At 45.6% G+C, this 71,333-nt stretch overlaps 1 protein-coding gene across 1 annotated transcript; it reads left to right on the top strand.

Moving 5' to 3' along the window:
- The first annotated feature begins 13,772 nt into the window (after positions 1–13,772).
- Positions 13,773–66,975, top strand: LOC142245553 (melanin-concentrating hormone receptor 1-like). The gene is made up of 4 exons (XM_075318342.1): positions 13,773–13,998; positions 24,272–24,511; positions 26,911–27,007; positions 62,913–66,975. The coding sequence occupies exons 2-4, from the start codon at positions 24,335–24,337 to the stop codon at positions 63,950–63,952; spliced, it is 1,314 nt and encodes a 437-aa protein (XP_075174457.1). The 5' UTR covers positions 13,773–13,998; positions 24,272–24,334; the 3' UTR covers positions 63,953–66,975.
- Positions 66,976–71,333: the final 4,358 nt, after the last annotated feature.

Here is a 71,333-nt window from a genome sequence, read left to right as displayed (position 1 = left end):
TAAAGTTCCCAGATAAATAGTGCCATACAGTGGCCAAATGATTACTCTGTAAAGTTCCCAGATAAATAGTGCCGTACAGTAGCCAAATGATTACTCTGTAAAGTTCCCAGATAAATAGTGCCGTACAGTGGCCAAATGATTACTCTGTAAAGTTTCCAGATAAATAGTGCCGTACAGTGGCCAAATGATTACTCTGTAAAGTTTCCAGATAAATAGTGCCCTACAGTAGCCAAATGATTTCTCTGTAAAGTTCCCAGATAAATAGTGCCGTACAGTAGCCAAATGATTACTCTGTAAAGTTCCCAGATAAATAGTGCCGTACAGTGGCCAAATTATTACTCTATAAAGTTCCCAGATAAATAGTGCCATACAGTGGCCAAATGATTACTCTGTAAAGTTCCCAGATAAATAGTGCCGTACAGTGGCCAAATGATTACTCTGTAAAGTTCCCAGATAAATAGTGCCATACAGTGGCCGAATTATTACTCTGTAAAGTTACCAGATAAATAGTGCCGTACAGTGGCCAAATGATTACTCTGTAAAGTTTCCAGATAAATAGTGCCATACAGTGGCCAAATTATTACTCTGTAAAGTTCCCACATAAATAGTGCCGTACAGTAGCCAAATGATTACTCTGTAAAGTTCCCAGATAAATAGTGCCGTACAGTGGCCAAATGATTACTCTGTAAAGTTTCCAGATAAATAGTGCCGTACAGTGGCCAAATGATTACTCTGTAAAGTTCCCAGATAAATAGTGCCGTACAGTAGCCAAATGATTACTCTGTAAAGTTCCCAGATAAATAGTGCCATACAGTGGCCAAATGATTACTCTGTAAAGTTCCCAGAAAAATAGTGCCGTACAGTAGCCAAATGATTACTCTGTAAAGTTCCCAGATAAATAGTGCCATACAGTGGCCAAATGATTACTCTGTAAAGTTCCCAGATAAATAGTGCCATACAGTGGCCGAATTATTACTCTGTAAAGTTCCCAGATAAATAGTGCCGTACAGTGGCCGAGTTATTACTCTGTAAAGTTCCCAGATAAATAGTGCCATACAGTGGCCGAATTATTACTCTGTAAAGTTACCAGATAAATAGTGCCATACAGTGGCCAAATGATTACTCTGTAAAGTTCCCAGATAAATAGTGCCGTACAGTGGCCAAATGATTACTCTGTAAAGTTCCCAGATAAATAGTGCCATACAGTGGCCGAATTATTACTCTGTAAAGTTCCCAGATAAATAGTGCCATACAGTGGCCAAATGATTACTCTGTAAAGTTCCCAGATAAATAGTGCCGTACAGTAGCCAAATGATTACTCTGTAAACTTCCCAGATAAATAGTGCCGTACAGTGGCCAAATGATTACTCTGTAAAGTTCCCAGATAAATAGTGCCATACAGTGGCCAAATGATTACTCTGTAAAGTTCCCAGATAAATAGTGCCGTACAGTGGCCAAATTATTACTCTGTAAAGTTCCCAGATAAATAGTGCCATACAGTGGCCGAATGATTACTCTGTAAAGTTCCCAGATAAATAGTGCCGTACAGTGGCCAAATGATTACTCTGTAAAGTTCCCAGATAAATAGTGCCGTACAGTGGCCAAATGATTACTCTGTAAAGTTCCCAGATAAATAGTGCCGTACAGTAGCCAAATAATTACTCTGTAAAGTTCCCAGATAAATAGTGCCGTACAGTGGCCAAATGATTACTCTGTAAAGTTCCCAGATAAATAGTGCCATACAGTGGCCAAATGATTACTCTGTAAAGTTCCCAGATAAATAGTGCCGTACAGTAGCCAAATGATTACTCTGTAAAGTTCCCAGATAAATAGTGCCGTACAGTAGCCAAATAATTACTCTGTAAAGTTCCCAGATAAATAGTGCCATACAGTGGCCAAATGATTACTCTGTAAAGTTTCCAAATAAATAGTGCCATACAGTGGCCAAATGATTACTCTGTAAAGTTCCCAGATAAATAGTGCCATACAGTGGCCAAATGATTACTCTGTAAAGTTCCCAGATAAATAGTGCCGTACAGTGGCCAAATGATTACTCTGTAAAGTTCCCAGATAAATAGTGCCGTACAGTGGCCAAATGATTACTCTGTAAAGTTCCCAGATAAATAGTGCCGTACAGTGGCCAAATGATTACTCTGTAAAGTTCCCAGATAAATAGTGCCGTACAGTGGCCAAATGATTACTCTGTAAAGTTCCCAGATAAATAGTGCCGTACAGTGGCCAAATGATTACTCTGTAAAGTTCCCAGATAAATAGTGCCGTACAGTGGCCAAATGATTACTCTGTAAAGTTCCCAGATAAATAGTGCCGTACAGTGGCCAAATTAATAGTCTGGTACATACCCACATAGTGTCACACAGAGCCCAGATAAAAAAAATATACACTTGACCAAATTATTAGTCTGTAATAGTGCCCAGATGAACAGTGTGATACAGTGGCCAAATTAATAGTGTGAAAACTGACCAGATAAACAGTCCCATACAGTGGCCAAATTAGTAACCTGGTACTTCTCAGACAGTGAGACACAGTGCCATGATAAAATAGTGACTAAATTAAATTTTGATACATACCCAGATAGTGTCACACGGTGGCCAGATAAATAGTGCTATATACAGGACAAATTAATAGTCTTCTACAGACCCATAAAAAGTAACACAATGCCCAGATAAATAGCACCAAACAGTGGCCTAATAAATAGTCTATAAAGTTTCCAGAAAGCGTCAATGTCCAAATAAATAGCACCATACAGTGACCAAATTAAGAGTCTATAGTGCCCATAATGTGTCACACAGTGCCCAGATAAATAGTACTGTACAGTGCATAAATAAATAGCTTGTAAAGTTCCCAAATAGTGTTATACAGTGTCCAGATAAATAGTACTGTATAATGGACAGATAAATAGTCTGTACAGTTCTCAGGTAGTGTCACACAGTGCCCAGATAAATTGTAAATTACAATAGAGATATGAATAGTCTGTAAAGTTCCCAGATAGTGTCACTTGGTGCCCAGATAAATAATACTACACAATGGCCAAATAGTCTGTAAAGTTCCCAGATAGTGTCACACAGTGCCCAGATAAATAGTACTGTACAATGGCGAAATAAATAGTCTGTAAAGTCCCCAGATAGTGTTACACAGTGCCCAGATAAATAGTACTGCACAATGTCCAAATAAATAGACTGTAAAGTTTCCAGATAGTGTCACTCAGTGCCCAGATAAATAGTACTGCACAATGTCCAAATAAATAGACTGTAAAGTTCCCAATAGTGTCACTCAGTGCCCAGATAAATAGTACTGCACAATGTCCAAATAAATAGACTGTAAAGTTTCCAGATAGTGTCACTCAGTGCCCAGATAAATAGTACTGCACAATGTCCAAATAAATAGACTGTAAAGTTCCCAATAGTGTCACTCAGTGCCCAGATAAATAGTACTGCACAATGTCCAAATAAATCGTCTGTAAAGTTCTCAGATTGTGTTACACAGTGCCCACCAGATAAATAGTACTGTACAATACAATGGCCAAATAAATCGTCTGTAAAGTTCCCAATAGTGTCACTCAGTGCCCAGATAAATAGTACTGTACAGTGCATAAATAAATAGCTTGTAAAGTTCCCAATAGTGTCACGCAGTGGCCAGATAAATAATACTGTACAGTGCATAAATAAATAGCTTGTAAAGTTCCCAATAGTGTTACGCAGTGCCCAGATAAATAATTCTGTACAGTGCATAAATAAATAGCTTGTAAAGTTCCCAGATAGTGTTATACAGTGTCCAGATAAATAGTCCTGTATAATGTCCAAATAAATAGTCTGTAAAGTTCCCAATAGTGTTACACAGTGCCCACCAGATAAATAGTACTGTATAATGTCCAAATAAATAGTCTGTAAAGTTGCCAATGGTGTTACACAGTGCCCACCAGATAAATAATACCGCACAATGTCCAAATAAATAGTCTGTAAAGTTCCCAATGGTGTTACACAGTGCCCACCAGATAAATAATACCGCACAATGTCCAAATAAATAGTCTGTAAAGTTCCCAATGGTGTTACACAGTGCCCACCAGATAAATAATACCGCACAATGTCCAAATAAATAGTCTGTAAAGTTCCCAATGGTGTTACACAGTGCCCACCAGATAAATAATACCGCACAATGTCCAAATAAATAGTCTGTAAAGTTCCCAATGGTGTTACACAGTGCCCACCAGATAAATAATACCGCACAATGTCCAAATAAATAGTCTGTAAAGTTGCCAATGGTGTTACACAGTGCCCACCAGATAAATAATACCGCACAATGTCCAAATAAATAGTCTGTAAAGTTCCCAATGGTGTTACACAGTGCCCACCAGATAAATAATACCGCACAATGTCCAAATAAATAGTCTGTAAAGTTCCCAATGGTGTTACACAGTGCCCACCAGATAAATAATACCGCACAATGTCCAAATAAATAGTCTGTAAAGTTCTCAGATAGTGTCACGCAGTGCCCAGATAAATAGTACATTACAATAGAGAAATACATCATCCATAAAGTGCCCACATCAGAAAAATTCACCGCACTAAAATCCCCATGATGCACTGCTTCACTTGCCTTTCAGTTTTGCTTTGAAGAACAGTTCAATTTTTCGAAGATCTATGAGACCACCTCACGCAGTGTAGTCTAATGGAGTCATAAGCGCACTGGTCAGAGTCTTGGTGCTTCCACTGCCCCAAATACTTTACACTGCAGCTCTGCTTGTTCAGATTAACTACCTTGTATAAGCAGAAGCTTAGGAGAAAATCAGCTCATGGAGATCTGATGTCTATCACCAGAAGGACAGAATAAATAAATCACTCAACAGCCAGTAAGGAAAAAGATAATCAGGAAACTAGGGTGAGGGGTGTAAAAAGGGGAGGGGCATAAAAGGGGAGGGGCATAATGGTGCACCCACATATAGAAAGCCAGTACATACTGACAAAATAGGACATTTTAATCTATGGTAATGATGGATATTTGTCCTTTATAGTTTACGTATCCTGTAACGCCATGTGAAGTTCTCATTAATTCCACCAGATGGCGCTGAGGTAATGAGAATTCTATGTTTCTATTGCATAGATGGATGAAAATGAGCGATCCCTTTAAATTTACACTCTTTTTATTGTTTACAACTGACCTGCGGCCCCCTATGGTGAGAACAATAAAGTAATAAGAATATAAGCGCAGAGACCTGACGAATGACAACCAGCAGAAGACCAGGCCCTGTCCGCGCACAGCGGGGCGATGAAGGTGAACCCAATAATTAGCAAGACCTTCATATAGTCCTGAAGATCCTCCAAAAATGTTTACATATCTGTAGCCCTAAGGCCTAAAACACACTTCCGCAGATCACGCAGCTCACTTCAGTCACTCGGGCGACTCGCTATCACAGGTGGAGGATCCAGCGGTGGCCGCGAGTAACCTGACTGACGTCATCGGTGATCGCGCGGATCACTTCAGTTGCTGCTTGGAGGTGATAGAGAGCGGTCATTGTGTGTGGCCGCTCCTGCCACCTCCATGTAGCAGAGCTGAGAGCGTCGTGGGACATCCATGGATTACGGCGGACCTGGATGGGTTTTTTGGTTTTATTAAATTGGTGGACGAGGGTGTTTGTTTGTTTTAATTATTCTAAATAAAGGATTTTTTGAATGTGTGTGTTTATTTAACTTTAATATCAGGTTAAACATCGAAGTTATCTTGGGGAAACGGCTGCCGTTATTTACCTAGGACTTAGTGGCAGCTATGGGCTGCTGCCATTAACTCCTTATTACCCCAATTGCCACCGCACCAGGGCAATTCGGGAAGAGTCGGGTAGAGTCCCGGAAATGTCACATCTAATGGATGCGGCTTTTCTGGGCGGCTGCTGGCTGATATTGTTAGGGTGGTGGGCTCCCCATAACGTGGGGCTCCCCATCCTGAGAATACCAGCCTTCAGCCGTGTGACTTTACCCTGGCTGGTATCAAAAATGGGGGGGACCGCACGCCGTTATTTTTTAATTATTTATTTATTTTACTGCACAATATAGACACGCCCACCGGATGCTGTGATTGGTTGCAGTGAGACAGCTGTCACTCAGCGTGGGGGCGTGTCTGAATGCAACCAATCATAGGCGCCGGTGGGCGGGGGAAGCAGAGAATAGTAGATTGAATAATGAGCGGCCAGCATTTTCAAAATAATTAAAGCCGCCGTATCTTTTGCACAGCTGTTCTTCGTCGCGCTGGTGATCGGGGATTGGTAAGTAATGACAGGGGGAGATACAGACCGACCGACAAAGGGATATTGACTGACAACCACAGAAAAAAAGGTTAATTGACTGATAACCAAAAAAAAAAAAATAGATTGACCGACATCGCTCACTTAAAAATGCACACGGACGATACGTGTAGCACACAGACATGCTACGTGCGCCGTCCGTGCAGGCACGGACCCATTGACTTTAGCGGGTCCGTGCCTGTGTGATCCCGGAAAAAAACGGACATGTCGAGCGTGTTGGAAAACGCACACACGTACAAACGACACGGACACACGTTCCATGTGTTTTTACGTGTGTGTGCCTGCTACCATAGGGTAGCATTGGTCTACGTGTCTCCGTGCTGCCGGTACGTGCAAAAACGTACCAAACACGTACTGGCGGCACGGATGTGTGTCGGAGGCCTAAAAGAGATCCATAAAGCCGGAGTCCATTCATCAGGAGGGTATTTCTTAGTGTTTGAGCCTTTTTGGCTACCACTTACATGCCCACCAATGGGTGGCACTATTTTGGCACTGGCTGCTGACGCATTTTTGGGTGGTGTATTAAAGGAACGGGCCGGTCCCGAACCGCGTGGGCGCCGCTCTCCTTTTCCATGGCAACTCTGTGTGTGGACATGGTTCCGGCCGGGGTGCATGACACTTACTTGCTGCTTCGAGCCGGTGCTCATCACCTCTGTTGCCAGCCGTCGGGTAGTAAGAGGCGCAACACCATTGTTCTCTTGGTCAACCATCTTTATTTACTTTTATTCCTCACACCGTTATGACAGACATTGCTTTCTTACTACTCTTTGCTCTGTCCTCCATTATGTCGGACCTCGTCCTCAATACTCCGAGGTCTGTGCCTCTTTCCACTTAATCCCACACACCTTTGTCCACTTCTAGGCATCAATAGCTTCTCTAGCCCGCCGGGGTGAGCCATAGGCTCCGGACCTCAAGAGGTAACCTTGGAATTCCCTGACTGGCCCTATGACCGAGGCCACGTCTTCTCCATCTGAACCCACTTCTTCCACTGACTTCCTCAAGCTCTCTCTCCTAACCATACCCCCTGCCATCTGTCCCTCCTCCCTTTTACTACTGTAACGCTATATTATCGATATCTCTTCTAAAACTCGCTTAACCGCCGGCTAACCCAACCACTAGATGGCAGCACTTGGTAACCTGATAGTCCTAACTCTGCTACATCTGGAACCTATTCACATACTGTACATATAATATTGAACAATAACTAGAAAATACATAAGACATAGCATAGTTATATCATGGGGCGCTGTTCACCTATTGCACACCTCCCCACTTAAATATGGTAGTCCCCGACCATAACTCTATAAAACATCACACCGATATGAATCTCAACAGTCCATTAAAAGTACATACACACAACTTGGTGGCCCTTAGGCCAGAGCGTGCACATCTGCCCATACACGGCTGGGCACGAGCACCAGTCCTATATCTGGCAGACACTTGGGGTCTTTTGTTTTACTCCTCCCCTCTTTGTGGATGACAGTCCATTATTTCACACAATATTGCCTGGAGACAAGGGGCAAGGGTAGAGCCCATTGGGCAAAGGGCAGTGTGTGAAGTCCTTGGGCAGGTAAAGAGTCCATCCATGGCAGAGGGCGGACAGCTCTCTCGTCACTCACAGCCCTGCAATCCAGCAGAGGGGTGCACAACATGCACAAAACAACTTGGGAGGGGGAAAACAAAAATGAAGCCTCCTGACCTGCCTCCCCCTTTTCAGGACGCAGAACAGTCCCGGTGAACTTAGTGCAACTGGCACAACTGGAGGGATGGTGCTGTGAGCCGGCTCCTAAAAAGAGGCATTGCAGTGGTCTTCCTGCAGCTACACCTTACACCCAGGTAGCCTTGGACTCAGACATCCTAACATACACGGCCGAGTGGGAACCCTGGGCCACGTTCATCACTCTGGGACTTGAACTCTGGTGCAATGGTGGGGAGGCTGACCTCTCTTTCCCTGCTAGGATGGCGGGTACGGGTGGGTCAAAGGGGCAGGAGTACTGGATCCCAGCAGAGACCCGGGCTGCAATATCTCTCAGAAGGCTCCCTCGGCCAGGGCAATTTTCACGACAACCGCATACTCCACGCTATGGGGGAGGCCCTGACCTGGGGAGGAGTGGGGGGAGGCCCTGACCTGGGGTGGAGTGGGGGGAGGCTGTTGTGAATATGTTTTCCAGTTTGGGGCTCCCTCTTGTGGTCAGTGCTGGTGGTGCAGTTGATTTGTGGAATGAAAGTCTCACACCTGCAGAGGACTGGCAATCAGGGTCAGATTGGGACTATATAACTGAGTAATTTTTTATCTTCTTTCTTGACGGTGCTCAATGGTCTTCTGTGTGTTAAGGACATTCTGTAACCAGCCCTGCTCACAACCAGAACTCCTCTCAGATAAGTGGTTTTTGTACCTCTGCTGTTTGTTTTCCACTTTCTTGTTGTTTTTTTCTGCTTTGATACTAATGCTTGATTCCTATTTTGTCTGTGTGGAGTTCTTGGTGGAATGGGATCATTCCCTGCTGGGAGTGTCTGTATACTTAGCTCCCTGATTCTGCAAGGTTTTGTGTTTGTCATGCTTGGTATTAATTCAGTCCCTCATCTGTATTAGTGTTTTTGGATCCCAGTAACATTTGAGTACTGATTCAGTGGGGGGGAGGTTGTGAGACCTCAGGGTTTTTCCATATCAGAAGTGCTGGTATTTAATAGGGGTTTTTTTTACAGTTGCAGACAGTACTCCTTCCTATCCTTTTCTATAAAGATAGCTTGGGCCTCACCTTTGCTCAATCTGTCTTTTCTGGCTTTGTATTGTGTTTTTCTATATCACCGTAGCCTTTACATGTGGGGGGCTATCTATCTATCTTTGGGGATTGCTCCGAGGCAGATTAGCTTTTCTTACATTTTTATCTGTGAAAACATTTAGTTCTCCGGCTGTGTCAAGGCGTCCAGGTCATCGTAGGCTCATCCCACGGCTACTTCTAGTTGTGTGTCAGGATTAGGTCTGCAGTCCGTTAAGGTTGCAGCCACTCTGTTACTAATTGGGATTCTGCATTTTTTGATCCTCCTCGGTCCCTGAATCATAATAGGAGGCCCTGACCTGGGGAGGAGTGGGGTTCCCTGACCTGAGGAATAATGTGGGGCCCTGGGCTGGAGTGGGGGGGCCCTGACCTGGGGAGGACTGTGGTGTCCTGACGTGAGGTGGAGTAGGGGGCCCTGACCTGTGGTGGTGTGGGGCAGAGGCCCTGATCTGCGGTGAAGTGGGGGGAGGCCCTGACCTGGGGTGAAGTGGGGGGAGGCCCTGACCTGAGGTGGAGTGGGGGGCACTGACATTGGGTAGAGTGGTGTGAGACCCTGACCTGGGGTGGAGTGGTGTGTGGGGCCCTGATTTGTAGCGGGGTGGAATGGGGGGTCCTGATCTGTAGCGAGGGCGTGGGGGGGTGTCCTGATCTGTATTAGGGGGGTGGGGGGATTCCTATCTGTATTGGGGGGGTGGGGGCCTGATCTGTAGCAGGCGGGGGCAGCCTGACTTGTAGCGGGGTGGAATGTGGGGGATATGGAGGGCCCTGGGCTGGAGTGGTAGGGCCCTGACCTGGGGAGGACTGTGGTGTCCTGACGTGAGCTGGAGTAGGGGGCCCTGACCTGTGGTGGTGTGGGGCAGAGGCCCTGACCTGGGGTGAAGTGGGGGGAGGCCCTGACCTGAGGTGGAGTGGGGGGAGGCCCTGACCTGAGGTGGAGTGGGGGGTACGGACATTGGGTAGAGTGGTGTGAGACCCTGACCTGGGGTGGAGTGGTGTGTGGGGCCCTGATCTGTAGCGGGGTGGAATGGGGGGGGTCCTGATCTGTAGCGAGGGGGTGGGGGGGTCCTGATCTGTAGCGAGGGGGTGGGGGGGTCCTGATCTGTATTGGGGTGGTGGGGGGGTTTTGATCTGTATTGGAGGGGTGGGGGGGTCCTGATCTGTATTGGGGTGGTGGGGGGGTTTTGATCTGTATTGGAGGGGTGGGGGGGTCCTGATCTGTATTGGGGGGTTGGGGGGGTCCTGATCTGTAGCGGGGTGGAGTGTGGGGGATATGACCTGGAGTGGGGTGTGCCCCTGGTGTATAGCCGGCACTGATATTACTCATCCGGATATTATATAGGATTTCCCGGCTCCGGAGATATCCGCATTATTAATAGACGCGGAGGGATAAGAGACAATTATTTTGGGTTTTGCTTTACATTCCTGTCAGGGTCTGTGCTGCTCGTCTCTCGTCCCTCCATGATCCGCAGCTTTCATCTCAGGCAGAATGAGTCACAATCCGCACAGTGCAGCGAATAATGAGTCATGGCTGCCTCCTGCGTCCCCCTCTGCCGGGCGAGAGCAGCTCCCAGCTCCATATTGCTTCCCCTTCAGCCGTCAGGACGCCCCTCATTCCTACAGTCACGTCTGGATATCTGCTCCTGGGAAAGCTGGGTGAACAGCGGCACAACCTTATACACACGCGACGTCACCCAAGTAAAGACTTGCTGCGTGTGATATGGTTTATCCAGTTTATGCTCCATTAACATCCAAAGCTGCAATTGTAGCGCCCCACGGGGCAGGTGTTTTAACCTACTCGTAGCCGGGGCGGGGGTGCGGATCCTCTGCGTCGTCACGGGGTGGCTTTGTCGCGGGCGGGGAGGAGGGTGTCAGCACACCGCGCTCACCCCTTCTGCTCGGGTCCGGCAGCTGCTCAGTGGTGGCTCGAGCGGTGGGCCGGATCCCGGGGTTTCTCGAGCGGCACTCCTCGCCCGTGAGTGAAAGGGGGATTGTTTGGGGTGTTGGGATAATGTCCGTGACGCCACCCACGGTTGTGGTGATGTGTAGCACCACCGCTGCTCGATGCGGGGATCCCGGGGATGGTGATGGGGAGCAGCTAGGTGTTGTGTTGCCCCTCCGTGGGTAGGGGTTGGTGATCCCGGGGCCCGGTGATGGCTTGTGAGGTGCAGGGCCTGGTGGGCGCAGGGACGCGGGGGCAGCGCTGTGCCTTGCGGCACTATGGTACTCACTCAGTCTGAGACTTGGACACAGTTTGTACGGTAAACCAAACGGCTGGTAGGACGGTCCCACAGACGGCTGCTTTGCTTCCCCGGTAGGTGACGGTGATGTCCCTCTTCCTTGCACCTGTATGTACGGATGGTTGCGATGGGTCCCCACCGGTAACCCGCTCCCCGGCTTCAAGCTGGGCCGGAGGAGCACTACACTTTGCCCGCAGGCGCTGGCCCTCAGAGACTGGTGCCCTGGCGGTGGCGGTGCCTCTGTTGTACAGGTTGGACTGTTGCCTTCTATCGGGACTTGGTTGTTGGGGGAATCTACGTCCCCTTCACTGACGGATTCGGCAAATTTGGCGACTCCTAGCCTTGCCGGGGTCCGAGAGGCCCCTGGCCTGGTGCTGACTGTCTTTCGGAACACTGCTCCAGACCACCGGGCACACAGCCAACGGGGTCCTTCCAGGAACTTCCAAACGGTCCCCCTCCGGACAGTCACCGCCGTCGCTGACCTTGCTGTTCTGGCCCTACACAAAGCTGGACCTTCAGGCTCTCCTTCCTTCTTGTCACCTCACTTGCTTTCCTCCTTTACCACTTCTTTCTCTCCTCACTTTCACTTAGGTGTTTACACTTGCCCTCCCCGGGCTTAACTGCCTGACACTTCCTGCCTCCAGAGCTGTGAGCTCCTTGGTGGGCGGAGCCAACCGCCTGGCCCACCCCCTGGTGTGCATCATCAGACTCCTGGAGAAAGGCAACAAGGATTTTTGGTTCAGCTTAGGTGTGCCTACCTGGGGTGTGGGGTGTGGTGGTGTTGTGACCTGTGACCCCTGGCTTGCCCAGGGCGACACAGCTTGGCCCGGTTCTGTTGCCCAGGAAGGGAAGGATGGCGGTGAATGGGAGGCAGGAGGGAGGATGAGGGTGGTAGTCGGAGGTGGAGGATGAGGGTGGCAGTTGGGAAAGTCTATTAGGATGATTGTGACGCCACCTGTGGTACGCGGCCAGGGACGGGCCGCCGCTGCAGGGTCTCTCGCCGGGGCAGATGTTGGGGTGCAGCCGGGATGGTGTCGCTCCCCACAGGCAGAGCGGGATTACCCCGGGGTGGATGGCGGGGGCTGGTGGTAGCTCCCGTTGGCGCCACAGAGCTGGGCAACGATGCCGGCAAAGGAGAGGCAGAGACAAGGGCTGCGGTTCCAGGTCTTTTTACTCACAGGTAGTTCAGGCGCTGCCCGTGGTACCGTTCTCTACCACGATGGGCTCCAGACGATCCCGGATCCGTGAAAGGTCAAGTCCGGTGTGTGTCGGCCCGTGAGCCCTTTCCTCCTTTGATGCGCTAAGTATTGGACCCCCGTGGGTTGAAGCACTTGAAGGTCCCGGGGGCAGTAAAGTGTCCCGTTCTGTATGCTGATAGCGCGGTTCCGTTATGGGGCCGGTCCTCAACCCTGGATCCTATATGCTATTTGGCTGCAGACTCGGTGGGATGGATCCGGTGACTGTTCTAGCCGTTCCCCGCGACCCTTGCAGAGTTGTAGATAATGTGAAGTCTATCGACCCTAGGGTTCTGTATCCCGACAGCGCCGGTCCTGTGGAAGCAGCTACCCTGCTTCTCCTCAGCGAACGCCTTGGCCCACAGAGCTGCTCGCAGCCCGTCCGCTCTACTCTGTGTCTGGAGCTGTTCTCCTCATGTGGTAGTTGTGTTGTGTGGTCTGAACCGCTGCCACCGGCCGGTTCACTGCTCTCACCAGGTCAACCTGGCGGTTGCTTCTCCCTGACCCTGAGTCCCCAATCCAGTGGATCTGGGGAGCCCCTGGTGCGGTGGCGTCCTGTAAACCCACCGCTGTAGTGACCCCTTACTGTGATCCAACCCTGGCCCGGTCCCCATTACTGCATGTAGTGTGAGTGGAAACCGGTACCGATGTTCCCAAAACCCAGGATAAGTACTACACCCTAATGGGGGTGCAGTACCCTGTGGTGCCTAAAACCTCAGGGGCGCCACACAATCACAATTTTCTAGCTGTTAGCTCTCAGGCGATGGCCCCGGCTTGTCCAGTGTCTAGAAGCTTCTGTGCACTACTCACAATGCCCAGCACTGGGAACTAGCTCATAACAGCAGTGCACGCCAGCAGAATTGTGAATGCAGCTCTGGAGCATAATGCAGAATTTAACTTTATTTTTGGGACTTGCTGTATAAAAAAATCTTTCATTCACTGACAGCAAGCAGATATCTTGAGAACGTTTAGGAAGTGAAACGCAAATATATATTAGAAAGTTGCAGAATTTTTCATTCTCCGCAGCTCCGTCCTGACCCTTGCAGAGCGGTCTGATGACGTGTGCCGCCAGTAACGGGGGGAGACGTGGAGCGCGTGGCTCCGTCCACTGCAGCAGAAGTTTATTGAGTCTCTGATCTCCGGGGATGGTAATGGCCGTGTGACGGGGGCGCCGCCGCTCGCTGACTTTTTTTGTCTTCTTTTCCATAGGAATTTGCAATAATGTGATAAACGGTTTTCACGCTGCGCTGGAGTCATTGTAGCGCCGCAGACGTCAGTCACAAAACGCCGTCTGCTGCCTCTGCCGGATCCTCCAGAATACAAAACACCTCCGTGACGTCTCAGGACCCAGCGCTCAATATCCTCCTCCTGTACGGAGTCGTGGGATCCAACACTTCTGATTGTCGCGGTGTAACGGAACGGAGAATATCCTTGTAGGTCTACAGAGACGTATCTAGTTAGAGTCAGTCAACTAATTTATATGGGGAACATCAGACTGTCCTCAATATCAGATATAAGGGAAAAGAAGGGTGGGGCATGTCATATTTCAATCTGCCTGATCCTCTGAGATAAACTGCTGCCAGAGGAGAACTTTCATTGAAAACTCATGAACGTTCAGTCAAGCCAGTCGTGCATGTGTAGAGGGATGTCATTAGAAATAGCTGTCATATTAGTGATATGGTTAACTTTAGTGACATCATCACTGCAGTGACATCATCAATATAGTGACAGCTTAACATGCAGTGACACTAAAGTAGCGACATCTTAATGTGACATAATCAGTGACATATCAGTGAAGTAACATCATGACCGTAGTGACATCTCTTAAAGTGACATCATGAGTGTAGTGACATCATCAATATAGTGACACTAGCTGTAGTACCTGTCATTGCCCAGGATAGTAACTGTCTCTCTGTTTCTCTTCCTGTCTCTGTCCCTCTTCCTCTCTCTTTCTCTCTCTCTTTGTCTGTCTGTCTCTTTCCCTGTCTGTCTCTCTATCTCTTTCCCTATCTCTCTATAACTTTCTCTCTGTCTCTGTCTCTTTCCCTATCTGTCTCTTTGTCTGTATCTTTCTTTGTCTCTGTGTGTCTCTTTTTCTGTCTGTCTCTGTCTGTCTCTTTCCCTTCCTGTCTCTGTCTGTCTCTTTCCCTGTCTGTCTTTGTGTCTGTCTGTTTCTGTGTGTCTGTATCTTTACCTGTGTGTCTCTTTCCCTGTCTCTGTCTGTCTCCCTGTCTGTCTGTCTCTGTCTTTCTCTTTCCCTCTGTTTTTCCCTGTCTCTTTCCCTGTCTTTTTCTCTTTCCCTGTCTGTCTCTGCCTGTCTATTTCTTTGTCTGTCTCTGTCTGTCTCTTTCCCTGTCTGTCTCTGTCTATTTCCCTGTCTGTGCTTGTCTGTCTCTCTCCCTGTCTCTCTCCCTGTCTTTTTCCCTGTCTCTTTCCCTGTCTCTTTCCCTGTCTCTTTCCCTGTCTCTTTCCTTGTCTGTCTCTCTCTGTGTCTATTTCCCTGTGTCTGTCTCTGTCTCTTTGTCTGTCTGTGCTTGTCTGGCTCTCTCCCTATCTTTTCCCCTGTCTCTTTCCCTGTCTGTTTCCCTGTCTTTTTCCCTGTCTCTTTTCCTGTCTTTTTCCCTGTCTCTTTCCCTGTCTCTTTCCCTGTCTCTTTCCCTGTCTCTTTCCCTGTCTCTTTCCCTGTCTCTTTCCTTGTCTGTCTTTGTCTGTCTATTTCCCTGTCTGCTGTCTCTGTCTCTTTCTCTGTCTGTCTGTGCCTGTCTGTCTCTTTCCCTGTCTCTGTCTGTCTCTGTCTGTCTATATCCCTGTCTGCTGTCTCTGTCTCTTTCTCTGTCTTCTGTGCCTGTCTGTCTCTTTCCCTGTCTGTCTGTCTCTTTCCCTGACTGTCTGTCTCTTTCCCTGTCTGTGTCTGTCTCTTTCCCTGTCTGTGTCTGTCTCTTTCCCTGTCTGTGTCTGTCTCTTTCGCCGTCTGTGTCTGCCTCTTTCCCTGTCTGTCTGTCTCTTTCCCTGGCTGCATTGTGACACGCCAACACTCCATTTAAGGGCATGGCTGCGCATATTTCTGAAGTTCTGGGTGAATTGTGGCTCCCAACTCCATTGACTTTAACGTAAGCAGTTTTTTTGGTGAAAAACTGTAAAGCGTGGGGTTAAACTTTCCTCACAAAACATAGTCTATGAGTCAAATGGGGCCTCTGCGCAAAATTTTGTGATTGTAAATGTGACGGTGCAGATTCCTTTACCCCTTTAGCGGACATACACACACACATACATACACTTAGCTTTATATATTAGATGTGTTAACATGACATCATCACTGCAGTGACATCATCAATATAGTGACGTCTTTACAAGTAGTGACACTAAAGTAGCGACATCTTAATGTGACATAATCAGTGATGTGACATCATGAACGTAGTGACATCTCTTATAGTGACATCAATGGTGAAGTGTGAAGTGGCAGAAGTGGTGTAGAGAAATTGCGTAATGTGAGATCATCAGTATAGTGACATCATCAGCGCAGTGACATCATCAATGTAATGACAAATGATAAAGTGATAACATCAGTGCAGTGACATCATTAATGTAGTGATGTCACTATGTGACATCATCAGTGACCGAATAAATGGCCTCTATAACCTCTCAGCTTCCTTGGGACACTATTACGTTGAATGTTTCTGGGAAAGTTGTGTGGCCACCATTATACCTCCATATATAACGCACCCATTTTCCTATATTGCTATATGGCGAATTTGCGACATACAGTGATCAGACGGCCGATGACCTTAACCATCCGGTGATGGATGAACTCGCAGACACTAATGTAGTTTTATGTGCAGGTGATGGTCGCACTTAAAGGTCATCTGGGAAAATGTAATTTCTCAAAAATAATTTGCTTTCTCCTCACGATTTATCACTACGGAAAAGGGAAGTTTGGCAAAAAACCATAAACATTAAACTCACAAATAGACAAGAAGTCAACTAAGAAGTCTCAGTGCTGCGAGTACAAAGAGGCGGCAATATACTGCTATATAGAGAACTGCTGGATCATGTACAGGAATATACCTACTATAATACTGCCCCCTATGTACAAGAATATAACTACTATAATACTGCCCCCTATGTACAAGAATATAACTACTATAATACTGCTCCCTATGTACAAGAATATAACTACTATAATACTGCCCCCTATGTACAAGAATATAACTACTATAATACTGCTCCCTATGTACAAGAATATAACTACTATAATACTGCTCCCTATGTACAAGATTATAACTACTATAATACTGCCCCTATGTACAAGAATATAACTACTGTAATACTGCCCCTATATACAAGAATATATCTACTATAATACTGCCCCTATGTACAAGAATATAACTACTATAATACTACCCCTATGTACAAGAATATAACTACTATAATACTGCCCCTATGTACAAGAATATAACTACTATAATACTGCTCCCTATGTACAAGAATATAACTGCTATAATACTGCTCCTATGTACAAGAATATAACTACTATAATACTGCCCCTATGTACAAGAATATAACTACTATACTACCCCCTATGTACAAGAATATAACTACTATAATACTGCCCCTATGTACAAGAATATAACTACTATAATACTGCCCCTATATACAAGAATATAACTACTATAATACTGCTCCTATGTACAAGAATATAACTACTATAATACTGCCCCCTATGTACAAGAATATAACTACTATAATACTGCCCCTATGTACAAGAATATAACTACTATAATACTGCCCCCTATGTACAAGAATATAACTACTATAATACTGCCCCTATATACAAGAATATAACTACTATAATACTGCTCCCTATGTACAAGAATATAACTACTATAATACTGCCTCCTATATACAAAAATATAACTACTATAATACTGCCCCTATATACAAGAATATAACTACTATAATACTGCTCCTATGTACAAGAATATAACTACTATAATACTGCCCCCTATGTACAAGAATATAACTACTATAATACTGCCCCTATGTACAAGAATATAACTACTATAATACTGCCCCTATGTACAAGAATATAACTACTATAATACTGCTTCTATGTACAAGAATATAACTACTATAATACTGCCCCCTATGTACAAGAATATAACTACTATAATACTGCTCCTATGTACAAGAATATAACTACTATAATACTGCCCCTATGTACAAGAATATAACTACTATAATACTGCTCCTATGTACAAGAATATAACTACTATAATACTGCCCCTATGTACAAGAATATAACTACTATAATACTGCCCCCTATGTACAAGAATATAACTACTATAATACTGCTCCTATGTACAAGAATATAACTACTATAATACTGCCCCTATGTACAAGAATATAACTACTATAATACTGCTCCTATGTACAAGAATATAACTACTATAATACTGCCCCTATGTACAAGAATATAACTACTATAATACTGCCCCTATGTACAAGAATATAACTACTATAATACTGCTCCTATATACAAGAATATAACTACTATAATACTGCCCCTATGTACAAGAATATAACTACTATAATACTGCCCCTATGTACAAGAATATAACTACTATAATACTGCTCCTATATACAAGAATATACCTACTATAATACTGCCCCTATATACAAGAATATAACTACTATAATACTGCTCCTATGTACAAGAATATAACTACTATAATACTGCCTCCTATATACAAGAATATAACTACTATAATACTGCCCCTATATACAAGAATATAACTACTATAATACTGCTCCTATGTACAAGAATATAACTACTATAATACTGCCCCCTATGTACAAGAATATAACTACTATAATACTGCCCCTATGTACAAGAATATAACTACTATAATACTGCCCCTATGTACAAGAATATAACTACTATAATACTGCTCCTATGTACAAGAATATAACTACTATAATACTGCCCCCTATATACAAGAATATAACTACTATAATACTGCCCCTATGTACAAGAATATAACTACTATAATACTGCTCCTATGTACAAGAATATAACTACTATAATACTGCCCCTATGTACAAGAATATAACTACTATAATACTGCCCCTATGTACAAGAATATAACTACTATAATACTGCCCCTATGTACAAGAATATAACTACTATAATACTGCTCCTATGTACAAGAATATAACTACTATAATACTGCCCCTATGTACAAGACTATAACTACTATAATACTGCCCCCTATGTACAAGAATATAACTACTATAATACTGCCCCCTATGTACAAGAATATAACTACTATAATACTGCCCCTATGTACAAGAATATAACTACTATAATACTGCCCCCTATGTACAAGAATATAACTACTATAATACTGCCCCTATGTACAAGAATATAACTACTATAATACTGCCCCCTATGTACAAGAATATAACTACTATAATACTGCCCCTATGTACAAGAATATAACTACTATAATACTGCCCCCTATGTACAAGACTATAACTACTATAATACTGCCCCCTATGTACAAGAATATAACTACTATAATACTGCCCCTATGTACAAGAATATAACTACTATAATACTGCCCCCTATGTACAAGACTATAACTACTATAATACTGCCCCCTATGTACAAGAATATAACTACTATAATACTGCCCCTATGTACAAGAATATAACTACTATAATACTGCCCCCTATGTACAAGACTATAACTACTATAATAATGCCCTCTATGAACAAGAATATAACTACTATAATACTGCCCTCTATGTACAAGAATATAACTACTATAATACTGCCCATATGTACAAGAATATAACTACTATAATACTGCCCCTATGTACAAGAATATAACTACTATAATACTGCCCCTATGTACAAGAATATAACTACTATAATACTGCCCCTATGTACAAGAATATAACTACTATAATACTGCCCCCTATATACAAGAATATAACTACTATAATACTGCCCCTATGTACAAGAATATAACTACTATAATACTGCTCCCTATGTACAAGAATATAACTACTATAATACTGCCCCTATGTACAAGAATATAACTACTATAATACTGCCCCTATGTACAAGAATATAACTACTATAATACTGCCCCCTATGTACAAGAATATAACTACTATAATACTGCTCCTATGTACAAGAATATAACTACTATAATACTGTCCCCTATATACAAGAATATAACTACTATAATACTGCTCCTATGTACAAGAATATAACTACTATAATACTGCCCCTATGTACAAGAATATAACTACTATAATACTGCCCCTATGTACAAGAATATAACTACTATAATACTGCCCCCTATGTACAAGAATATAACTACTATAATACTGCTCCTATGTACAAGAATATAACTACTATAATACTGTCCCCTATATACAAGAATATAACTACTATAATACTGCTCCTATGTACAAGAATATAACTACTATAATACTGCCCCTATGTACAAGAATATAACTACTATAATACTGCCCCTATGTACAAGAATATAACTACTATAATACTGCCCCTATGTACAAGAATATAACTACTATAATACTGCCCCCTATGTACAAGAATATAACTACTATAATACTGCTCCTATGTACAAGAATATAACTACTATAATACTGTCCCCTATATACAAGAATATAACTACTATAATACTGCCCCTATGTACAAGAATATAACTACTATAATACTGCCCCCTATATACAAGAATATAACTACTATAATACTGCCCCTATGTACAAGAATATAACTACTATAATACTGCCCCTATATACAAGAATATAACTACTATAATACTGCCCCTATGTACAAGAATATAACTACTATAATACTGACCCTTTTGTACAAGAATATAACTACTATAATACTGCCCCTATGTACAAGAATATAACTACTATAATACTGCCCCTATATACAAGAATATAACTACTATAATACTGCCCCTATATACAAGAATATAACTACTATAATACTGCCCCCTATGTACAAGAATATAACTACTATAATACTGCCCCCTATGTACAAGAATATAACTACTATAATACTGCCCCTATGTACAAGAATATAACTACTATAATACTGCCCCTATGTACAAGAATATAACTACTATAATACTGCCCCCTATGTACAAGAATATAACTACTATAATACTGCTCCTATGTACAAGAATATAACTACTATAATACTGTCCCCTATATACAAGAATATAACTACTATAATACTGCCCCTATATACAAGAATATAACTACTATAATACTGCCCCTATGTACAAGAATATAACTACTATAATACTGCTCCTATGTACAAGAATATAACTACTATAATACTGCCCCCTATATACAAGAATATAACTACTATAATACTGCCCCTATGTACAAGAATATAACTACTATAATACTGCCCCTATATACAAGAATATAACTACTATAATACTGCCCCTATGTACAAGAATATAACTACTATAATACTGACCCTTTTGTACAAGAATATAACTACTATAATACTGCCCCTATGTACAAGAATATAACTACTATAATACTGCCCCTATATACAAGAATATAACTACTATAATACTGCCCCTATATACAAGAATATAACTACTATAATACTGCCCCCTATGTACAAGAATATAACTACTATAATACTGCCCCCTATGTACAAGAATATAACTACTATAATACTGCCCCTATGTACAAGAATATAACTACTATAATACTGCCCCCTATTTACAAGAATATAACTACTATAATACTGCCCCTATGTACAAGAATATAACTACTATAATACTGCCCCTATGTACAAGAATATAACTACTATAATACTGCCTCTATGTACAAGAATATAACTACTATAATACTGCCCCAATGTACAAGAATATAACTACTATAATACTGCCCCTATGTACAAGAATATAACTACTATAATACTGCTCCTATGTACAAGAATATAACTACTATAATACTGCCTCTATGTACAAGAATATAACTACTATAATACTGCCCCTATGTACAAGAATATAACTACTATAATACTGCCCCTATGTACAAGAATATATCTACTATAATACTGCCCCTATGTACAAGAATATAACTACTATAATACTGCTCCTATGTACAAGAATATAACTACTATAATACTGCTCCTATGTACAAGAATATAACTACTATAATACTGCTCCTATGTACAATAATATACAGTGCGTACAAGTAGTATTCAACCCCCTGCAGATTTAGCAGGTTTACACATTCGGAATAACTTGGCGTTGTGACATTTGGACTGTAGATCAGCCTGGAAGTGTGAAATGCAGCAAAAAAGAATGTTATTTCTTTTTTTTTTTTTAAATTGTGAAAAGTTTATTCAGAGGGTCATTTATTATTCAACCCCTCAATCCACCAGAATTCTGTTTGGTTCCCCTAAAGTATTAAGAAGTATTTCAGGCACAAAGAACAATGAGCTTCACATGTTTGGATTAATTATCTCTTTTTTCAGCCTTTTCTGACTAATTAAGACCCCCCCCAAACTTGTGAACAGCACTCATACTTGGTCAACATGGGAAAGACAAAGGAGCATTCCAAGGCCATCAGAGACAAGATCGTGGAGGGTCAGAAGGCTGGCAAGGGGTACAAAACCCTTTCCAAGGAGTTGGGCCAACCTGTCTCCACTGTTGGGAGCATCATCCGGAAGTGGAAGGCTTATGGAACTACTGTTAGCCTTCCACGGCCTGGACAGCCTTTGAAAGTTTCCACCCGTGCCGAGGCCAGGCTTGTCCGAAGAGTCAAGGCTAACCCAAGGACAACAAGGAAGGAGCTCCGGGAAGATCTCATGGCAGTGGGGACATTGGATTCAGTCAATACCATAAGTAACGTACTCCACCGCAATGGTCTCCGTTCCAGACGAGCCCGTAAGGTACCTTTACTTTCAAAGCGTCATGTCAAGGCTCGTCTACAGTTTGCTCATGATCACTTGGAGGACTCTGAGACAGACTGGTTCAAGGTTCTCTGGTCTGATGAGACCAAGATCGAGATCTTTGGTGCCAACCACACACGTGACGTTTGGAGACTGGATGGCACTGCATACGACCCCAAGAATACCATCCCTACAGTCAAGCATGGTGGTGGCAGCATCATGCTGTGGGGCTGTTTCTCAGCCAAGGGGCCTGGCCATCTGGTCCGCATCCATGGGAAGATGGATAGCATGGCCTACCTGGAGATTTTGGCCAAGAACCTCCGCTCCTCCATCAAGGATCTTAAGATGGGTCGTCATTTCATCTTCCAACAAGACAACGACCCAAAGCACACAGCCAAGAAAACCAAGGCCTGGTTCAAGAGGGAAAAAAATCAAGGTGCTGCAGTGGCCTAGTCAGTCTCCTGACCTTAACCCAATTGAAAACTTGTGGAAGGAGCTCAAGATTAAAGTCCACATGAGACACCCAAAGAACCTAGATAACTTGGAGAAGATCTGCATGGAGGAGTGGGCCAAGATAACTCCAGAGACCTCTGCCGGCCTGATCAGGTCTTATAAAAGACGATTATTAGCTGTAATTGCAAACAAGGGTTATTCCACAAAATATTAAACCTAGGGGTTGAATAATAATTGACCCACACTTTTATGTTGAAAATGTATTAAAATTTAACTGAGCAACATAAGTTGTTGGTTTGTAAGATTTATGCATCTGTTAATAAATCCTGCTCTTGTTTGAAGTTTGCTCTAACTTATTTGCATCTTATCAAACCTGCTAAATCTGCAGGGGGTTGAATACTACTTGTAGGCACTGTAACTACTATAATACTGCTCCTATGTACAAGAATATAACTACTATAATAGTGCCCCCTATGTACAAGAATATAACTACTATAATACTGCCCCCTATGTACAAGAATATAACTACTATAATATTGCCCCTATGTACAAGAATATAACTACTATAATATTGCTCCTATGTACAAGAATATAACTACTATAATACTGCCCCTATGTACAAGAATATAACTACTATAATACTACCCCTATGTACAAGAATATAACTACTATAATACTGCCTCTATGTACAAGAATATAACCACTATAATACTGCCCCTATGTACAAGAATATAACTACTATAATACTGCCCCTATGTACTAGAATATAACTACTCTAATACTGCCCCCTATGTACAAGAATATAACTACTATAATACTACCCCTATGTACAAGAATATAACTGCTATAATACTGCCCCTATGTACAAGAATATAACTACTATAATACTGCCCCCTATGTACAAGAATATAACTACTATAATACTGCCCTCATGTACAAGAATATAACTACTATAATACTGCCCCTATGTTCAAGAATATAACTACTATAATACTGCCCCCATGTACAAGAATATAACTACTATAATACTGCCCCTATGTACAAGAATATAACTGCTATAATACTGCCCCTATGTACAAGAATATAACTACTATAATACTGCTCCTATGTACAAGAATATAACTACTATAATACTGCTCCCTATGTACAAGAATATAACTACTATAATACTGCCCCCTATGTACAAGAATATAACTACTATAATACTGCCCCCTATGTACAAGAATATAACTGCTATAATAAGACAGTGCCAATAATTCCTCATTATTACTGGATGTCTATATATAGGGTTCCCTGTGCCGCCATCCTGTGTGTCGTCGTCAGCTGGCATGGTATGGAGTGCGTGCACTGATGCTTCGCTCGTCGTCTGCCGGTGGCTGGAGGGCTGCGCGCCCCCATTGGCTGCCTGCGTTTCACGCTGCCCAGGATCACACAAAACCCCGACTGTCGCTCAGTAGAGCAGTGATTGGAGCGACTGCAGGATTCATTCACAGAGCCGGAGCAGCGAGGAGGCAGCATCCTCACAAGGTGGGTACCAGGAGACTTTATTTGGATTTATGGGGGGATCTCGGAGGCTTCGTGCATCTTCTCTCATGGCAAAGGCTTCTAGTGGACATTTTCAACGTGAGATATAGCAGAGCTGAACTGATCGTTACATTCTAATGAGGTAGGGCTATGTAATAGTTTCCCCTGCAGTCCTATGTAAATGCACAGATCTGCTACATTGGTAACAATGAATGCATAGCCCAGGTCCAAATAGCTCAGGTAAATGGAGTTTGGATGGGAGTACCTCCGTTAACTGTATAACGGATGGGTTATAATAGTGCAGTAGAACGTCACCTGTCAGAGATACCTTCATGTTATACTCTCTGGGTTCTAGCTGATGAGATATGGGGGGTGTTTGGTCACCGGGGGCGATGGCGGAGCATCCAGCCCCCTCCAGATGTTGGGCTTTTGAAGTTGTAATTTAGCATTCGGAATTTGCAAATTAAGCTCAAGAATAAATTGAGCAGATAACGAACGCTGAAAACAGAAAACAACCCCTGTACGAATCCGCAGGAAAAACGAAAACTTTCTTAAATGTCGCGTCCACCCCAAAAATTTTATTGAAAAATCTAATTGTCCTGATAAAGACCTAAAATATTGTAATTGGTTCCTATCATATTTTCTGCTGATTTCTCGCCGGAAAAGCTGCGTAAAGTTGTACCCTATAGCATAGTGTGAAAAGCTGTGTAGTAGTCTGGGCCACGCCCACCTTTGCTGTGATAGGCTCAGAGGTGCAACAATGTTGCAATTCTTTTCATAGAAATTAACCCTTTTGGGTGAATTCTATTCCAGAGCTTGTAAATCCAATGCAGAAGTCTACGGGTTTGTTTAATGGGAAATATTATATCTACGAGGTCTCATGAGCATTTGCGAAAAATTACCCCCCCCCCCCACTAATAAAAGCGTGTTATCACGCCGGATCTGTCAAAAAACTGAAGGAACTGATGGAAAAAACTGATGCAACTGATCCGTTTTTTCGCCGGATCGTGCCTGATGCCAAAAAACTGATGTGTGAAAGCATACTTGGCGCAGAATATGCAAAAACGGATGCGCCGGATCCTTTTTTTTTTTTTTTGACGGATCCGGTATACCAGATCCGTCAAAAAACGGATCTGGTGCATCTGTTTCGCCCGTTTTTTTTGCTGGATCCGTTTTTACAATAAATTGGAGCATGCTCAGTGTAAAAAAACCCCGGATCCGGCGGCCGCATCCGTTTTTTGCCGCATTACGGCGTCCATAGGCTTCCATTGTAAATCACACCATACTGCGCCGGATCCAGCGCGATGCGTTTTTTTGCCAGAGACAAAAAACGTTAAGCTGCTTTCACACATCCGGTTTTTGCAGTGCGGCTCAATCCGGCTCAAAAACATATGCAACAGATGCGGCGGAAAAAAAAACGGATCCGTTGCATAAGTTTTTCCATGCGGCCCGTCCGTTTTTTGACGGATGCGGCTTGATACTGAGCATGCGCAGTGCAAAAAAACGCATCCGGCGGCCGGATGCGCTTTTTGCCGTAGGACGCCGTATAGGCTTGCATTGTGAATCGCGCAGCATTGCGCCGGATCCGTTTTTTTTCCGCCGCACAAAAAAAAGTGCCAGGCAACATTCCATCCGGCTGCCGCATGGGCTAAATATGCCGCATCCGGCAAAAAACGGACGCAATGCAAGGCCATGCGGCACAATATGGCGCTAATGCAAGTCTATGCGGAAAAAACGCAGCCGGCGTAAAAAAAAAACGGTTGCGTTTTTTTCTGCAAAGCGCCGTATTGTGCCGCTCAGCAAAAAACGGATGTGTGAAAGCAGCTTAACAAGAGACGTTCCATCCGGCCACCGCATTAGCCAATTACGACGGATCCGGCAAAAGCCAGATGCAACGCAAGGCCATCAGGCACAATCCGGCGCTAATACAAATCAATGGTGATAAAACGGATCCGGCGCCGGATCCGTTTTATCTGTATTTGTCCGGATTGTGCCTGATAGAAAAAAACTGATTTGTGAAAGTAGCATGATCTCCCCTCCCCCACACTGTGATTACCACATTTTCCAGAAACCTATGCATGATATCTGTTGCACAGTGTGTAGTACTGCTGTGTGACCAGCAGGTGTCACTGCTGCTATGTAATAGCACAGAACCATCAGCATAAGGTCAGGCAATCACAATATGGCAATTATATGACATTTGTATCCGGAGTGTGGACTGCAAAGTGCCCCGATATCGGTATATTATGTCTCTGGACATAGTCGCCAATCAGATAAAAAAAATCAGATGACAAAAATAATGTGACCCTTTAAATTTTTTTTTTTCAAACTGATAAAACCTGAACCTTCCAGCAGCTAATAACAGTGATCAGAAAGTGATTCATTCATTTTGCTATTTGTAGGGCTCCAGAAAGATGGCGGAGCTGGAAAATTGGGGCCACTTAGGCCTGCGGATCTACAATGACTCCAATCTGACTGGCACTGGAGCGCCATCTGCAGGTAATTCATTATAGCTCAAGCTTCCCTGTGAAAACGGGTAACTGCTTAGACCACCAGGAGGTCCCCTGTGTCCGTTTCTAGTGATACAGACCACCAAGCAGAGCCTCAAACCTCCTACTCCCCTTCACGTACTCATAGTTACAAGAAGCATTGTTTTTCCAGCAGCCACCACTAGAGGGAGCTCCTACTGAACCCAATCATTACTCAGTCTTCACTAAGCTCCTGAGCTCCCTCTAGTGGTGGCTGCAGGTAGTCAGAATTTTATTATATTATACGATATCCTACTCCATTTACTCATAGTTACAGGATGCATTGTTTTTCCAGCAGCCACCACTAGCGGGAGCTCCTAGTAAACCCAATCATTACTGTCTTCACTAAGCTCCTGAGCTCCCTCTAGTGGTGGCTGCAGGTAGTCAGAATTTCATTATATTATACTATATCCTATCCTCTTCACTTACTCATAGTTACAGGATGTATTGTTTTTCCAGCAGCCTCCACTGGAGGGAGCTCCTACTAAACCCAATCATTACTCTGTCTTCACTAAGCTCCTGAGCTCCCTCTAGTGGTGGCTGCAGGTAGTCATAATTTTATTACATTATACTATATTCTACTCCCCTTCACTTACTCATAGTTATAGGATGTATTGTTTTTCCTGCAGCCTCCACTAGAGGGAGCTCCTACTGAACCCAATCATTACTCTGTCTTCACTAAGCTCCTGAGCTCTCTCTAGTGGTGGCTGCAGGTAGTCAGAATGTTATTATATTCTACTATATTCTACTCCACTTATTCATAGTTACAGGATATATTGTTTTTCCAGCAGCCTCCACTAGAGGGAGCTCCTAGTGAACCCAATTATTATATTATACTATATTCTACTCCCCTTCTTTTACTCATAGTTACAGGATGCATTGTTTTTCCTGCAGCCTCCACTAGAGGGAGCTCCTAGTAAACCCACTCATTACTCTGTCTTCACTAAGCTTCTGAGCTCCCTCTAGTGGTGGCTGCAGATAGTCATAATTTTATTACATTATACTATATTCTACTCCCCTTCACTTACTCATAGTTACAGGATGCATTGTTTTTCCAGCAGCCTCCACTAGAGGGAGCTCCTACTAAACCCAATCATTACTCTGTCTTCACTAAGCTCCTGAGCTCCCTCTAGTGGTGGCTGCAGATAGTCAGACTTTTATTATAATATACAATATCCTACTCCACTTACTCATAGTTACAGAATGCATTGTTTTTTTCAGCAGCCACCACTAGAGGGAGCTCCTATTAAACTCAATCATTACTCTGTCTTAACTAAGCTCCTGAGCTCCCTCTAATGGTGGCTGCAGGTAGTCAGATTTTTATATTATACTATATCTACTCCCCTTCACTTACTCATAGTTACAGGATACATTGTTTTTCCAACAGCCTCCACTAGAGGGAGCTCCTACTGAACCCAATCATTTCTCAGTCTTCACTAAGCTCCTGAGCTCCCTCTAGTGGTGGCTGCAGGTAGTCAGAATGTTATTATATTATACTATATTCTACTCCACTTATTCATAGTTACAGGATATATTGTTTTTCCAGCAGCCTCCACTAGAGGGAGCTCCTAGTGAACCCAATTATTATATTATACTATATTCTACTCCCCTTCTTTTACTCATAGTTAGAGGATGCATTGTTTTTCCTGCAGCCTCCACTAGAGGGAGCTCCTAGTAAACCCACTCATTACTCTGTCTTCACTAAGCTTCTGAGCTCCCTCTAGTGATGGCTGCAGATAGTCATAATTTTATTACATTATACTATATTCTACTCCCCTTCACTTACTCATAGTTATAGGATGTATTGTTTTTCCAGCAGCCTCCACTAGAGGGAGCTCCTACTAAACCCAATCATTACTCTGTCTTCACTAAGCTCCTGAGCTCCCTCTAGTGGTGGCTGCAGATAGTCAGACTTTTATTATAATATACAATATCCTACTCCACTTACTCATAGTTACAGAATGCATTGTTTTTTTCAGCAGCCACCACTAGAGGGAGCTCCTATTAAACTCAATCATTACTCTGTCTTAACTAAGCTCCTTAGCTCCCTCTAGTGGTGGCTGCAGGTAGTCAGATTTTTATATTATACTATATCTACTCCCCTTCACTTACTCATAGTTACAGGATACATTGTTTTTCCAACAGCCTCCACTAGAGGGAGCTCCTACTGAACCCAATCATTTCTCAGTCTTCACTAAGCTCCTGAGCTCCCTCTAGTGGTGGCTGCAGGTAGTCAGATTTTTATATTATACTATATCTACTCCCCTTCACTTACTCATAGTTACAGGATACATTGTTTTTCCTGCAGCCACCACTAGAGGGAGATCCTACTAAACCAAATCATTTCTCAGTCTTCACTAAGCTCCTGAGCTCCCTCTAGTGGTGGTTGCAGGTTGTCAGAATTTTATTATATTATATATATTTTATATTTATAAATATATATCAGATGAATCAGCACAGAATGATGGAAGAATCTAAAATGATAGATACGCTTTAAATATCACTTGATTAAAGCGAGTCTTCCAAGATGACGGTATTCTCCTTCCATCTCATATTTCATATTCCTCCTTCATCTAGAAATGCGCTGAAAATCTGGATATGACTGTAATTATCTGCAGATGCTGCTGTAGAGGAAAGCGCCAGATATTACAGTCACCCGTGGGTTTAGGAGACAGATGTCTATTAGGGATCTCAGCAGGCGAGCAGTTCACATGGTGGGGTGTATACAGCGATGATCGGGGAGGAAGGATATACTGCAGATAACCTCCATCTGAAGGACGGCACCACTGTGTGGGGGAAGGGCAGTGACAACCAGTCTGTATATACAGGTCTTAGATATGTAGTAGTGTCATAAACCATAGAAAACAATAGGGTGGAGAGTTTATTGACTTTCATAGGAGCCGGTAGTGGGCATGCCCTGTGAGCTGTGCAGAGGTCATTGTGCAGGGAGTGGAGGAGGTGAGCTGTGACATCACCTATTGTGAATGGTGGATCCTGTATTAACTATATATAGTCATTATCTGTTCTAATGGAAGAGTTGTGAACATGCTCTGTGCAGGAAGGGGAGGAGGTGAGCTGTGACCATCCTCTATTGTGGATGGTAGATCTTGTGTTATCTACTGTAAATAGAGGTGTTATCAGTCATTGTACAGGAGGAGGAGGAGGTGAACTGTGATATCACCTATTGCGAATGATGGATCCTGTGTTATCTACTGTATATAGAGTTGTTATTTAGTCATTGTATAGGAGGAGGTGAGCTGTGACATCTATTGTGAATGGTGGATCTTGTGTTATCTACTGTATTTAGAGGTGATCTCAGTCATTGGACAGGAGGAAGAGGTGAGTTGTGACATCTATTGTGAATGGTGGATCCTGTGTTATCTACCGTATATAGAGGTGTTATCAGTCATTGTAGAGGAGGAGGTGAGCTGTGACATCACCTATTATGAATAATGGGTCCTGTTTTATCTATTGTATATAGAGGTGTTATCAGTCATTGTACAGAAGGAGGTGAGCTGTGACATAATCTTTTTTGAATGTTGAATCCTCTGTTAACTACTGTATATAGAGGTGTTATCAGCCATTGTTCAGGAGGAGGAGGTGAGCTGTAACATCACCTAATAGTGGATCTTGTGTTATCTACTATATATAGAGGTGCTATCAGTTAGGGGAGGAGGGGAGCTGTGACAACTATTGTGAATGGTGGATCTTGTGTTATCTACTGTATATAGAGGGGTTATCAGTCATTGTACAGGAGGAGGAGGCGAGCTGTGATATCACCTATTGTAAATAGTGGATCCTGTCTTATCTACTATATATAGAGGTGTTATCAGTCGGGGGGGGGGGAGGTGAGCTGTGACAACTATTGTGAATGGTGGATCTGTTGTATATAGAAGTGTTATCAGTCACTGTAATTGGAGAATGTTTTGGACATGCTGTGTTACCTGGTTCATTGTACAGGGATGCGGGAGGTGAGCTGTGATATCACCTGTTGTGATTGATGAACACTATTATTTTGATATTTATATTGAGGTGTTGCCTTTCATTGTAATTCTGCCGGCGATGATACTCATGAGATTGCTGAGAAGTGATCACTACAGAAAAGCAAGTAATAATAATAATAATAATTTTATTCATTTATATAGCGCTGTTAATTCCACAGCGCTTTACATACAATTGCAACACTGTCCCCATTGGGGCTCACAATCTAGAAGTACCAGACAATTATGGTGATTAGTGACCAGAATAAAAGCTGCAGATTTTCAGATTTCTTCTTTAATAAGGAAGTGGAATGGAAAATAATGGGAAAAAAAATCCCCAAAAATACTTAAAAATTAAGTTTAATAGAATCAGTCCTTTTCTAAAAATACATCTAATGCCATCTACGGAGTTCCCCTTTATGCTCACCTTTACAGAACGTGTGTATATAATTATATATGTACAGAACGTGTGTTGAATTTGTTGGGACAGTGACCTTGGGAGGCTAGGGTCCATTTAAAAACAAGATGAAAAGTCATACTGATATCACTCCGCAGCACAGAGTATTTCAGGAAGAGTGTGTGCTGACAGTGCCAAGAGAAATATGGTAGGGCAGCAGCACAGAGTATTTCAGGGGAAGAGTGTGTTGATTTTGTTGGGGAAGTGACCAAAATTCATACTGATATCACTCAGCACCACATAGTATTTCAGGAAGAGTGCATAGTGCCATGAGAAATATTTTCAGGCAGCAGCACAGAGTATTTCAGCGGAAGAGTGTGTTGAAGCAGTGACCAAAAGTCATACTGATATCGGTCAGCAGCACAGAGTGTTTTAGGAAGAGTGCACAGTGCTATGAGAAATATGGTCAGGCAGCAGCACAGAGTATTTCAGGGGAAGAGTGTGTTGAATTTGTTGGGGCAGTGACCTGGGAGAGGGCTAGGGTCCATTTAAAAACAAGAGGAAAAGTCATACTGATATCACTCCGCAGCACAGAGTATTTCAGGAAGAGTGTGTGCTGACAGTGCCAAGAGAAATATGGTAGGGCAGCAGCACAGAGTATTTCAGGAGAAGAGTGTGTTGACTTTGTTGGGGCAGTGACCTGGGAGAGGGCTAGGGTCCATTTAAAAACAAGAGGAAAAGTCATACTGATATCACTCAGCAGCACAGAGTGTGTGCTGACAATGCCATGAGAAATATGGTAGGGCAGCAGTACAGAGTATTTCAGGGGAAGAGTGTGTTGATTTTGTTGGGGAAGTGACCAAAATTCATACTGATATCACTCAGCACCACATTGTATTTCAGGAAGAGTGCATAGTGCCATGAGAAATATTTTCAGGCAGCAGCACAGAGTATTTCAGCGGAAGAGTGTGTTGATTTTGTTGAAGCAGTGACCAAAAGTCATACTGATATCAGTCAGCAGCACAGAGTGTTTTAGGAAGAGTGCACAGTGCTATCAGAAATATGGTGAGGCAGCAGCACAGAGTATTTCAGGGGAAGAGTGTGTTGAATATGTTGAGGCAGTGACCTGGGAAAGGGCTAGGGTTCATTAAAAAAAAAAAAAAAAAAGAGAAGTCATACCGATATCACTCAGCAGCAGAGAGTATTTCAAAAAGAGTGTACAGTGCTTTGAAAAATATGGTCGGGCAGCAGTACAGAGTATTTCAGGGGAAGAGTGTGGTGATTTTGTTGGGGCAGTTACGTGGAAAAGGGCTAGGGTTAATTTAAAAAAAAGCAGAAAAATCATACCGATATCACTCAGCAACACAGAGTATTTCAGGAAGAGTGCACAGTGCTATGAGAAATATGGTCAGGCAGCAGCACAGATTATTTCAGGGGAAGAGTGTGTTGAATTTGTTGGGGCAGTGACCTGGGAGAGGGCTAGGATTCATTTAAAAAAAAAAAAAAGAGGAAAAGTCATACTGATATCCCTCAGCAGCACAGAGTATTTCAGGAAATGTGTACAGTGCCATGAGAAATATGGTGGGCCAGCAGGACAGAGTATTTCAGGGGAAGAGTGTGTTGATTTTGTGGTGGGGCAGTGACCTGGGAGGGTAAAAAAGAGGAAAAGGCATACGATATCACTCAACAGCACAGAGTATTTCAGGAAGAGTGTGCTCACAGTGCCATGAGAAGTATGGTTGGCCAGAAGCACAGAGTATTTCAGGGGATGAGTGTGTTGATTTTGTGGTGGGGCAGTGACCTGGGAGGGTTAGGGTTTATTTAAACAAAGAGGAAAAGTCATACCAATATCACTCAACAGCACAGAGTATTTCAGGAAGAGTTTACAGTGCCATGAGAAATATGGTCAGCCTGCAGCACAGACTATTTCAGGGGAAGAGTGTGTTGAATTTGTTGGGGCAGTGACCTGGGAGAGGGCTAGGGTTCATTAAAAAAAAAAAAAAAAATGAGAAGTCATACCGATATCACTCAGCAGCAGAGAGTATTTCAGAAAAAGTGTACAGTGCCATGAGAAATATGGTCGGCCAGCAGCACAGAGTATTTCAGGGGATGAGTGTGTTGATTTTGTAGTGGGGCAGTGACCTTGGAGGGTAAAAAAGAGGAAAAGTTATACGATATCACTCAACAGCACAGAGTATTTCTGGAAGAATTTACAGTGCCATGAGAAATATGGTCGGCCTGCAGCACAGAGTATTTCAGGGGAAGAGTGTGTTGATTTTGTGGTGGGGCAGTGACCTTTGAAGCAGATTTTGCCTGTGACCAGGTCCCTCTCCATGTGTGATATGAGGCTTATTTCATGCAGACAGTCGGTATAGAATATGACATTTACTCCCGGATCGTGTTATCTTTTTTTTGTAAGCGTGGGTAACCTTGTGGCTTAATCGAGCAGAATGCCCCGTCTTGATGCAGGATGAGTCACCGGCTCCTTAATCCGTCCGTCTGATCCCTCAGTGCTGACAGCTCGCTATACGTCTCCCGTCGACATAATAGCGTCTTATCGGTTCCTTATTACCCAGAATAAATGAGTTGGATAATGCTTTTTTTTATTAAAATTTCTTCTTGGCTAGAAACTGCGTCCCATCTTCAGAGGACCCTTCGATTTATAGAACGGCTATGGTGGTGGTGGGGGAGGGGTGCCTAATTTAATTAATTTAATTAGGACATGAAGAATCTTAAGAATCTCAGTTTAACCCCTACATTCACCATTGTCTGATCAAGAAATAATGAGAAATTTCACAAAAACTGCACACTGATGTGATCCGTGTGACATCAAACACCTGTCACTGAGAAATAAATGTATTTTTATACTTACCTGTCTACGGTGCTGCTCATTATGCTCATGAATATTCACTACACTGATTGCAGACCCGGAAGCAACAGCAGCATCGAAGCCAGGTAAGTATACAAGTTCGTGGTCTTTATGTGCTATTCGGATGTCACACGGATAGCACACGAACAGCACTTGGAAAGGACACATAGACAGACAGCACATGGAACGGACACACGGACGGACACACGTACCTACTTACCTGTATCTGACGCTGTTGTCACACTTGATTCCAGGTCCGCTTATTATGCTCATGAATATTCACTACACTGATTGTGGACCCGGAAGCAAGTGTGACAGCAGCTCCGGAAACAGGTAAGTATACAAGTTTGTGCTGTCCGTGTGCTATTCGGATGTCACACGGATAGCACATGAACAGCACATGGAATGGACACACGGACGGATATACGTACCTACTTCCCTGTATCTGATGCTGTTGTCACACTTGATTCCGGGTCCGTTTATTATGCTCATGAATATTCACTACACTGATTGTGGACCCAGAAGCAAGTGTGACAGCAGTGCCGGAGATAGGTAAGTATACATGTTTATGCTGTCCGCGTGCAATCCAGATGTAATACCAACATACAGTGACCAAAAAATAGTCTCATATGTAAAATATTCATATATCTGCTATAATTCCTGTCCATTGCAGCCATCTTTGTACTCCCAAGGGCTCCAGCACATGGAGCGGACACACGGACGGATATACGTACCTACTTCCCTGTATCTGATGCTGTTGTCACACTTGATTCCGGGTCCGCTTATTATGCTCATGATTATTCACTCCACTGATTGTGGACCCGGAAGCAAGTATGACAGTAGCGCCGGAAACAGGTAAGTATACAAGTTTGTGCTGTCCGTGTGCTATTCGGATGTCACATGGATAGCACACGAACAGCACATGGAACAGACACACGGACGGACATACGTACCTACTTACCTATATCTGACGCTGTGTCACACTTGATTCCGGGCCCGCTCATTATGCCCATGAATAATCACTGCACTGACTGTGGACCCGGAAGCAAGTGTGACAGCAGCACTGGAGACAGGTAAGTATACAAGTTTATGCTGTCCGCGTGCTATCCAGATGTAATACCAACATACAGTGACCAAAAAATAGTCTCATATGTAAAATATTCATATATCTGCTATAATTCCGGTCCATTGCAGCCATCTTTGTACTCCCGGGGGCTTAATAGGAGATCATCTTTTCTTTTATATATATATATATATATATATATATATATATATATATATATATATATATATAGATATATATATATATATACATCGCTTTTTATATTGCAGTATGAACAATCTTAAGATCAAGTGTAATAAAACAACAACAAAAATAAATAAAAAAATGATTTTTAAAAATATGAAATGCCATTATTTTATCACCCGGGTTCATTTTTTTTAAGGGGGAACACTCAATAAGCCCTATTAACTTAAAGTTTAATTTTTTTAAAGGTTGTTAATAGCTTTATTCTAAGCTGAGAAATGATGGGAGTTACAGGCCCGAAGCCTGAGGCTGCACTACTGTGAGATATTCCTTTCAGGAGCGTTGTCATGGAGACAATGTGTGGACGAAATCGAACACTTTCCACATCAATGTCCGCACATATACACACATAACGGGCACTAATTGGGAGGAGGAGGATATAGATATTGATGATGACAGGATCCAGACACATACACAGTCTCCATGACAACAGTCTGAGAGAAACACTCCTTTCTGCTCTCACTTTATGAGGGCTGCGGCCTAGTCTCCGTTTTGCTATGGGGCCCCCTGATTGCTTTATATACCGTTAATGCAGACATTTAGGATTTTGCGCTTTTACAAGCCCCTTATGAAATGACTGCCATCTGATAAGATGGCGGCCATTTTTATTACTGCCTTTACCCACAGGCAGATAAAGCAAATGACCAACACCGCACATCAATGACAGAAATAGCTGATTTGCATATAGATTGGGTGCGGATCCGCGGGGTTATTATGTCCTATTATAACCCCCCAAGTAGCGGAAGATCAGAGACATTGTAGTTCTGTATCCTAATTAAGTTCCCCGCCATGATAGATCCTGCAGACCGCGAAGAAATCCGGAATCCAGGATTCAGCCGCTAATTAGCAACGAGGAATTAATAACCCTAATAAAGCGAGATTTACTGTACTGCAATAAAAGATATCAGTACCCCCATGTACCCAACACGCAGTATATCCACAGTGTGCCCACCCCATAATATGTGGCCATGTTACCCATAATGGGCGTCATCGAGGATAACAACCAATTTATTTATATGTACAGCTGGTATAACCCAGACATCTCCTGTATATAATTATATATGTACAGCTGGTATAACCTGGGTATCTCCTGTATATATAATTATATATGTACAGCTGGTATAACCTGGACATCTCCTGTATATAATTATATATGTACAGCTGGTATAACCTGGGCATCTCCTGTATATAATTATATATGTACAGCTGCTATAACCTGGGCATCTTCTGTATATAATTATATATGTACAGCTGGTATAACCCAGACATCTCCTGTATATAATTATATATGTACAGCTGGTATAACCTGGGTATCTCCTGTATATATAATTATATATGTACAGCTGGTATAACCTGGACATCTCCTGTATATAATTATATATGTACAGCTGGTATAACCTGGGCATCTCCTGTATATAATTATATATGTACAGCTGCTATAACCTGGGCATCTCCTGTATATAATTATATATGTACAGCTGGTATAACCTGGGCATCTCCTGTATATAATTATATATGTACAGCTGGTATAACCTGGGTATCTCCTGTATATAATTATATATGTACAGCTGGTATAACCCAGACATCTCCTGTATATAATTATATATGTACAGCTGCTATAACATGGGCATCTCCTGTATATAATTATATATGTACAGCCGGTATAACCTGGACATCTCCTGTATATAATTATATATGTACAGCTGGTATAACCTGGGCATCTCCTGTATATAATTATATATGTACAGCTGGTATAACCTGGGCATCTCCTGTATATAATTATATATGTACAGCTGGTATAACCTGGGCATCTCCTGTATATAATTATATATGTACAGCTGGTATAACCTGGGCATCTCCTGTATATAATTATATATGTACAGTTGGTATAACCTGGGCATCTCCTGTATATAATTATATATGTACAGCTGCTATAACCTGGGCATCTCCTGTATATAATTATATATGTACAGCCGGTATAACCTGGGCATCTCCTGTATATAATTATATATGTACAGCTGGTATAACCTGGGCATCTCCTGTATATAATTATATATGTACAGCTGGTATAACCTGGGCATCTCCTGTATATAATTATATATGTACAGCCGGTATAACCTGGGCATCTCCTGTATATAATTATATATGTACAGCTGGTATAACCTGGGCATCTCTTGTATATAATTATATATGTACAGCCGGTATAACCTGGGCATCTCCTGTATATAATTATATATGTACAGCTGGTATAACCTGGACATCTCCTGTATATAATTATATATGTACAGCTGGTGTAACCTGGGTATCTCCTGTATATAATTATATATGTACAGCTGGTATAACCTGGGCATCTCCTGTACATAATTATATATGTACAGCTGGTATAACCCGGACATCTCCTGTATATAATTATATATGTACAGCTGGTATAACCTGGGCATCTCCTGTATATAATTATATATGTACAGCTGGTATAACCTGGGCATCTCCTGTATATAATTATATATGTACAGCCGGTATAACCTGGGCATCTCCTGTATATAATTATATATGTACAGCTGGTATAACCTGGGTATCTCCTGTATATAATTATATATGTACAGCTGGTATAACCTGGGCATCTCCTGTATATAATTATATATGTACAGCTGGTATAACCTGGGTATCTCCTGTATATAATTATATATGTACAGCTGGTATAACCTGGGCATCTCCTGTATATAATTATATATGTACAGCCTGTATAACCTGGGCATCTCCTGTATATAATTATATATGTACAGCCGGTATAACCTGGGCATCTCCTGTATATAATTATATATGTACAGCTGGTATAACCTGGGTATCTCCTGTATATAATTATATATGTGCAGCTGGTATAACCTGGGCATCTCCTGTATATAATTATATATGTACAGCCGGTATAACCTGGGTATCTCCTGTATATAATTATATATGTACAGCCGGTATAACCTGGGCATCTCCTGTATATAATTATATATGTACAGCTGGTATAACCTGGGCATCTCCTGTATATAATTATATATGTACAGCTGGTATAACCTGGCATCTCCTGTATATAATTATATATGTACAGCCAGTATAACCTGGGCATCTCCTGTATATAATTATATATTAATTAGTGAACACCACTCCTCCCAAGCCTTACCAGAGACCTGCCAGGTAGCCGGTGTAACGGAGGCACGGATTAGAGGCATTAGTGATTGGCTACAGTGTCCCATAGCGATGGAGGACACGGGATACCCTCTGGATGCGCCATTGGGAGATGGTCTGTGAAGGCCTGCCAATCGGAACATAAAAGAGAGTTAACAAGGTTATCGTCTATGTCCGCTGTTATATGAGCTCGGCACCAGATGTTGTGTCTCAGGCATAGAAGGGCGAGCCTGCGTAGCAGTGCCAGTAAGGGCAGCGACGCAGACGACATGTGATTTAAGCTCTTCGCCGTTATCGGATTTTTTGTTGGAAATCGAATGTTTGAGTTTTCCAGCTGGTGACCCCATAACTCCACGGACAATACTATTGTGAATGTTTCTAGCAGGGCTGGATCACTCCCCCCAGCTTGATGTGGCCCACAGATCCGGCCAGCTGCCGGTACACCACTGGTTCTTGTAGATTGCTGCAAAGCTCTTTTTATTACGTCCTCCTACAGTGAGCCCTAGGTCCGTGCTTGACGTCTCTTTAGCCATGACGCAGGTATGGCCATTGAAGGATTGAAGGAAAGTCTTCCAGACTAGTAAGTCTGCCTTCAGGGAGCGAGTGAGCCTGATTCTATGGCCTGGTTGGGAGATGCCCTTTGTTGCTAGTGATAATCTCCGAGAGAAGGCCCTGCCGACCGGCATTACGCGGCTGGCGAATGTCAGCAGACCCAGCAAGGACTGCATCTGTTGGAGGGTAACCTTTTTCGCCTCGCAGAAACCCTCCAGCATATGCAGTGTTTTCTGAATTTTTTCAGCTGGCAGGCGAAAAACCATTGCGTTAGTGTCTATCTCGATGCCGAGGAAAGGCAAGACGTTACAGGGGCCGACTGTTTTTTCGGGTGATAGCGGGACACCGAAGCGCTGAGCTATAAATTTAAATTTTGTGAGGAGGAGGGAGCAGAGTTTAGAGTTTACGGGGCCGACGAATAAAAAATCGTCGAGGTAATGGATCAGGGAATTGCTGCCTGTTTCGTAACGAACTACCCAGTCCAGGAACGAACTGAACAGCTCAAAGTAGTGACATGAGATGGAACATCCCATTGGCAGACACATATCGTAATAATAGTGTTCGTTCACCTTGCAGCCTAGCAGGTGGAAGCAGTCGGGATGCACGGGTAATAGGCGGAACGCCGCCTCTATGTCAGATTTAGCTAGCAGGGCACCGGGCCCCGCTGCGCGGACTAATTCTACTGCTTTGTCAAAGGACGCGTATGTTACCGATGCTTCCTCTGGGGGGATTCCGTCGTTAACCGATGCGCCTTTTGGGTGGGACAGATGATGGATTAGACGATACTTCCCGGGTTCCTTTTTTGGGATAATGCCTAGCGGGGATATCCTGATATTTTGGAAAGGGATTGATTCAAAGGGGCCCGCCATTCGGCCTAGGTTTACTTCATTTTGAATTTTTTGTTTCAAGATGTCGGGGAATTCGCGAGCGGATTTTAGGTTATGCGCCAGGGTTGGTGTTCTATTAGGTTTGAAGGGGATAATAAAACCGTGTGTAAAGCCGGAGTGCAATTGCCTTGCAGCTTCTTTATTAGGGTAGAGGTTTAACCAGGGGGCCATTGCGGTTACGCTCACCGGGGTTCTGCCTTGTAGGCACCCTGATTGCTGGACGGGTACACCTTGCTGTTGGGTGTCCTCCTCCACAAGCAGAGCAGTCGTGTCTGTATCTGCACGACGTGAGGAAACGGCAATTTCCCTCATTAAATTGCCAGCAGGGCCCGTTTTTTCGCACGACCACTGAGTGTTGGGCTGCGGGGTAGCTAGTGGTCGTAGATGAAAAGGGGGGCTGCTTCTGTGACAGCGTCAGTCGTAACCATACGTCTGTCGCTTTAACTCCCCAGCCTAGGCTGGGTTGCAGGGCCAGCCGCCTGCGGAACTCCTCGTCATACCGCCGCCAGGCTGACCCGCCATGGGCCTTGTATGAGTTATATATCAGATCCTGATATATATAGAGCTCGGAGCAGCGTTCCGGATGCTTCTGGCCCATAATACAGCCTAAAACTGCGAAAGCCTGTAGCCAATTATTCATCGTTTGCGCTATTTTCGGTCTATTTCTGTCGTATGAACGGTCGTTTGTTCTCCTTTCTTTATCTATAGTCAGTTGGTCGGGGGATAATAAGGACCATATGTCAATATAGTCATTATTCCAGATTTTGTCTCTTGTCTCCTGATCTATGTGTGCACCTAGGGGGCTAATACCGCAGAAGAACGCGTCATTGTGAAGGCTCGCTAGCTGCGGTGTAGCTTTATCTTCTGGTGTAGTGCTAGAGCGCGTCAGCTGTTGAATTAATGCCTTAATGGTTGACGCTAGCTCGTTCCCCACTGCGTTATGCCCGATATTATGTACAGTGTCGTGTGCATTGGCCTCGGAGAACTCACCGCTGTGTGATGCAGGAAGAGCGACTCCATGTGATGGAGGGACCCCGGCTCCCACTCGATTGACGGACGGAGGAGCGACTCCATGTGATGGAGGGACTCCGACTCCCGCTTGATTGACGGACAGAGGAGCGACTCCGGGTGCTGGAGGGACTCCGGCTACCGCTGGGATGATGGCTGGAGGAGCGATTCCGGGTGGTGGAGGGACTCCGGCTCCCGCTGGGATGATGGCTGGAGGAGCGACTCCGGGTGCTGGAGGGACTCCGGCTCCCGCTGGGATGATGGCTAGAGGAGCGACTCCAGGTGATGGAGGGACTCCGGCTCCCGCTGGGATGATGGCTAGAGGAGCGACTCCGGGTGCTGGAGGGACTCCTGCTTGGATGATGGTCTGGTAAATTTCGCCGGGCGCCCTGGGAGATGACCGGTCTCCCTGGCTGACAGCCATGGATGTGGCTCGTGACCGCTGGCGTCGGTCGAGAGGCCGGGCTAGTCTGTTGGGGCTCTCGGATTTGTCGGACCATTGTGATGATGATGATGGGGAACGCCATCTAGAGGACTGCAATCTGTGGCGGCTCCTATGGGAGCTGCGTCTCCGGTGGTAACGTGGGGATCGCCTTTTAGAGGGATATGGGGAATGGCGTCGGGAATCGTCGGAGGAGGTTGGGGAGGACCTGCCGCGCCTATGCCTGCGCCTGCTGTGGCTATGGGTGCGCTGGGGGGCGACCGAGGGGACATTATAACGTGTATTAATCATTTCGCAGGGCGGGTTATGTGCAGTAACTAAGTGGTTTCCGCTGGTTAATATTGGGGTGTGCACTGAATGTGGAGAGTTAGTGGGGATTACGTGGTTACTGGTGTGCTGAGCATTGCTGGGGGGCAGGAGTGGGAGTATAGGGGGCATTGTATGTCTGGTGAGGGCTGTGTGAGGGGGGGGCTGTTAGTGGGGCTGTGGTGTGTGTGTCAGTGGTGATTGCTGGTGTGCTGAGCATTGCTGGGGGGCAGGAGTATGGGGGGCATTGTGTGTCTGGTAAGGGCTGTGTGAGGGGGGGCTGTTAGTGGGGCTGTGGTGTGTGTGTCAGTGGTGATTGCTGGTGTGCTGAGCATTGCTGGGGGGCAGGAGTGGGAGTATAGGGGGCATTGTATGTCTGGTGAGGGCTGTGTGAGGGGGGGCTGTTAGTGGGGCTGTGGTGTGTGTGTCAGTGGTGATTGCTGGTGTGCTGAGCATTGCTGGGGGGCAGGAGTGGGAGTATGGGGGGCATTGTATGTCTGGTGAGGGCTGTGTGAGGGGGGGCTGTTAGTGGGGCTGTGGTGTGTGTGTCAGTGGTGATTGCTGGTGTGCTGAGCATTGCTGGGGGGCAGGAGTGGGAGTATGGGGGGCATTGTATGTCTGGTAAGGGCTGTGTGAGGGGGGGCTGTTAGTGGGGCTGTGGTGTGTGTGTCAGTGGTGATTGCTGGTGTGCTGAGCATTGCTGGGGGGCAGGAGTGGGAGTATGGGGGGCATTGTATGTCTGGTGAGGGCTGTGTGAGGGGGGGCTGTTAGTGGGGCTGTGGTGTGTGTGTCAGTGGTGATTGCTGGTGTGCTGAGCATTGCTGGGGGGCAGGAGTGGGAGTATGGGGGGCATTGTATGTCTGGTGAGGGCTGTGTGAGGGGGGGCTGTTAGTGGGGCTGTGGTGTGTGTGTCAGTGGTGATTGCTGGTGTGCTGAGCATTGCTGGGGGGCAGGAGTGGGAGTATGGGGGGCATTGTATGTCTGGTGAGGGCTGTGTGAGGGGGGGCTGTTAGTGGGGCTGTGGTGTGTGTGTCAGTGGTGATTGCTGGTGTGCTGAGCATTGCTGGGGGGCAGGAGTGGGAGTATAGGGGGCATTGTATGTCTGGTAGGGGCTGTGTGAGGGGGGGCTGTTAGTGGGGCTGTGGTGTGTGTGTCAGTGGTGATTGCTGGTGTGCTGAGCATTGCTGGGGGGCAGGAGTGGGAGTATAGGGGGCATTGTATGTCTGGTAAGGGCTGTGTGAGGGGGGGCTGTTAGTGGGGCTGTGGTGTGTGTGTCAGTGGTGATTGCTGGTGTGCTGAGCATTGCTGGGGGGCAGGAGTATAGGGGGCATTGTATGTCTGGTAAGGGCTGTGTGAGGGGGGGCTGTGGTGTGTGTGTCTGTGGTGATTGCTGGTGTGCTGAGCATTGCTGGGGGGCAGGAGTGGGAGTATGGGGGGCATTGTATGTCTGGTAAGGGCTGTGTGAGGGGGGGGCTGTTAGTGGGGCTGTGGTGTGTGTGTCTGTGGTGATTGCTGGTGTGCTGAGCATTGCTGGGGGGCAGGAGTATAGGGGGCATTGTATGTCTGGTAAGGGCTGTGTCAGGGGGGGCTGTTAGTGGGGATGCTGTGTGTGTGTCAGTGGTGATTGGTGCACTGTGTGTAACGTTATAGCCCTGCTGCAGGGAGCTCTGTTCGGTCAGGAGAGACCGAGCAGAGGAACCCGCAGCTGTGGACATTACACTGGTGATCTCCGCTTCCTGTGTAGGCATCACACTGGAGCCTGCTGGAGGGGCGGAGCCTGTAGGAGGGGAGGTGCTCGCCTGCTGGCACTGTAACAGGGGAGTGGGCGGTGCCCGGGAATGACGCTGCATGGTGGGCGGAGCCAGGACGCTCGGCCTGGAAGAGGAGGCGGTGACTTGTCTCCTGGCTCTGGGTCTCTGGAGGGGGCGGGGCGCTTGCACGTGGGGCACAGCTTGTGCTGTCCGGCGCCGGTGATGCAGGGGTTCACCGGTGACCCGGAGGCGCTGTGGGGGGCGAGAGCAGCGCTGGGAGCGTCGGTCTCCCTGGGCCGGCAGCTCCCCAGGCTTGGTTTGGGCTGAGAGCTGCGTGTGCAGGGGGCTAGTGACCGGCTGGAAGGACGTAGGATATGTGGCTGGGATCCCGGGGGAGCTAGTGCTGGAGTGTGGGGCTGCGGGGGAGGCTAGCGAGCACTCGGGCTGATCTATGGGGAGGTCCGGAGGGGCTGCAATGGGGGCCAGTGAGGCTGAGGCCAGGGCATACTGATCTATGGGGAGGTCCGGAGGGGCTGCAATGGGGGCCAGTGAGGCTGAGGCCTGGGCATACTGATCTATGGGGAGGTCCGGAGGGGCTGCAATGGGGGCCAGTGAGGCTGAGGCCAGGGCATACTGATCTATGGGGAGGTCCGGAGGGGCTGCAGTGGACGGAGTCCCAGGGATGGATAGTATTCCCTGAGAAGCCGGAGAGGGCGCAGGGAGGGGAGCGCTGAGGCCAGAAATAAGGGCTTGTAGCCAGTGCTCACCTTCCTGTGCCGCTCTCTGCCGCAGGGCCTCCATCAGGGGGTCAGCCATGACAATAGCCTCCATGGGGTCCTCAGGAACAAAAGCTTCTAGGGGGGGCAGCCAGAGGGAAAGAGGAAATCACTGACCCCGGGCACTGAATTTAACCCCTGTAGGTGTGGCTGGACCCCCCTTTCCCTTGTGATCCTGTTGGTCAGCTGGGCATCCCAATTAGTGGCTCACCTAGGGAATGGTGGAAAGAGGGGATATGGGCACGACCCTTGCTTCCTTTAGGATTGGTCAGGGGGGGCTCCACAGTCAGAGGCACGTTCCTTAAGCAGTATCGTGCCTGCCATTATATATGTACAGCTGGTATAACCTGGGTATCTCCTGTATATAATTATATATGTACAGCTGGTATAACCTGGGTATCTCCTGTATATAATTATATATGTACAGCTGGTATAACCTGGGTATCTCCTGTATATAATTATATATGTACAGCTGGTATAACCTGGGCATCTCCTGTATATAATTATATATGTACAGCCGGTATAACCTGGGCATCTCCTGTATATAATTATATATGTACAGCTGGTGTAACCTGGGTATCTCCTGTATATAATTATATATGTACAGCTGGTATAACCTGGGCATCTCCTGTATATAATTATATATGTACAGCTGGTATAACCTGGGCATCTCCTGTATATAATTCTATATGTGCAGCTGGTATAACCTGGGCATCTCCTGTATATAATTATATATGTACAGCCGGTATAACCTGGGCATCTCCTGTATATAATTATATATGTACAGCCGGTATAACCTGGGCATCTCCTGTATATAATTATATATGTACAGCTGGTATAACCTGGGCATCTCCTGTATATAATTATATATGTATAGCTGGTATAACCTGGGCATCTCCAGTATATAGTTATATATGTATAGCTGGTATAACCTGGGCATCTCCTGTATATAATTATATATGTACAGCTGGTATAACCTGGGCATCTCCTGTATATAATTATATATGTACAGCTGGTGTAACCTGGGTATCTCCTGTATATAATTATATATGTACAGCTGGTGTAACCTGGGTATCTCCTGTATATAATTATATATGTACAGCTGGTATAACCTGGGCATCTCCTGTATATAATTATATATGTACAGCTGGTATAACCTGGGCATCTCCTGTATATAATTCTATATGTGCAGCTGGTATAACCTGGGCATCTCCTGTATATAATTATATATGTACAGCTGGTATAACCTGGGTATCTCCTGTATATAATTATATATGTACAGCTGGTATAACCTGGGCATCTCCTGTATATAATTATATATGTACAGCTGGTATAACCTGGGCATCTCCTGTATATAATTATATATGTACAGCTGGTATAACCTGGGCATCTCCTGTATATAATTATATATGTACAGCCGGTATAACCTGGGCATCTCCTGTATATAATTATATATGTACAGCCGGTATAACCTGGGCATCTCCTGTATATAATTATATATGTACAGCTAGTATAACCTGGGTATCTCCAGTATATAATTATATATGTACAGCTGGTATAACCTGGACATCTCCTGTATATAATTATATATGTACAGCTGGTATAACCTGGACATCTCCTGTATATAATTATATATGTACAGCTGGTATAACCTGGGCATCTCCTGTATATAATTATATATGTACAGCTGGTATAACCTGGACATCTCCTGTATATAATTATATATGTACAGCTGGTATAACCTGGGTATCTCCTGTATATAATTATATATGTACAGCTGGTATAACCTGGACATCTCCTGTATATAATTATATATGTACAGCTGGTATAACCTGGGCATCTCCTATATATAATTATATATGTACAGCTGGTATAACCTGGGCATCTCCTGTATATAATTATATATGTACAGCTGGTATAACCTGGGCATCTCCTATATATAATTATATATGTACAGCTGGTATAACCTGGGCATCTCCTGTATATAATTATATATGTACAGCCAGTATAACCTGGGCATCTCCTGTATATAATTATATATGTACAGCTGGTATAACCTGGGCATCTCCTGTATATAATTATATATGTACAGCTGGTATAACCTGGGTATCTCCTGTATATAATTATATATGTACAGCTGGTATAACCTGGACATCTCCTGTATATAATTATATATGTACAGCTGGTATAACCTGGGCATCTCCTGTATATAATTATATATGTACAGCTGGTATAACCCGGGCATCTCCTGTATATAATTATATATGTACAGCTGGTATAACCTGGACATCTCCTGTATATAATTATATATGTACAGCTGGTATAACCTGGGCATCTCCTGTATATAATTATATATGTACAGCTGGTATAACCTGGGCATCTCCTGTATATAATTATATATGTACAGCTGGTATAACCTGGACATCTCCTGTATATAATTATATTTGTGCAGCTGGTATAACCTGGACATCTCCTGTATATAATTATATATGTACAGCTGGTATAACCTGGGCATCTCATGTATATAATTATATCAATCAAAAAAATATAAAGTGAATGAACAAAAGAGAAATCTAAGTCCCATCAGAATTGGGTGACCGCCCGTCACTTCATCACTTCTTCTTGGTCACTTGAACACAGGTTATGGAGGAGCTCGGCAGGAGGTTGTTCCAAACATCTTGGAGAACTGACCCCAGATCTTCTGTGTATGAGGCTTGTGTGGATCCTTACGTCTCTTCGTGTGATCCCAGACAGACAGGCTGATGTGAGATCTGGGCTCTGTGGGGCCGGATCATCATACTCATTATTCTTTTTTACACTGACAGAAGAAATTCGGAACCAATCAGACGCCTTGCTGATGGTATTCCATGGTCCAACTTTGACCATCTAGAGGGGATATTTTTCTCCCTTCTTCTTTGCACACAAGCTCTATGGATGTAGACATCTGTGATCAGTAGATTTCACGTCTTGTCACAGATTCTCAGTGGATTTGGGTCTGGACTGTACCTAAGCCGTTCACACACAGGAATATGCTCTGATCTAGACTCTCCATTGTAGCTTTGGCAGGATGTTTAGGGTCATTGTCCTGCTTGAAGGTGAACCTACACCCCAGTCTCAAGTCGTCTGTAATCTCTTAAGATGTTTTCCTCCAGGATTGCCCTGTATTTATCTCCATCCATCTTCCCACCATGTCTGACCAGCTTCCTTGCCCCTGCTCATGAAAAACCTCCCTACAGCAGGATGCGGCCTCCACCATGTGTGACGGTGGGGATGGTGTTTTCAGGGTGATGTGCGTTGTTAGTTTTCTGCCACACATAGCGTTTTGCATTTATCCCAAAATGTCTTCCTTTGTTCTCATCTAACCAGAGCACCTTCTTCCACGTGCTCGCTGTGTCCATTACATGGCTTTTTGCAAACTTCAAATGGGACATCTTATGGCTCTCAAAAATTGCTTTCCTCTTGCCACTCTTCCATAAAGGGCAGATTTGTGCAGTATAGGACTAATAGTTGTCCTGTGGACAGATTTTCCCCCTGAGCTGTGATCTCTGCAGGTCCTCAGTGACTGTGGGAACCTCGGTTGCTTCTCTCATTAGTGCTCTCCTTCTTGGGATATCAGTTGTGGTGGACAGCCATGTCTTGGTAGGTTTGCAGTTGTGCCATACACTTTCCATTTTAGGATGATGGGTTGAACAGCGCTTCTTGAGATAATCAGAGCTTGGGCTATTGATTTTTATAACCTAACCCTGCTTTCCTCTTCACCACTTTATCCCTGACCTGTCCGGTGTGTTCCTTGGTTTTCATGCTGCTGTTTAACCCCTAATGTTCTCACAAACCTCTGAGGCCTTCACACAACAGCTGTAGTTGTTCTGAGAATAAATTACACACAGGTGGACTCTATTTACTAATTTGTAGCTTTGGGAGGCAATTGGTCACTCAAGATTTTATTTGGGGGCATCAGACTACAGGGGGGCTAAAATATTGTAAAAACCAGGTATCATTCCCATTATACGTCACAAATACTTGATACTTTGTGTTTGTATATCACATAAAATCTCACCATAAGTGCCTTTAATTTTGTGTGTGCAACGTGAAGAAATGTGGAAAAGTTCCCAGGGTATGAATACTTTTTCAAGACACTGTATATAAGTATATATATATACTCACAAGGCTGCAGGGTCCGGTTTTTACAGCATAATGAACTGAAGCGAAGCCGATAACTTTCCAATTTTGACATCAACTCAGTTGCTATGACGACTGACGGAACGTGCCGGGCTGCAGAGATTTTCTCAGTGTGGACAGAGGAGAGCGTGTGTATCCATGCTGCCTGGTGCTGTGCAGCCCACCATAGAAAAGAGTCAACAACATGAGCCGCAGCACGAGGACTGAAAACCGCTGCTCCATACATAATAAACTGGTGTGCTGATAGAAGTCTATGTGGGGGGGTTTAGAATAGATACACTTTTATGTAATAATAGATAGGGGTGGAATTATACCCCATGGCGGTACCTAAATGTCAGGAGACCCTCCTCATTGATTTTTGCCAACCGGTTCATGTAACGTATTGGAAAAAGAAAACCTTAAAACAATTTAATTTCCTAGAAAAATCCCATAAAGTTGAAAACAGTCCTACATCAGTAGGGATATTGGGTTTAACCCCTTCACTACTGTTAACCCCTTCAGCTGCATCCATGATTTTCTGTCCCGTATGCCACCGACACTACTCCTTCCATTCATGGGATTCATTCACCAAACAATCCAAAACTGACCGACCGACTTTTGGTGAGACATCGCGTCTCCTGTTTGCCGGGAACCGCTTATATATCATCTGCTTTGAAGACATAAGCCTTAATAAACCATCAGATGTTATGGAAGACGACTGCACTTCTCTCTATCTGCAGGAGGTCAATAAACAGAACCCTAAAGAATGAAAGGATTTAAAGCAGATTTCACTGCAGAACAAATTGTACTAAAATAAAAGGTTTATATAATAGAATCTCAGCTATGATTTCCAAGTTTCCTTGTCATCTAAGACGTGATAAGCAGTATTATAGTAGTGTTATTCTCGTACATAGGGAGCAGTATTATAGTAGTTATATTCTTGTACATAGGAGCAGTATTATAGTAGTTATATTCTTGTACATATGGGGCAGTATTATAGCAATTATATTCTTGTACATAGGGGCAGTATTATAGTAGTTATATTCTTGTATATAGGGGCAGTATTATAGTAGTTATATTCTTGTACATAGGGGCAGTATTATAGTAGTTATATTCTTGTACATATGGGGCAGTATTATAGCAATTATATTCTTGTACATAGGGGCAGTATTATAGTAGTTATATTCTTGTATATAGGGGCAGTATTATAGTAGTTATATTCTTGTACATAGGAGCAGTATTATAGTAGTTATATTCTTGTACATAGAGGGCAGTATTATAGTAGTGTTATTCTCGTACATAGAGAGCAGTATTATAGTAGTTATATTCTTGTACATAGGAGCAGTATTATAGTAGTTATATTCTTGTACATAGGAGCAGTATTATAGTAGTTATATTCTTGTACATATGGGGCAGTATTATAGCAATTATATTCTTGTACATAGGGGCAGTATTATAGCAATTATATTCTTGTACATAGGGGCAGTATTATAGTAGTTATATTCTTGTATATAGGGGCAGTATTATAGTAGTTATATTCTTGTACATAGGAGCAGTATTATAGTAGTTATATTCTTGTACATAGGGGCAGTATTATAGTAGTTATATTCTTGTACATAGAGGCAGTATTATAGTAGTTATATTCTTGTACATAGGGGGCAGTATTATAGTAGTTATATTCTTGTACATTGGGGCAGTATTATAGTAGTTAAATTCCTGTACATTGGGGCAGTATTATAGTAGTTATATTCTTGTACATAGGGGCAGTATTATAGTAGTTATATTCTTGTACATAGGGGGCAGTATTATAGTAGTTATATTCTTGTACATAGGAGCAATATTATAGTAGTTATATTCTTGTACATAGGGGGCAGTATTATAGTAGTTATATTCTTGTACATAGGAGCAATATTATAGTAGTTATATTCTTGTACATAGGTGCAGTATTATGACAGTTATATTCTTGTACATAGGGGTAGTATTATAGCAGTAATATTCTTCTACACATAGGCAGTATTATAGCAGCTATATTCTTGTACATAGGGGCAGTATTATAGTAGTTATATTCTTGTACATAGGGGCAGTATTATAGTAGTTATATTCTTGTACATAGGGGCAGTATTATAGTAGTTATATTCTTGTACATAGGGGCAGTATTATAGTAGTTATATTCTTGTACATAGGGGCAGTATTATAGTAGTTATATTCTTGTACATAGGGGCAGTATTATAGTAGTTATATTCTTGTACATAGGGGCAGTATTATACTAGGTATATTCTTGTACATAGGGGCAGTATTATACTAGGTATATTCTTGTACATAGGGGCAGTATTATACTAGGTATATTCTTGTACATATCTCCCTTTGATATTTGCCCCAGGTCCGGTTGGTTTTCGATGTATGCACATTTTTCATTTTCAGTGCGGTTACCATGGTAACTAGAATACTCTCTGATCCAGGTGATCTCTTATATTGGTGTCTTGACCGCTGCGTCAACTCACAAAATTTCATCCAAAAAGACAACTTTTCAATCATTTGAAAGTGGCTGATTTTTCTTTATTAAACTGGAGGAGGAATATTTGCTTTTTTGCTCTCATGTAGAATATATAAAAATATTTCTAATTTCCCATGATCTTGGAGAATAGTGATTTCAGCTCTGTACCTCAGGATCAAATAATTCAGCTTATCTGGGAGGTGACTTTCGTGTTTGCAGCTTTCCAGGAAAGAGGATAAAAGAACATGGCTGAATGGAACGTTTATCAACTCATCAGAAGAAGACGACTCAAGGACGGGAGGAATTCTGAGATTTATTCATCCACACAAAAGAGATTTGCTTGTTTTTCTCCTCATTGGTAAAATGCAGCCTCATAAGGGTCTACACTCAGATAAGTATTGATCTCCACGAAGAAAAGGATCAATGTCTCCGAGAAGCAAGTAATTCCTTATGTGAATGAATAAGACTGAAGGTCACGTCTGGTGCCAAATACAAGTAATTACTCAATTATGTTGTAATAAAACCTAGACATTACCGTATGTGGAGAAATGCACTCCAGTATGCCATGATTTATCCTGTACTGATCCTGTGTTACATCCAGTGTTATACTCCAGAGCTGCACTCACTGTTCTGCTGGTGCAGTCACTGTGTACATACATTACATTACTGATCCTGAGTTACATCTTGTATAATACTCCAGAGCTGCACTCACTATTCTGCTGGTGCAGTCACTGTGTACATACATTACTGATCCTGAGTTACCTCCTGTATTATACTCCAGAGCTGCACTCACTGTTCTGCTGGTGCAGTCACTGTGCACATACATTGCATTACTGATCCCGAGTTACATCTTGTATTATACTCCAGAGCTGCACTCACTATTCTGCTGGTGCAGTCACTGTGCACATACATTGCATTGCTGATGCTGAGTTACATCCAGAGCTTTATTCTTAATTCTGCCTTATTCTGATAGCCAGACACACCGCCTATAATTCAGCAGAGCAGTTCTATCTCATATATGGTATTAATCAGCTCTGAAGATTGGGGCTTTGTCAGTTCCCCCAGTGGCTCCTGAGTGAGCATCACACAGTACGGGCTGACCCTATGCTTTCATTGCTCGGGTATATCAGGTCCCGGTGCAGCCGGTGCAGCAGGCGGTGCAGGCGGTGCAGCAGGCGGTGCAGCAGCCGGTGCAGATGTGAGCGCCTCCTCGTCATGTGTGACCTTTAATAACATTTAATGACTGTAGTTCCGTGGATCTCGCCCGTTCCCCCCGCGCCGCGTACAGATGTCTGTGGATTGTATGAACATCGACAAGGATGTAATTAGGCAATTTACAGGAAAACATTGCCAGCGACATCGCCCGTCTGCCGGCAGCATGTGGAGTGTTCTGTTACCTCTGTGATCGGCAGAAGCGAGAGAGGGCAGTGTGTGGGGGCACTGGCTGCAGTGGTCCCAGCAAGGCCGAGTCTACCGACAACCAGTACCGCACCAAAGGGGATGTTCAATAGAGGAGAGCACCGGAACAATGCCGGGAATCGGCTGCTGAGACTTGTTTAACACTAGAAGTCCCAGGAATTTAGAGCTCTATAGGGTTCCAATGGTAGAAATGTCAAATGACCCCTCTCTGGGACTTCTAGTGTTAATAGATGTTAAAGATGTGGGATGAAGCATCGGGATCAGATTTACATCCCTCTGTTACTCCTCTTGGAAATATAATAATAAAGTGACAATTGTATGTTATCATGTGTGGGGGCGTCAGTACAGTGTGGAGCCCCCCATCAATGTGAAGGGAATATCTCCCATATATATATATATATATATATATTAGCTGTAGTACCCGGCATTGCCCGGGATGGTTGTGTCTCAGTCTCTCTGCGTCTCTCGCTGCTTTCTGTCTCTGAATGTTCTTTGTCTGTCACTCTCTATCCATCTCCACTGACATCATATTACCTGACACAGAAGCTTCTTATACTAAGAATGTTCTTTGTTGCCAATAGCAACCAATCACAGCTGTTATTAATGACCTGTAGCTCCCAGCTCCATTGACTTTAATGTAAACAGGTTTTTTGGTGAATAACTGTAAAAGCGCGGGGTTAAATATTCCCCTCATAACATAGCCTACAACGTTCCCTGGGTCACATGAGGCGTCTGTGCAAAATTTCATGATTGTAAATGCGACAGTGCAGATTCCTTTAGCGGACATACACATATACACACACATACACTGTCACAAACCACCGGGGGGGTCACTCAGAAATCCCCCGCGCTGGCTACCAGTACGTCACAATCGGGGGGTAACAAGTGGGGGTCACCCCTCCTTTATACCTCCCGACCGACAGACAGAGCACGTGATGCGCTCTCTAGCGCCCCTCTTATAGTCAGGCCAATTATGGAATTGCCCGACGATAAGCAAGGAGGCCGCTATACTACTTATGCCGATTATTGAAGGGTCCCCGGTGAGAGTAAGGTATATATTCCCCCGACCTCCGCGGGCGGAATATATAAAATCTCCCCGAATCTCACTGGCCTCCCCACAATAATCCTTGGCACAATTCGCTGCCACCAACCGATTTACGGTAACTATTAGCCGAACACACAGACGTGGGATTCAAGATCGAGATAACAGAACAGCCCAAGATTAATTATATAATTTAATCAGCCTAAAGCACACTAGAAACTACAATATATACAATAGGGAATCTACAGAATATACATATGTCAGAGTACAGTTACAGATAAAGCATGGGTTACAAACAGGTATGCAATTCAATCAGTTACCTTGTGCGTCTGGCCACAGGGGGGCGCTGTAGACCAGGTTTCCAGGAACTCCCACAGATGTTTCTCACACGTGACCCCCAGCGAAAGAACACTGGAAAATGGCCGAAGTAGGGTTATCAACCTGGGCACATCCAGGTCCCCTCCTACCTTAGTGACCTCACAGGGAGCACTGCTCCACCCCTGGCTTGAGTTATGGACAATATCCCAACATGGAATATGGGCCATAACTTTGCCTGGGAGCGTCGTAGGCGGACGCCAATGCTCTCATTGTGACAGTTATGAATTTAGCTACAGAACGAGGGGACTCATGACCTGTCTGCCAGTTCCCCATTGGCTGATATCACGCCTGGGGCATTTCCCAATGTCCTGCTCCCATAAAAAGGGGGTGCCGGCATCGTCCGCATGCGGAGACACCATTTTTATGGTTGCCATATTTATCGGAAATATGGCTTGCGAGATATGAACCATTTTTTACTGGAGTCGTTCTGTCTAGCTAGTTCCATAGCCTTGCTAATGAGATACAACTCTTGTTACAGGGTGACGGCAGGGAGTCATCCTGTGTCCATTGTTCCCACACCACCTCATCTCCATATCACAGGACATGGCCATGGAGGTGTAAGTGGAACACTGAGAACAAGAAGGGAGGGGGCACTGCCAGGGAGTGATGAGGGATTATGACTGGAGTCATAATTCATCTTCATATCCCGGGATTTGCCTCACACCTCCCCCCTTTTGAGGGCGCTAGGGGGCAGCACACTCCGGTGTTCCCCCGTGCGCCCGTCCGCGACCTCTCCTTGTCGGGACAGCCCGTCTGCGTTACCGTGGTCACGGCCCCTTTTGTGGCGAATGGTGAAGTTGTATTGCTGGAGCGCAAGGCTCCATCGCAACAATCGCCCATTCGTCCCAGAGACGGTGTGCAACCAGCTGAGGGGATTGTGGTCCGTCTCCACGATGAAGTGGCGCCCGTATAGATAGGGTTGCAGACGCTGCAGGGCCCACACTATGGCCAGGCACTCCTTCTCCATCGTGGAATAGGCAACTTCCCTTGGTAACAGCTTCCTGCTCAGGTACAAGACTGGGTGCTCTTGGCTCGCAGAGTCCACCTGGCTGAGCACCGCACCGAGGCCGAAGTCACTGGCGTCGGTCTGTACTACAAACGGCCGCGTGAAGTCGGCTGCCTGTAGCACGGGCGGGCTGGACAGGGCGTCCTTTAGGGCCCGGAAGGCTGTCTCGCAGTCCATTGTCCAATCGACTGCAGAGGGCAGCTTCTTCTTGGTGAGGTCCGTCAAGGGCTTTGCCAGGCTACTATAGCATGGAACAAACCTCCTATAGTACCCAGCGGTCCCCAAGAAGGACATCACCTGCTTCTTGGTCCTGGGGGTGGGCCAGGATGCGATGGCTTCCACTTTCTCAGGCTCGGGCTTCAGTGTTCTCCCACCTACCCGGTGACCGAGGTACTGGACCTCGCTCATGGCCAGCTGACACTTTCCCGGCTTGATGGTCAAACCTGCCCGGTGGATCCGCCTGAGCACCTGGGCTAGATGCTCTAGGTGGTCCTCCCAGGTGGGACTGAAGACGGCAATGTCATCCAGGTACGCGGCCGCGTACCCTTCAAGTCCCTTGAGCAGGGTGTTGACCATCCGCTGGAAAGTGGCAGGGGCATTCCTCATCCCGAATGGCATCACCGTGGACTCGTACAGTCCAAATGGGGTAATAAAGGCAGAGCGTTCCCTGGCCTTGCGAGTCAGGGGGATCTCCCAATATCCCCGGCTCAGATCCATGATGGTCAGGTACTGAGCCCCGGCCAACTGATCGAGCAGGTCATCGATGCGTGGCATTGGGTACGCCTCGGCGACCGTGACCGCATTGAGCCCCCTGTAGTCCACGCAGAACCGAGTGGTTCGGTCCTTCTTAGGGACGAGGACTACAGGCGAGGCCCAAGCGCTGTTGGATGCCTGGATCACCCCCAGCTTCAGCATCTCGTCAATCTCCTGGCGCATGTGTTGCTGCACCTCCAGGGAGACCCGATATGCTGAACGCCGGATCGGGGGATGATCCCCAGTGTCCACGTGATGGACAGCCAAGTCAGTCCTTCCGGGCTGGTTGGTAAACAACCCCCGGAAGGGGTGTAGGGTGGCCCACAGCTGGGACCGTTGGTCCTCCAAGAGCTGGTGGCCAACCTCCACATCCTCAATGGATCCGCCTGCCCTAACCTGGGCTAGCATATCCAAGAGGGTTTCCGCTTCTCCCTCCTCGGGCAGGTTGCACACGGGGAGCGCACATGCCTCCCGCTCATGATGTGCCTTCATCATGTTCACATGGAAGGGCTTCCGCCTTCCACGGGCAGGGTCCAGGGTGACCAGGTACGTCACAGGGTTGAGCTGCTGGTACACGAGGTATGGGCCTTCCCAGGCTGCCTGAAGCTTGTCCTGTGGTACGGGGACCAGTACCCACACCTCTTGACCCACTTGGTAGGTCCTCTCACAAGCGTTCTGGTCGTACCAACGCTTCTGATCGGCCTGGGCTTGAGCCATATTGTCGTGTACCAGTTGCGTCAAGGCCTGCATTTTGTCCCGGAAGCGCATGACATACTCGATAACCGACACTCCAGGGGTGGCCAAATCCCCTTCCCAAGCCTCTTTCACCAGAGCCAGGGGGCCCCGCACACGTCGCCCGTACAGGAGCTCAAACGGTGAGAATCCTGTTGAGGCCTGTGGAACCTCCCGGTAAGCAAATAACAGGTGTGGGAGATACCGCTCCCAGTCACGCCCATGGGAGTCGACCAACATCTTAAGCATCTGCTTTAAGGTGCCATTGAACCGCTCGCACAGGCCATTAGTCTGTGGATGGTACGGGCTGGCCACCAGATGTCGCACCTGGACCTGCTTACAGAGGGCCTCCATCAGCTGGGACATGAATTGGGTCCCCCGGTCAGTGAGCATTTCCTGGGGAAAACCCACTCGGGAGAAAATCTCCAGCAATGCGGTGGCCACCTTGTCAGCCCGAATGGACGACAAGGCCACTGCTTCTGGGTACCGGGTGGCATAGTCCACTACCGTCAGTATGAAGCGTTTCCCGGAGCTGCTGGGGATGGCCAGCGGGCCGACCAGATCCACAGCCACCCTCCTGAAAGGCTCATCGATGATGGGCAGAGATACCAGTGGGGCTTTGGGGCGTGGCCCCGCCTTCCCCACTCTCTGACAGGTTTCACACGAACGGCAGTAGGCAGCCACATCGGCCCCCATTTTTGGCCAGTAGAAATGCTGGTTTAACCTGGCCTTGGTCTTAGCGATCCCTAGGTGTCCGGCCATCGGAATCTCATGTGCGATCCGCAACAACTCCGTCCGGAACGGATAGGGTACCACCAACTGTCGGTCCCTGGGCCACGCCTCCGGTGAACCCTGCTGGACCGTGGCCCGGTACAGCCGTCCTTGGTCCCAGACCACTCGCTCCGGGTCCGAGTCCGAGGGAGGCTGTGCCGCCTGCTCCTTAAGAGCTTTCAGGCTGTCGTCAGCTTCTAACGCTGCCTGAAACCCCTGACTAGATGTGGCCAGAATCGACGAGACTGTCACATCTTCAGTCAGTACCCCGGGACCTGTGTCCTGGCCTCCACCTGACTCGGCTGCCACTTGGTCAGAAGGGGAAGAGCTATCGGACCTCCGGGAGGCCCCTTGGCTTCCAGCACTCCCACTGCGGGTGACAGCGGCCACAGCCGCTGCGACCGTGGGTCGTGCCTGCTCCTCCTCCGTTCCTGACCAAGTCGCCGGTTCAGGCAGACCTACCTGGCTTCCTGACACCCCGGTTGTGGGGGAACCATGCACCGAGATCTTACCTGGGAGCACTTCCGCTCCTGGACCGGCCCCAATCTCACCTGCCTGTTCCCCTCCTGCAGCAACAGAAGCCCGCTGTGAAATCTCTGGGGACCCCACATTTGCTGTGGTAGCCCCCACCCCACACACTGGTCCTCCCCCTGCAGCACCCTGCTCTCTGCTTATCCCTGCAGAGGGCAACAGATCCCAGCTCACAGGCTGGTTACTTGTAGAGGCATTGTCACACCTTTCTCTGACCCCCTCCCCTGTCACAGCTGCAGCTGTGTGTGTGTCTATGGTGTCTATGCAAGCAGAAATATCAGAGTTCACTCCCTCCTCCCTTACATCATTCATAGATAACACATTAACATTGTCCGGAGGCATGTCAGTACTGGCTGAAGGTTCAGCCCTTGGTTGGTCCCAAACTGGGAGGTTATCTGCCCCAAATCTGTCCCAAGTAGCACGTTTGCGGGGATCCGATCAGTTACCCCCACCTCCCTCACCCCTCGCCCTGCGCCCCAGTCCACATAAATGTCAGCAACAGGCAGCGCCGGGTCAGTGCCTCCAATCCCGGAGACAGCGAGGGTTTTTCCAGGGATCAAGTCTTGGGGGGACACCATCTCAGGCCGCACCAGAGTCACCTCCGAGGCGCTGTCTCGCAGTCCTATGGTCACAGACCGGCCGACGGTGACAGGTTGGAAGCTGTCCAGGGACCTACCACCACCCCCACCCACACAATACACCTTGGGCGGCCCTTGGGACGGGGACGGAGCCGGGGCCTTGGGACGCCGAGGGCACATGGCCTTGAAGTGTCCAGGTAGGTTGCACTGGTGGCACCGTCTTGGTTCTGCCACGGGCCTGGAGAGGGGAGTTGAGGGGGACACCCCCTGCAGTCTAGGGGCAGGTGGGGCAGTCGCAGAATTCATCTTACCCCCTCTCCAGGTGCTGCTGGTGGCTGCTCTCCTGGCTTCAGGAGCCCGATTGTTGGTGTAGTCATCGGCCAGGGCAGCTGTAGCCGTGGACCCCGTTGGCTTCTGGTCTCGGATGAACTGGCGGAGATCCTCAGGGCAGTTCCACAAGAGTTGCTCCGTGATGAACAAGTCCAGGATCTCCGGTCCGGTGGAAAGCTGCAGGCCTTGGGTCCAGTGGTCGGCAGCTCGGGCAAGTGCCCGCCGGTGGTCAGCCCAGGAGTCCTTTGGTCCCTTCTGTAGGCTCCGGAACTTCTTGCGGTAGGACTCTGGAGTGAGGTTGTACTGTTGGATCAGGGCCCGCTTGATGGTGTCGTAGCCCTGATCTGCCTCAGCAGGCAAGTCCCCAAGGATATCCAGGGCCTTACCCCTTAAACGGGGGGTCAGGTATTTGGCCCACTGGTCCTTGTCCAGATGGTGCTGCAAGCAAGTCCGTTCAAAAGCAGTCAAGAAAGAGTCCAAGTCTCCATCCTTCTCCAGCACTGGGAAGTCCTCAACACGGACCTTTGGAAGTTTGGTGTCTCGAAGGTCACATGTGGCTGATGAGGGCCGGAGCTGAGCTAGCTGCAGCTGGTAGTCACGGTCTGCCTGTCGCTCTCGCTCTTCACGCGCTGCCTGCCGCTCTCGCTCCGCAGCCTCACGCTCTGCGTGCCGCTCCGCAGCCTCAGCGTCACGCGCTGCCTGCCGCTCTGCCCTGCGCTCTGCCAGGAGTTCCTTGTAGCCCTTCTGGTCTCCAGCCTGGAGAAGGGCCATAGCCATTTGAAGAAGGCTATCCGAGCCTCCCAGGCTCGGTGGAATGGCACGTGGTGATCTGCGGCACGCTGCAGAGCTAGGCGATTCACTGTCCCTTTCAGAGCGGAGGGCTGGCATCTGGCTCGTTGAGGAACCTTGGGTGAGCTCCTCCTCATCTTGTCCAGCAGTGCCAGGTTGCGCAATGTCCTCGGCAGAACGGTTTTCTGGCGTCGAGCTCCTGGAGGACTCGTGGGCAACCTCCTCATTGCTGTCCACAGCACCGTCCTCCCTCTCTTCGGCTCCTGCCTTAGCATTGGCCAGTTGCCTAGCTCTGCTCCTGGTGCTCTCAGCCATTCTTGCAGACTTTTGGTCACTGACACAGAACTGACACCTGATGCCTCCACACACCTTACAGTATCTGCACTCTGACACTCTAGTGTTGAGCTAGTCTGAAGACCCCAGCAGCCACAGCTGCTGCAGGCAGTCTTTAGTGTCTGGGAGTATGGGTCTCACACTCACACACACTATTATCTCGATCCCACCGCTATGCCACCAATATGTCACAAACCACCGGGGGGGTCACTCAGAAATCCCCCGCGCTGGCTACCAGTACGTCACAATCGGGGGGTAACAAGTGGGGGTCACCCCTCCTTTATACCTCCCGACCGACAGACAGAGCACGTGATGCGCTCTCTAGCGCCCCTCTTATAGTCAGGCCAATTATGGAATTGCCCGACGATAAGCAAGGAGGCCGCTATACTACTTATGCCGATTATTGAAGGGTCCCCGGTGAGAGTAAGGTATATATTCCCCCGACCTCCGCGGGCGGAATATATAAAATCTCCCCGAATCTCACTGACCTCCCCACAATAATCCTTGGCACAATTCGCTGCCACCAACCGATTTACGGTAACTATTAGCCGAACACACAGACGTGGGATTCAAGATCGAGATAACAGAACAGCCCAAGATTAATTATATAATTTAATCAGCCTAAAGCACACTAGAAACTACAATATATACAATAGGGAATCTACAGAATATACATATGTCAGAGTACAGTTACAATCAAAGCATGGGTTACAAACAGGTATGCAATTCAATCAGTTACCTTGTGCGTCTGGCCACAGGGGGGCGCTGTAGACCAGGTTTCTAGGAACTCCCGCAGATGTTTCCTGCACGTGACCCCCAGCGAAAGAACACTGGAAAATGGCCGAAGTAGGGTTATCAACCTGGGCACATCCAGGTCCCCTCCTACCTTAGTGACCTCACAGGGAGCACTGCTCCACCCCTGGCTTGAGTTATGGACAATATCCCAACATGGAATATGGGCCATAACTTTGCCTGGGAGCGTCGTAGGCGGACGCCAATGCTCTCATTGTGACAGTTATGAATTTAGCTACAGAACGAGGGGACTCATGACCTGTCTGCCAGTTCCCCATTGGCTGATATCACGCCTGGGGCATTTCCCAATGTCCTGCTCCCATAAAAAGGGTGTGCCGGCATCGTCCGCATGCGGAGACACCATTTTTATGGTTGCCATATTTATCGGAACTATGGCTTGCGAGATATGAACCATTTTTTACTGGAGTCGTTCTGTCTGGCTATTTCCATAGCCTTGCTAATGAGATACAACTCTTGTTACAGGGTGACGGCAGGGAGTCATCCTGTGTCCATTGTTCCCACACCACCTCATTTCCATATCACAGGACATGGCCATGGAGGTGTAAGTGGAACACTGAGAACAAGAAGGGAGGGGGCACTGCCAGGGAGTGATGAGGGATTATGACTGGAGTCATAATTCATCTTCATATCCCGGGATTTGCCTCACACCTCCCCCCTTTTGAGGGCGCTAGGGGGCAGCACACTCCGGTGTTCCCCCGTGCGCCCGTCCGCGACCTCTCCTTGTCGGGACAGCCCGTCTGCGTTACCGTGGTCACGGCCCCTTTTGTGGCGAATGGTGAAGTTGTATTGCTGGAGCGCAAGGCTCCATCGCAACAATCGCCCATTCGTCCCAGAGACGGTGTGCAACCAGCAGTACCGCACCAAAGGGGATGTTCAATAGAGGGTGGGCAGGAGAGCACCGGAACAATGCCGGGAATCGGCTGCTGAGACTTGTTTAACACTGGAAGTCCCAGGAATTTAGAGCTCCATAGGGTTCCAATGGTAGAAATGTCAAATGACCCCTCTCTGGGACTTCTAGTGTTAATAGATGTTAAAGATGTGGGATGAAGCATCGGGATCAGATTTACATCCCTCTGTTACTCCTCTTGGAAATATAATAATAAAGTGACAATTGAATGTTATCATGTGTGGGGGCGTCAGTACAGTGTGGAGCCCCCCATCAATGTGAAGGGAATATCTCCCATATATATATATATATATATATATATATTAGCTGTAGTACCCGGCATTGCCCGGGATGGTTGTGTCTCAGTCTCTCTGCGTCTCTCGCTGCTTTCTGTCTCTGAATGTTCTTTGTCTGTCACTCTCTATCCATCTCCACTGACATCATATTACCTGACACAGAAGCTTCTTATACTAAGAATGTTCTTTGTTGCCAATAGCAACCAATCACAGCTGTTATTAATGACCTGTAGCTCCCAGCTCCATTGACTTTAATGTAAACAGGTTTTTTGGTGAATAACTGTAAAAGCGCGGGGTTAAATATTCCCCTCATAACATAGCCTACAACGTTCCCTGGGTCACATGAGGCGTCTGTGCAAAATTTCATGATTGTAAATGCGACAGTGCAGATTCCTTTAGCGGACATACACATATACACACACATACACATATATACACACACACACACACATACACATATATACAGACATACAGACACACAAACATACAGACACATATATATATATATATATATATATATATATATATATATATATATATATATATACACACACACACACACATACACACATATACATGCACATATACACACAAATACACACACACATACACATATATACACACAGACACACATACATACACATATATACACACACACATACATACACAAATACAGACATACATACACACACACATACACATATACAGTATACACACACACAAACACACATACATATACATACACACACAAATACAGACATACACACACACACATACATGCTCACACACATACACATACATACACATACACACATACATACACATACATACATACAGAAAACACACATACATACATACATACACATACCTATAATAGAAATATTTAGTAAATATAAAGAAGGGAATAGAAGTATTTAGTAAACTAGAGATGTCCCGGGAGGTAACAGGACTCCTCCGTTACGTGCAGAGATCTCATGACGCAGGATAGTGGCATAACGTGACATGGGAGCAGACCTGTCAATCATACTCTGGCCCCTCCCACTCTCGGCTGCTCAGCAGCGCCATCTTTGTGACCATCGTTAGCTCACGCTGATTCCGATTTGTTTTTTCTCTCTACAGTGTTCAGCAGAAGACAGGACCACGACAGCATCGTCCTCCCCGTCATTTTTGGCATCATATGTTTGGTGGGCACCGTTGGTAACTGCATCGTCATCTACACCATCACCAAAAAGCCGAAGGGGAACCACAACATCGCCGACATCTTCATTGTGAGCCTGTCGGTGACCGATCTCCTCTTCCTACTTGGAATGCCTTTTCTGATCCACCAGTTACTGGGCAATGGCGTGTGGCACTTTGGGGCCACCATGTGCACCATCATCACCGCTTTGGATGCCAACAGCCAGTTTGCCAGCACCTACATCCTCACCGCCATGTCGGTTGACCGCTACCTTGCCACCGTTCACCCCATCCGCTCTTCGTACGTGAGGACAACCTGTGCGGCAGCCATGGTGATCCTGCTGTTGTGTCTGTGTTCTCTGATCACCATCATCCCAGTCTTCATGTACACCCAACTCATCGAGCTTCCAGATGGCAACGCCGGCTGCGGCATCATCTTGCCCAACTTGTCCATTGATATTTATTGGTACACCCTCTACCAGTTCTTCTTGGCTTTCGTCATCCCTCTTCTCGTCATCTGCGTCGTCTACATCAAGATCCAGAAACATATCTCGTGCATGGTGGTCCCTCTGCCCCAACGGAACTTCCGGGTCCGATCCAAGAAGATCACGAGAACATCGGTGACCATCTGTTCTGCCTTCTTCATATGTTGGGCTCCATATTACATCCTACAGCTGGTGCACCTCAAGGTGGAGCATCCCACCGTCCTATTTCTCTACGCGTACAATGTGGCCATCAGCCTCGGCTACGCCAACAGCTGTATAAACCCCTTCATCTACATCGTCTTAAGTGATACCTTCAAGAGGCATCTAATTAAGGCGGTGTGCCCCGGGCAGCAACAGAGAAGGGGCGAGCGGCACGCCACCAGCGAGGTCAGCCCTTCCGTCAGGATATGCTCTGTACCGACTCAAGAGACCTCCTTGAGCATGATGTACTCCAACAACATAGACAATTATATCTCGCTGTCGGTTTCTGTTCCGTGACCAAATTCAAACCGCCGAGAGATATTGCACAACTCGACAGTGTGAAAGACAAAAGCTCCCATAGTGGAAACACCAACTGAAAGACTTAAAAGTCAAGAATATGCTGCTACAGTGAGTTTCAGTTTTCTGCTCACGTTGTTTCAGAGGATGTTAGATCAGAAGTCAATACACAGAACACTATGAGCTGACGGCCACCAGTCCATATTCAGATCCAAATTTCTGTAAAGGTGAAGATAATATTCTTGTATAGGAAAGTTCATACAATTCTAAAGAAAGCTTACAACATACAGATTTATACAGCCACCACTAGAGGGAGCTCACTACATACAGATTTATACAGCCCCCACTAGAGGGAGCTCACTACATACAGATTATACAGCCACCACTAGAGGGAGATCACTACATACAGCATTATACAGCCCCCACTAGGGGGAGGTCACTACATACAGATTTATACAGCCACCACTAGAGGGAGCACACTACATACAGATTTATGCAGCCACCACTAGAGGGAGCTCACTACATACAAATTTATACAGCCACCACTAGAGGGAGCTCACTACATACAGATTTATACAGCCCCCACTAGAGGGAGCTCACTACATACAGATTATACAGCCACCACTAGAGGGAGATCACTACATACAGCATTATACAGCCCCCACTAGGGGGAGGTCACTACATACAGATTTATACAGCCCCCACTAGAGGGAGCTCACTACATACAGATTATACAGCCACCACTAGAGGGAGATCACTACATACAGCATTATACAGCCCCCACTAGGGGGAGGTCACTACATACAGCATTATACAGCCACCACTAGAGGGAGATCACTACATACAGATTCATACAGTCACCACTAGAGGGAGCTCACTACATACAGATTTATACAGCCACCACTAGAGGGAGCTCACTACATACAGATTTATACAGCCACCACTAGAGGGAGCTCACTGCATACAAAATTAAATACAGATTTATACAGCAAGTATTGAATTCAGTATGATATTTAAACCTGTATGTAGTGAGCTCCCTCTAATGGACGCTGCAGGCAGCTTCCATGACAAGCATGGCAAACAGTTTAGTATCAAGCCGTCTAGTAAGATATGTAGTCACATATCCTGCTGCCATGGTGGATACCTGCAAAGTTCAGGATGGCCAACTATGGAAGGCAATATGACCTCAGTAAAATGCCTCCAATCAGATGACAGCAAGATAGATAGTCACCTATGCCCTTTTTCTCCTCTAAGCAGAACTAATACAAATAGGGGTCACATGCAGCAGAACTGATAAAGCTAAGCCGCCCACACCAGGCTCTATATATACAAGGTCTATAGACACTGAGCTGCTTCACAGCAGGGGATGTGCTGGACTACCAAGCTGGCAATGTAGTCCGATCAATGATAAGGTCCTGGTGCTAAAACAATCATTACTAGTAAACAAGAGCAGGCAGCTTGATAAGAGACACATCACTGAAATCTGTGGTTTAACCCCTACAACATGCTGTCTTCAGATCCCCTTTAAGGAAATGCAGGACTGATGTTTTTATCTTCACACTGGTGCATCCAGCCACCTGTCTGAGCAGAGATCTGTGGTCAGCCTCGTTCATTTTTACAGGGCTGGACTGCAGTCCCCTGTGCTACCATAGAGCCGGAGCCACTGTGTGTGGAAGGCCCCTTCATTTTCAGGATCGGGAGGGGGTCCCCAAAAACTGAGCCTTCGCCAGTCATGAAGTGACGTCATATTCTAGAAATAGCCTAGCCATCACTTTATGTAGTGGGACAGCCCTTATAAGTGACCTTCGAAGTGCAAGTTTCTAATTGTCAGCTTATGAGATGAGAAGACCCCTTTAAATGTCCTAGTTATATGGAGTTGTCAAGAGGGAGGAGTTTATATTCTCTGTACTCCTGTCACCTTATAAGATGAGAATACCCCTTTAAATGTCCTAGTTATAAGGGGCAAGAGGGAGGAGTTAATATTCTCTGTATCCCTAATTGTCACTTTATGAGATGGTGATAGCCCTTTAAGTGCCCTAGTTATAAGGGGTCAAGAGGGAGGAGTTAATATCCTCTGTATTCCTAATTGTCACTTTATAAGATGAGAATACCCCTTTAAATGTCCTAGTTATAAGGGGCAAGAGGGAGGAGTTAATATTCTCTGTATGTCACTTTTTAAGATGAGAATACCCCTTTAGGGGCCCTAGTTATCAGTGGTCAAGAGGGAGGAGTTAATATTCTTTGTGTTCCTAATTGTCACTTTATGAGATGAGAATACCCCTTTACGTGCCCTAGTAATCAGTGGTCAAGAGGGAGGAGTTAATATTCTCTGTATTGCTAATTGTCATCTTATAAGATGAGCATATCCCTTTAGGGGCCCTAGTTATCAGTGGTCAAGAGGGAGGAGTTAATATTCTTTGTGTTCCTAATTGTCACTTTATGAGATGGCGATACCCCTTTAAGTGCTCTTGTTGTAAGGAGTCATTTGGGAGGAGCTAACGTTCTTTAGGTCCCTCCCCTTGGGGGGTCATAAGTTCATGCTCTAATTTAAAGGGACAGTGTCCTGATGACCTGTTATATGTACCATATGATAGATATTACATGACATTGACCCCCAATCCCCCCCGGACAGAGTTAGTCCTCATTGCAAGGACCAGCGGGTACGTGAATGTAAATCTTCTGCTTCGTGTCCACGACTGCAGCCGATCCGGCGTTTGCGATGAATGTGGACCGTGCGCGCATTTATATATATATTGTGTCAATATGAAGAATGTTTTTTTTCCTTTTTTTGCAATTATATTGCAGTTTCTACAGAATTTGTGACATTTGTACATTGTCACCCGCAGGTGTCGCACAAAGCACCGCCGTCTCCGTGTTTTTCTTTCTTTTTTTTTTTTTTTCAATGCCACATTGTAACAAAGGCCACGCGGCGAAGAGGCGAACTTTTATTGTACGGCTCCGGCTTTTGTCTTTAAAAATGATAACTATTTGATCGGTGCATATGGAAATAAAAGGAAAATATGTGGCGAGTTGTGCGCAGCGGTGAAATATATAATGGTATATATAATGGCGCACGGCGCATAGTTATCCTACACCATTAGAGTGCCAATGGATCAAATTCTATCAGTCTTCACTGTCATTCTGGCATTGTATTCCTGAACCAGGAGGCTCAGGATGAGCGGCTCTGTTACAATATCAGCAAGATGATGATTTCTATCCAACCTACAGAGGGTTACACGTAGTTCACGTGGACAGGGAAGGTAATTATAGTCCTGAAGAGGCTGCTGGAGATGAGGCACCGCCGCTGACTCTGTAATTATACGGCAATTTTGTACAAGTTTTTCTTTTATTCTGATGCATAAAAGCCCCCGGACCGCAGATGTAGCACGCACACGGCCCACCGCTCCATTCATGGCCGCACGTGCCCGGCCCTTGTGCAAAAGTCTTAGGCAGGTGGAGAAAAAATGCTGCAGATTAAGCAGCTTTCAGCAATACAAGGGTTAATCATTCATTTGATCAATTAACAAAAATGAAAATTTAATGAACAAAAGGGGAAATCTACATCCTAACACTTTTTGGTGACCGCCCGTCGCCCTCGTCACTTCTTCCATTTACACTTATTGGCAGTGTACGAGTAACCAGTTAAAATAAGTGACAGTGATCATCATAGGTGTATGTAGATGGAAAGAGTCATTAACTGAAACAGAAACAGCTGCGCAGGAGGATAAAAATTGGGTGATGAGCAAATTCTGCTACAAAAGGTGAGGATGTGGAAGACGGAGGCCACACATCATGGTGAGGCTGAACACAAGGTAGTTATACTGTGTGATAGAGTTCTTCTCCGATATCACACAATCAAAAGAGTGAGAGATCAGTGAGCAATCCAAAGAACCTTTATTCCAAGCAAATCAGAAGGTTTATAAAAATAATCCACCATACAGAGGGTAAAATAGTCCAGGAACAAGGATACAGTCCTGTAAGGGATAAATGTCCAGGTCTCTCTGGGTAGCCTCAGCTTCTCACACAGAGGATAAATCAGACACAGTCCTCAAGCAGTCCTTTTCCAGGGAAATCGGGGTTTCTCAACGGCTCTCTGGAGTTCTGCCTGTAGCAGCAGCTTCTCCCTCAGAGGATTAATCTTACTTCTCTCTTCTCCTGCTTAGCCAGAATGAATAAGCCCCCAGGAAGACGGAGGTCACACATTATGGGGAGACTGAGCACACAAGGTAGCTATACTGCATCAGCCAGGAGTCTTCCAGGGAAAGTGTTCACCGCAGACGTGGGGTTCAAGATTTGCTTTATAGAATAAATTGGCAATGTTGAGAAAAAGTCATTAACTCAAACAGAAACAGCTGTGTAGGAGGTTAAAAGTGGGCAAAGCAAAGCAAACTCTGCTATAAAGGTGAGGATGTGGAAGAAGGTTACATATCATGGTGAGACTGAGCACAAAGTAGTTATACTGCATCACCCAGTAGTCTCCTAGGCAAAGAGTTCACCGCAGACAGGGGGTTCAAGATTTGCTGTATGGAAGAAATGGGCAATGTTGAGAAATAGTCATTAACTGAAACAGAAACAGCAGTGTGGGAAGCTTAAAAGTGGGTGACGAGCAAACTCTGCTACCAAGGTGTGGATGTGGAAGACGGAGGTCACACACCATAGCGAGACAGAACACACAAGGTAGTTATACTACATCTTCCAGCAGTGTCCCAGGGCAAGTGTTCACTGCAGATAGGGGTTTCAAGATTCGCTGTATAGAAGAATTGGGCAATGTTAAGAAATAATTATTAACTGAAACAGAAACAGCTGCTAGGAGGCTTAAAAGTGGGTGACGAGCAAACTCTGCTACAAAGGTGAGGATGTGGAAGACGGAGGTCACACATCATGGGGAGACAGAGCACACAAGGTAGTTATACTCCATCAGCCAGGAGTCTTCCAGGAAAAGTGTTCACCGCAGATGGGGGTTTCAAGATTCGCTATATAGAAGAAATGAGCAATGTTGAGAAATAGTCATTAACTGAAACAGAAACAGCTGTGTAGGAGGATAAAAAGTGGATGATGAGCAAACTCTGCTACCAAGATGAGGATGAGGAAGACGGAGGTCACACATCATGGTAAGACTGAGCACAAGGTAGTTATATTGCATCAGCCAGGAGTCTCCCAGGGAAAGAGTTCAGAGCAGACTGGGGTTTCAAGATTTGGTGTTTAGAAGAAATGGGTAATGTTGAGGGTCATAGCTGCAGTGATCAGCCAAGGAAGCTTAGCGTAGAGGATGAAAGACCCTTCATGGTTATTTCCCTTCAAAATCAGTAATGTCCAGCAGTGGCATCAGCTCACAACTGGCAGCAACCAGTGAGACCCGCTACACCCATCTACTGGTCAGAGAACAGTCTGCCCATTCATCCATCTTGCCAACCTCCTGGCTCTTAGTGGTTTTCATGATTGCCCTTGTCAGACATATATATTTGTTGCCTATTACTGCTTTATATATCAATCAATAAGACCCCAAATGCCCCACAGTGCCTGATATAGCCCCATGACGCCACCGTATGACAAGATTTTGATGACACTCAGCTATAAATGGTGCCATATAGATCGAGTCTCTTCTCGCCCCTCATGATTCTGCACATAGCGCCAGATCTACGGTCATCAGTACCTAATGCCATATATAGCATCATAATGCCACCAAACGACGCACAACAAAGGTATCACCACGCGACTGTCCTACACTCAGGAATCACGGTGCCCCCTCACATCACAGCTCCAGGGGGCACTGAGGCCTAAAATTGACCTGAGGAGTGGGAAGCTTAACACTGCTTAGCTCCTATTTTGGCTCAGAGACAAGACAAGGAGTAATGGAAAAAATATACACACCCAGCCCGTCATCCTCCACACGGCCTGGGGTGAGTGCGGTTTTTCAGATGGAATAACGCAGTGGGGTTTCCGTGGAAAAACCGACTTAGTAACCATACACTCAGGAATAGGATCGGGGGGAACCGAGACCTAATAACATCCAGAAGAGTGGAAGAAATATCCTCTCTTTAACCTGGAAAATCCTTAGTAGGAAAATAGGAGAAAACGGAGGAAATATACGCACCTAGGTCTCTTTCCTCAATGCGACTATGGTGGCCCTGAGGCTTCAGGCACCACAGGGTACTGCACCCCCATTAGGGTATAGTACTTATCCTGGGTCCAGGGAAGGTCGGTACCGATTTCCACTCACAGAAACATACAGTATCACTGGTTGTCCTCCCCAATGGGGTCTGGGCCAGTGTCGGATCACAGTAGGGGGTCACTACAGCGTTGGGTTTACAGAACACCACCGCACAAGGGGCTCCCCGATCCACTGGAATCGGGGAGAAGCAGCCACCAGGGGGAGTCAGGAGCACACAGTGGGAAGAGCAGGTTGACCTGGTGAGAGCAGTGAACCGGCCGGTGGCAGCAGATAGGACCACACAACACAACTACAACAAGGACGAAAACAGCTCCAGACACGGAGCAGAGCGGACGTGCCGAAAGCAGTTCTGTGGGCCAAGGCGTTCAACACAGTCGCTGAGGAGAAGCTGAGGAGAAGCAGGCGTCTGCTTCCACAGGACCGGCGCATTCGGGATACAGAATCCTAGGGCAGATAGACTTCACGTTATCTACCAACTCTGCAAGGGTCGCGGGGAACGGCTAGAACAGTCACCGGACCCGTCCCACCGAGTCTGCAGCCAAATAGCACATAAGATCCGGGGTTGAGGACCGGCCCCACAACGGAACCGCGCTATCAGCATACAGAACGGGACACTTTACTGACACCGGGACCCCCAAGTGCTTCACGCCACGGGGATACGATACTTAGCGCATCAAAGGAGGAAAGGGCTCACAGGCTGAAACACACACACACCGGACTTGACCTTTCACGGATCCAGAAACGGCTGAAGCCCATCGTGGCGGACCACTCTGGGGGAGCGCCTGAACTACATGTGAGTAAAATGACCTGGAACCGCAGATCCTGTCTCTGCCTCTCATTTACTGGCACTGGCGCTCAGTGTTGTGGCACCAACGGGGACTACCATCCCCCCCGTCCATTACTCCATCATCCTCCCCGGGGTAATCCCGCTCCGCCTGTGGGGAGCGACACCATCCCGGCTGCGACCATTACCATCAGCCCCGGAGAGCAGCAACCGCAGCAGCAGCTCGTCCCTGGCCGCGGACCACAGGTGGCATCACGATCTTAAAAAGACTTTCATAACTGTCACCCCCCATCCTCCACCTCCAACTACCACCCTCGTCCTCCCTCCTGCCTCCCGTCCACCCCCATCCTTCCCTTCCTGTACACCTCGGGGCAACGGAACTGGGCCAAGCCACCTCGTGACGACGCAGAGGATCTGCACCCCCG

This window comes from Anomaloglossus baeobatrachus, chromosome 7, assembly GCF_048569485.1.
Source record: "Anomaloglossus baeobatrachus isolate aAnoBae1 chromosome 7, aAnoBae1.hap1, whole genome shotgun sequence".
Taxonomy (NCBI): Eukaryota; Metazoa; Chordata; class Amphibia; order Anura; family Aromobatidae; genus Anomaloglossus; species Anomaloglossus baeobatrachus.
Note: the sequence above shows the minus strand (reverse complement) of the source record. Positions and strands in the feature narration are given on the sequence as shown.

Coding starts and splice junctions, on each gene's coding strand:
- LOC142245553 (XM_075318342.1), top strand. CDS start 24,335: ATGCTTCGCTCGTCGTCTGCCGGTGGCTGGAGGGCTGCGCGCCCCCAT. Junction 24,512..26,910: donor GGAGGCAGCATCCTCACAAG/GTGGGTACCAGG, acceptor TGCTATTTGTAG/GGCTCCAGAAAGATGGCGGA. Junction 27,008..62,912: donor CACTGGAGCGCCATCTGCAG/GTAATTCATTAT, acceptor TTCTCTCTACAG/TGTTCAGCAGAAGACAGGAC.